General features: G+C 41.4%; 2 protein-coding genes across 3 annotated transcripts; both read left to right on the forward strand.

Annotated features, from left to right (window-relative positions):
* Positions 1 to 12783: 12783 nt before the first annotated feature.
* IFIT2 (interferon induced protein with tetratricopeptide repeats 2) lies at positions 12784 to 19692 on the forward strand. Its single transcript, XM_036928812.2, has 2 exons — positions 12784 to 12953; positions 16687 to 19692. The coding sequence occupies exons 1-2, from the start codon at positions 12949 to 12951 to the stop codon at positions 18089 to 18091; spliced, it is 1410 nt and encodes a 469-aa protein (XP_036784707.2). The 5' UTR covers positions 12784 to 12948; the 3' UTR covers positions 18092 to 19692.
* A 4401-nt stretch (positions 19693 to 24093) lies between these two features.
* IFIT3 (interferon induced protein with tetratricopeptide repeats 3) lies at positions 24094 to 35967 on the forward strand. Of its 2 annotated transcripts, XM_057506066.1 has the most exons (4): positions 24154 to 24378; positions 26299 to 26426; positions 26623 to 26763; positions 33960 to 35967. In XM_057506066.1, the coding sequence occupies exons 3-4, from the start codon at positions 26705 to 26707 to the stop codon at positions 35413 to 35415; spliced, it is 1515 nt and encodes a 504-aa protein (XP_057362049.1). In that variant the 5' UTR covers positions 24154 to 24378; positions 26299 to 26426; positions 26623 to 26704; the 3' UTR covers positions 35416 to 35967. The 2 variants fall into 2 exon arrangements, 1 of the variants encoding a protein (XP_057362049.1); XR_008998958.1 differs by lacking the exons at positions 26623 to 26763; positions 33960 to 35967 and adding an exon at positions 33158 to 33953 and having other exon boundaries at positions 24094 to 24378.
* Positions 35968 to 52643: the final 16676 nt, after the last annotated feature.

A 52643-nucleotide genomic window follows, 5' to 3' on the forward strand; every position in this document is an offset into this window, starting at 1 on the left:
AACCTTTGTGGTATTGAAACTTGCTCTCTTTCTCTGGCATCTTGCCACTGCGTTGGTGTAGATGAGAGATTGAGCTCGAGCTAGCTCAAATAAAGGCTCTTTGCTTTTGCATCGGTGTTGGCTCCTTGGTGGTCTTCTGGGATTCGCGACTTGTATTTCTATTGACATTCCTTTGACATTTTATTGATATTCCTTTGACACCTGAGAGCCTTGGTACTCAGCCACCAACACCGCCAACCCTCCCCAAAGAACAATTCCTAAAGGCCCCAGGCTATCTGTGGGCTGAGCCTCATCCATGGACCCCAGGATAAGAATCTCGATTTTAGAACTTCTAAATGATAATGGTGGAGTTCTCCTTGCTATATTTTGCAAGACAATCCCCTCCCGCTGGTCCAGTGTCCTTGGGATAATTCAGTTCCACCCCAACCTTGATCCTGATTGAAGAAGTGTCTGGCCTTCTGTCGGCCACACCCACCCACAAAAGCTGTGGTGTCACTGACTTGGCCTTGAATGATGCCTCATAGCCCATCACCCTCCTACACAGCTCTGGCTGGTTCCACAGTCCTGAGCTGGCCGCTTCCTCTCCCCTTCCTCCTCCTGAATTAACTCCTTATGGTGAGAAATCGGGAAGCACCGTTATGATCTTCAACAAGGCCTGACTTCTGCTGCACAGCTGCCCAGTGGCTTCAGATGAGGCTCCTCTAGCCAGTCCTTGCTCAGACTCATGTTCAGATGGGATCATCTTTTCCTACTAGATGCCATTTCAAAGAGACTTTTCTAATGGATCCCTTGCTTGAAGTAGAAAAGCAATGGTTTCTATAAAAGGAATTAGATGGTAGAGTCCATTTCAAATATGTATTTCACAGAGCAATGTATTTCACTGTGAATGTATCAGTGCTGGACAGTGATTTTATGGTACAGCTACATTGTAGGCCATGAACAGTTACAAACATAAGCTTTGGAATTACAGGGATGTAGGTTCCGTTCCTGGTTCTACCCTTCACTAGCTCTGATTGTTAACGAGCTACTTAACTTCCTTAGGGCTCTGTTTTTGACCTGGGAAAACAGGGTAGCAGCCTCCCTCCTCCTAACGGTTAAAGTGAGTATTAAATGAAAAAATGCAAGTGAGGTGCTAAGCAATGCCTGGCACACAATGAGAGTTCAATTAATTTTTGCTCTTTACTACCAGCACAAAAACCATTCTGTGAGATTCCTTCAGATTCAAAGACTACAATGGGATTACTTAAGGAATTCCTGCCTCTGGCCAACAATGTGTTTTGCAAGAGGCATGACAGGATGCCAAAACAACACTAGTGACATATTGAAAACTGAAATTTTGTAATATATTTATTTTCGGTTTCCTAGGAAATACTATGCAATGCCCAGAACATAAGCCTAGCAAACTCTCTAGCTGTGCAGATGGTAAAGCCTCACAAAAGCTATAAATACCTCTATTCTGTGTACATGTGCAACACATTATTGCAGCACCTTTAACCAATGGCAAGAAAACCCCCTGGGTCTGCAGAGTGTTTACAATATTTGTACATTGCTATGGATACAGTATCAAAGGCAGACAGCAGCCCAATGAACAGGATATGGGAGTTCAGGGCAGTTAACAATGATGGAAACAATTCTCACTCCTAATGCATCATTCTTAGATAATATTTGTAAGATATTTGGGAGTTTAGGCATCCCGTTGAGAATGTTACTTTGGAAGTTTCCTTCAGCAGCGGCTTGGTACAATATCGAGGAGTCAGAGAAAAATGGAAGGGAGCTGCAGCCCCTTTTAGCATTCTGATTATGAGTAGTCCACAAACATGATTTCATCTCAGGCCCTGTGTAGTTTCATGCAATTCTGGCTGAGCTGAGCAAAATTAAAATAGATTTTTAGAGGCATCCAAGATAAGCTATGCTAGCTGGCAAGCCTGGACTTCCTTTTTCTATTGTTACATGTCCTGTTTACAAGCCTCATAGGTTGCAATTGGATGTCACACTCTCTTGGAGACAGATTTTCCCCCACTTCAAGAGAACGACATGAATTGGACAACTAGCTCTTACTGGCGAATTGTCAAGGATTAAATAAAAATCAGGTTAAGTTACCAAACTCACACTGTCCTTGGAGACCTTTTATGTCAACATTTAGTAACCGTTGATTATTGCAACAGGATTGGGTCTTTAAGTCACATATATCACAATATGACTCATTTAAGTTAAAAATGTATGCTCATAAAATAACACTGTACATTTTGCAAGAACACATGCACAGCAAACACACTGGAATTGTTCCCTGGCAGTGGGGGCAGGAGGGAAATGGGGGATAAATAGAAATAAAACAAGGGAGCAGGCACTGAACCTCAAAGAGATGATGAATTCATCCAGGGTACTGTAGCTAGAAAGTAGTGAGTAACCTATGAACAGAGCTGTCACTCAACAACCAAGGACCCAATTCCATAACTCCTTGCTGTCTTTTGCTCTTACGTGGAAACAACAATAACAGCAAAGGATGGAAATGTGACTTGATATTCATCAATTCTCTCAGACAGTTGCTATGTTTTTACTTGTCCTTTAGAAAGTAAAGCACCTACAAAATTCTCTCTTAAGGAGCTTTCTCCTTCTCTGATCTTGTCTGTTTGGGGTGATTTCATTTCCAGTAGCAGGAAAGGTAAGGTAAATTCATTCAGGTTGAGTTTTCTAAGGTTGTGCCAGGATAAATAATTGAAGTTCACTGAGATGGTAGACGATTCTAGAAGGTTAGAAGTGGAAAGTTTTTCAAAATTTGGTTCTTAACTCAATATACTACTCTCCCAGGGATGGCTACTGGAGTTACTATGTGAGGTGCTTTGTGAAAGAGCCTCTGCCCATTTCTGTCTGGTTTACTTCATGGTTGGCATCTACTACAGAAACTGACACCTAGGGGAAAAGCAAAATAAGAATATTTATATGTATTTGCTTTTATTTGCAAAATTACCCACAGAAAGGATAAACCAGAAATTAATGATATTTTTTATGAAAGGGTAAATAAAAATAAGATAGAATTTTCCCTGTTGCCAAAAAGGAAAGAGATCTTTCCCTCCTTCTCTTCTAGAGCATTTCCTTGAGAAATTGTATTTGTGAGTGTATAATTAAAAAAATAATACAATAAGTCTATAATATAATATATAACAATATAATTGCATTTATGATGTATTTATGAGTAAACAGTATTTATGAGTCCTTTCCCTGTCCCTTTGATATGTATATAAACATTATGTAAGAGCTAAAAAAGCCTCTTAACAGCATTACCACCCAGGAATGTTTTTCTTAAAGGCAGCTCTTTGCAGTGTAACAAGGAGACAGTGGCCCTACCTCCTTGTTACCACGGGAGTTAAGCCTTGGTGCCTTGCTGCAAGCTGTAACCACCTGCTTGTCATTAGAGACGGAAGTTTGATCTCTCCTTAGGATAAAGGTAATCAGTACAATGGCCACTCCCATTACCAGGTAACTTCAGGGGCACAAGTGAAGGAAAGTCTGGCACAGGAGCAACGTCATGGGGCCCATGAAAGGCCAAGAAAGTGGGAAGAAAGTCACGTTAACTCAAACAAACAGAATTTGTTTTAGTTGTTATGATACGCTCCTTCTGAGGTGGTTGTATGTTGCAAAACATGGATGCGTTGTGATTTCATCTCCTTTCTCTCCCTCTGCTCTTTCTTCCCTCCCTCCTTCCTCCACCTGCCTCGTTCCTTCTCTCTTTCTCTCCTTCCCTCCCTCTAACCCTTCCTTCCTTTGCTACTTCCCTCCCTTCTCCCCCAACTCTCCTTCCCTCCTTTCTGATCTCTTCCTTTACAGTTAAATCCAATGTATACATTCACACCATTCAGAGAGTCAACATGATCTACAAGGTGGGAGAAGCTGCAATCCACCCGCCCACCTTATTTCCCACTCCCCAGAAGCAACCATAATTCTTTCAGTGACTATTGTGTTATTTACTGCCATATACTTAAACAATATGCTAAAAATGGAAGTACTTGGTTTAAAAAGTTTTAGGCTCTATTGGCCTCCTACCATAGAACCCCCTCACTGCCCCACACCTCCTCTCCCACATCCTCCCATCCCAATATCATTTTGTAACTTTGGTTAGATTAATATTTAGTATGTAGATTATTACAACCATGTAAATGTTATTCACAACTGAGCCGTGTCTTGTCCTACAATGACCTTTCCTTCCCTGTATTTTGTTTATTTTTTTTGAAGTTAACAAAAACAAACCAAAAAAGCTCTTTGTTCTTTGTTTCTTTTTCTTAGGTTTATAAGTACTTACCCCCATCTCAGCCCCAAACTCTCCTCCAGTTTGATAAGTATTCTCCCCATATTGTCAAACATTTTCACATTCCGAGGAAGTCACTCACCAGCCCTTGACCTAGGCGTGTCCACCTGGCTGCTCCCTAGGCCTGGTGCAAAGTAGCAAGTATTTCCCTCCCCTTCATCCAGAGCTCTCCCTTCACCTCCTTCCTGTATGAGATGTTCTCTTGCATTGCATCCTGTGTTTCTTAAATCTCAGCTCCTTGTTTACTATCTGGGTTTACTCCTAATTTTGATGGAACATCTCCTCTCAGCTTCCTGAGGAACGGTGATATAAATTTTTTACTTACTGCATAAAAGTATCTTTATTCTTTCCTCACATTGAAATGATCGTTTGGCTATGTTTAGAATTCTAAGTGAGAAATTCTTTACCCACAGTATTTGAAGGTCTCTCTCTCCATTGTCTTCTAGCTTTTAGTGATGTTGAAACAGCTAATAACATTTGGATTCTTGGTTTTTTTTTTTTACATAAAACCTTTCTCTCCCCCTCCCCCACAACCCTAACTAGAACTTGTAGAATTATCTTGTTACTAGTGTTCTAAAAGTTTACCATACTGTACTTGGTAAAGGTTTGTTTTTATTCATTTGAAAATATATAGCTCTCCTTTCAATGAAATTTTATTGGATTTTTCCTGAATAATATTTCTTCCTTTTATTTTCTTTGTCCCCTCTAGAACTCTTATTATTCAAATATTGGTCCTCATAAACTGATCCTGAGGAATAGGATCCTATTTTCCTATTTCATATACCCTAGTTTTCCTCTTTTCATCTGTTTGTTCGAATGCTTTTTAAAAAGTTTTTTCTATTTTTTCTTCTAATCTTTCTTTTGAGTTTTTCAATGATTCAGTTGTTTTAATTTCCAAGAGTTCTTCCAAGTTCTTTAACTGTTCATTTTTTTCATTGCATTTCTTTTCATTTTTTGGATGCAATACCTTTTCCAATATCTCAATTTACTGATGATAGTTCATTCATTGTTGTTGCATTTGTTATTGTTTTAAGTCTTCTTCTCTCTTCAAATCACTTTTACTATTTGCTTGTGTGGGCTGCTGACTACCATGTTAGATCTTCTCCCAAAGTATCTGGGGATCATCTGATGCCATTTCATAATTAAGAATAAGACTCCAAAAAGCTGACTGGAAAGTTAGAGCACATGTATGGGTCTCGATGACTGGGCTTCCTTCCAAGGTGATCTCACTGTACCATTTTATTGAGGAATTCCTGATGTCACTATCTTAGTATCTTCTGGACTTCTCTGATTTCTTCCATAACTGCCTTCTTATCTCTTGCCTGGAGGAAATAGGCCCAGCTGCATCATTTTTGGAACTGATTTGGGAAGAAGGTGGGGCCTCAAAATTTAGTATGCAAACATCTATTTAACTCTCTTGTTTCCATCTCTGTAAGGAAATTGACTGTTATCTTTGTGGCTATAGGGAACTTGATCACTGATCAAAGCAAAAGGGTGATAGGCCATGGCACCAGGTGGTGCCCATCCAGGTAGAGGAGCATTTGAATTGTTGCTCCGATTCTTGAATCTGTACCTAGAGCCAGCTCAGCAACACAAATCAACCGGGATAGTGACACAGATGGTACTAACCTAATTAGTCCAACTTCAGATGGACAAAAAGCTCACCATGGGCCAGCCTGAAGTAACAAACACCCTGTGCATACTCCGTCCCTACGAAGGACTCCCACAGGATATCTATTTCATATCCTGCCCCAAACTAGTTCCCTCTCATCTCCTGTCATCCTGGCCCCAGCATTTCCTTTAGTTTCTCTGCATAGTTTGGTAGGTCAGAAATCTGGGTTCATACCCTGATTTCTGCACTTGAGAGAAGAAACAAAACTCCCACCTGACTCAATGTCACTACTCAGCTACCACAGCATTTCTGCAAAGACTTGCCTCTCCTTTTGTAGTAGGAGCTCCGGGTGCACGTTCTTTTCTAAGATAAGTAGGAAGTGGAGTGTTCCTTGGTGATGAATCTCTACTTCCCCTTCCTTCTAGGCCATCCCTTCTGTCTTAGTCCATTTGGATGGTTATGACAAAATAGCACAGATTGGTTACCTTATAAACAACAAATTCGTTTCTTACGATTCTGCGGGCTCACAGTCTGATATCAGAGTGCCAGCACTGGCCAGGTGAAGGCTCTTTTCCAGGCTGCACACTTCTTGAATTCTCACATTGTGCAAGGATCAAGCTAGCTCTCTGGGTTCTCCTTTGTAAGGGCACTTTTATCCCATTCATTAGAACTCTGCCTAATGACCCAAAGGCCCCATCTACTAACACCATCCCACTGGCCTTTAGGTTTTCAACATAGGAGTTTTAGGGGGAGACAGCCATTCAAACCACAGTACCTTCTTTCACTCCTACTAACCACAAAACACCACATGTGGTTTTAATAATTAAGGGATCAGCAAGTGCAGTCAGACATATCATACATTTGGTTAATCGACATAGCTCTGTACTTGCTGTGTGATAGTGTGTTGCTTGCCATGTGAGCTGAGAAACTAGCTCTCTCAGTTCCTCATTTGTAAATGGGGATACTGACCACCTATCTCCTGTGGCTGCTGTGAATATTAAACAATGTGACCCCTGCAAATGGCCTCACTTAACTCATATAAGTTGTTGCTGTTACACAGAATCATAACAATACTAATAGCATTTTCAGATGCTTCCTATATGCCAAGCAATGTTGCAGGCACTTTTTCTGTGTTATCTCATTTAATCCTTACAAAAGATATGAGGAATCTAAACTCAGAAAGATAAAACCCAAGACCACAAAGAGAATGCCCTGACTTCATCTGCCAGTTAAACTTGAGGCCCTGGGTTCTGGTTTCTAAGGTTTCCTCTCTTTTTCCAAGTCAGGTTCCTAGTGGGAAATTGGTACCACCCCCAAGCTGAGTAATTAAAGAAAGCTGAGTAAGGAGGTGGGTTGGGTTTAGAGATAATAAGAGATGACATAGTTCCCTGGGGCTAATCACACACTAGGGCCGAAGGGGCAAGAGAAGGGAGAACCTAAAAAGAGAGTTGCAGACAGTGGTCAACTGACAGAACCGTGGACCTGAGTACATGAAATGTCTGTGGTGTGGAAGCCCCAGAAGTAAATACTTGAGGATGCTGCTCTCCTGTGATGACAGGACAATCTCCTATCATGTATAGACAACAGTGTTGCTCACTAACATCTGTGATGGCTGGTGGAGAAGCATGCAGAAGGAAGGCAAATGTAAACTAGTAGTGATGCCGTGGACTTGACACATATGTTACTTGCCTTTCAGAAATGCATGCTCAAAAACAGAAGTGTGGGGTGGAGGAAAGAGAAACATACAGAATTAATGAAAGGTATTGCTAACATTTTGTTGTGCATCTTCCCTAAGAAGCAAACTTGTAGAACCACCCTCATTTATCACTACCAAATCTTTACCTTGCCTAAATCTGTGCCCTCAGCGTGCCTTCCCTTCTCTAATTTTGTAAGAAGTATCCTTCCCATGGGGGGAATACTTCCAAACTCATTCTATGAGTCCAGCATCACTCTAATACCAATACCAGACAAAGATACCACAAAAAAGAAAATTACAGACCAATATCCCTGATGAATATAGATGCAAAAATACTCAACAAAATATTAGCAAACTGAGTTCAAAAATACATCAAGAAGATCATCCATCATGACCAAGTGGGATTTATTCCAGGGATGCAAGGATGGTATCCTTTTCAATATTCAATATTCAAAAATCAATCAACATCACATACCACATTAACAAAAAGAACAAAAATCACATGATCATCTCAATAGATGCTGAAAAAGCATTTGACAAAATTCAACAGCCATTCATGAAAAAACTCTTAACAAAATGGGTATAGAGGGCAAGTACCTCAACATAATAAGGCCATATATGACAAACCCACAGCCAACATCATACTTAACAGTGAAAAGCTGAAAGCTTTTCCCCTAAGATTGGGAACAAGACAAGGATGCCCATGCTTTTATTCAACATAGTACTGCAGGTCCCAGCCACGGCAATCAGACAACACAAAGAAATAAAAGGCATCAATATTGGTAAGGAAGAAGTCAAACTGTCACTGTTTGCAGGTGACATGATATTGTACATAAAAAACCCTAAAGAATCCACTCCAAAACTACTAGAACTAATATCTGAATTCAGCAAAGTTGCAGGATACAAAATTAATACACAGAAATCTGTTGCATTCCTATACACTAATGATGAACTAACAGAAAGAGAAATTAGAAAAATAATTCCATTCATAATTGCATCAAAAAGAATAAACTACCTAGGAATAAACCTAACCAAGGAAGTAAAAGACCTATACCCTGAAAACTACAAGATACTCTTAAGAGAAATTAAAGAGGGCACTAATAAATGGAAATTTATCCCATGCTCTTGGGTAGGAAGAATTAATATTGTCAAAATGGTCATCCTGCCTAAAGCAATCTACAGATTCAATGCAATCCCTATCAAAATACCAACAGCATTCTTCAATGAACTGGAACAAATAGTTCTAAAATACATATGGAACCACAAAAGACCCCGAATAGCCAAAGCAATCTTGAGAAGGAAAAATAAACCAGAGGGATCTTGTTTCCCAACTTCAAGCTCTACTACGAAGCCACAGAAGTCAAGACAATTAATTTGGTACTGGCACAAGAACAGACCCATAGACCAGTGGAACAGAACAAAGAGTCCAGATATTAACCCAAGCATATATAGCCAATTAATATACAATAAAGGAGCCATGGATATACAGTGGGGAAATGACAGCCTCTTCAACAGCTGGTGTTGGCAAAACTAGACAGCTACATGTAAGAGAATGAAACTGGATTACTGTCTAACTCCATACACAAAGTAAATTTGAAATGGATCAAAGACCTGAATGTAAGTCATGAAACCATAAAACTCTTAGAAGAAAACATAGGCAAAACTCTCATGAATATAAACATAAGCAACTTCTTCATGAACATGTCTCCCTGGGGAAGGGAAACAAAAGCAAAAATGAACAAGTAGAACTATATCAAACTAAAAAGCTTCTGTAAAGCAAAGGACACCATCAGTAGAACAAAAAGGCATCCTACAGTATGGGAGAATATATTCATAAGTGACATATCCAATAAGGGGTTGACATCCAAAATATACAAACAGCTCACGCACCTCAACAAACTAAAAGCAAATAACTCTATTAAAAAATGGGCAGAGGATCTGAACAGACATTTCTCCAAAGAAGAAATTCAGATGGCCAACAGGCACATGAAAAGATACTCCACATCACTAATCATCAGAGAGATGCAAATTAAAACCACAGTGATATCACCTCACACCATTTAGGATGGCCACCATCCAAAAGACAAACTACAAATGTTGGTGAGGATGTGGAGAAAGGGGAACCCTCCTACACTGCTGGTGGGAATGTAAAGTAGTTCAACCATTGTGGAAAGCAGTATGGAGGTTCCTCAAAAAACTCAAATAGAAATGTCATTTGACCCAGGAATTCCACTTCTAGGAATTTACCCTAAGAATGCAGGAGCCCAGTTTCAAAAAGACATATGCACCCCTATGTTTATCACAGCACTACTTATAATAGCCAAGAAATGGAAGCAAACTAAGTGTCTATCAATAGATGAATGGATAAAGAAGATGTGGTACACAATGGAATATTATTCAGTTATGAGAAGAGAACAAATCCTACCATTTGCAACAACATGGATGGAGCTAGAGGGTATTATGCTCAGTGAAATAAGACAGGTGGAGAAAGACAAGTACCAAATGATTTCACTCATATGTGGAGTATAAGAACAAAGCAAAAACTGAAGGAACAAAACAGCAGCAGACTCCCAGAACCCAAGAATGGACTAACAGTTACCAAGAGGAAAGGGACTAGGGAGGATGGGTGGGAAGGGAGGGATAAGAGGAAAAAGGGGCATTAGATTAGTACACATAATGTGGGGGTAGGGGGCACGGGGAAGGCAGTATAGCACAGACAAGACAAGTAGTGACTCTATAGCATCTTACTGTGCTGATGGACAGTGACTGTAATGGGGCATGTGGTGGGGAACTTGATAATGGGGGAAATCTAGTAACCACAATGTTCCTCGTGTAAGTGTATATTAATGATACCAAAAAAAAAAACCAGAAAAGAATAGAGAACTATTTTACTAATCATATAAAAATTTACAGTTTCCTTTGGAAGAGATTTTGAAACACAGTGTACTTGTGAATGAGTACAATCCTAGACTACTGTGAAGATGATGTGAACCCATCAGGATATGTGAGGAGTCCTCTAGCAGGCGTGAATACCATTGAACTAGCCACCAACTATGTGGACAAAGCTTTTGTCAAATGTTCTCTCCATAGATACAGAACAAGAAAGAGAGCCAGTTTTTTTTTTTAACCTCAAGAGAAACTATAGTTTTATTTTATGGAATTAAAAGCATTGTCACTTGTATTCAATATAAGATGTGATTCTCAGACTTTAACATTCATTAGAATAATCTGGACAGTTTAGTAACAGAGATTGCTTGGCCCCACCCCTAGAATTTCTGATTCACTTGGTCTAGCATGGAGACTGAGAATTTGCATTTCTAGCAGGTTCTCAGGTGATGCTGATATTTCTGGTGGTTGATGACAGTGTGAGAACTAGTGCATTATACCTCAGAGCTGATGTAGCCACTCAAGATGGCTTTTCTCATTCTGACTCCCTCAAATAAGGACTCTCCCTGAGTCCAGGCCAAGACAAGACAAGGACAGTCCTAGGCTTGTATTCTAGGACACAGACACATTAATAGTTATAACAACCAGCGTAATCAGAACTCTCACTAGTTAAGTTTCATTTTTCTGAAAATAGAAACATTACCCAAAGAGTTGGTTTTCCTTTCCAGTTTCTGTTTTGTAATCACTCTGTGTATTCTCACAGTACCCCAGCTGCCAGATCAGCTGATGCATCTCTGTTATGGTAGCATTATACACAGGCACTGCCCATACACATTTCTAAAGAGTAAATCAGTACCTCTAGGCACTTTGAAACTCAGTGACCATGTGTTTTCTCTCTGCTTCCTCCCAAACATTACCTTCATTAATAAGATTCAAACATTTCTATCCAATAGTTTTCTTGAACGCAAATTCTAAAAAACAAAACAAAATCCACACTATTCCCGGTTCCTAGTTATGTTCCTTTAACATAGATTTCTATAAATACACAATAAAACTAGAACCTGTAACTCTTGAGTAAGACCTAAAAGTAAGGGTTTCCAAATGGGATAGGCTTAGCTGTGTAGCCTAATAAAAGGTAAAAGGCAGAGGATGGTCAAGAAGCAAGGCTGCTGCTCCCACTTTGCACCAGATGGCAAAATCCATAATAAATGATGCTTTTTCCAAGACTGAATAACCTGCCTCAGCAACCCTGGTTTTACGGGAGAATATGTTTCACCTGTGCTTTGTAATTTCCTGACCTCAAAGACATCTGGTGCCATTACCTTTTTCCTCTCTGGGTCTATGTGTATTGTAATCCCTTTGTGACTAAAAGTACGAATAAGGAAAAAGCAAAGAAAACACACTTCCTCTATCATAACAAACCACTTGGCTGCAAATTGTCATGTGCAGGTGCTGAACACCAGGGTGACCCACAGGTATTTGCAATGTTGTGGAGCCCAGGGATGCCAAGAATCTGTAGAGATGCTGGGTGTTGTTTGGCTTAGCTTAGTAGTCATGATGGACCATGGAAAGTCAGAGGAACTAAAGCTCTGGAAAAGGCAAACATCAAAAGTTTCCCTTCTGATCTTTGGTTAATGATTTTAGTTATTACTTATAATAAAAACTAACATTTACTTATTATGTGCCAAGCATTAGCTAAGGACATCTCATGTATTAGCCCATTTGACCCTCACACCAGCACTTGGAGTTGGTAGTAGTATCCCCATTTCACAGGAGAACAAACAAAAGCACAGAGACATTCAACAATTTCCAGTGTTGCAGTATATATACGGAGCCTAGTTTCAAATCTGGGTGGACTGATATCAGAGCTCACAATTCTAATCAGGTGTTCATTCACTTAACAACCATTTTTTGAATGCTTGTCATGTGCCGGTTATTCCTGCAGGGACTGGAGATACAGCAGTGAATGAAACAGACAGAAACCCCTGCCTCGTGCAGGTTCAACACTGCTCCTTACAATGGTCATATTGGTGATGAGTGTGAGCAAAGTGAGGATGGGTTAACACTGCAAAAATAAGGCAGGGTGTTTGGTAAACATATCCTTCTCTGAGCTGGGCTCCCTTGAGATCACGGGATTTAGGACAACCAGGCAATTCACCAAGAGGAAGTTCAAACTCACAGCACAGGGGGTGGGGTGGAGGGAGCGGAACCAATCAGCTTGGCTCTTACTCAAGATTCAATTCCTCTTAGAGCCCTGCCAATTTCACTTTCTAGTTTCAATTTTTCTTGCCTAAAATCAATTGCAGGGAAACAAGGAAAAGGAATGAATCACGTGGTGCTTCCATATATAGGTCTCTTTAGCATTTGTTCAAGGCAGAGGGGGAAGATTTCTGCAGAGCACGGTAGCCCGGACTGCAGCCTTTCGGAACAGCCACTACGTGCAGAGCAATCATGAGGTAAGGATTCTCCCTTGCCTCAGGGGTGGAAAATGTCTAACCAGTCTTGTGGAATCCAAGTCTTAAACAGCCATGTCCCTAAAGGGCAAGTTGCTGTATTGGTTTGCTTTAGGGTTTGTTCACAGTTTTACCACGCATCTCTCTGTAGGTTGTCTTTGTTTCTTACCCCTGCGGCTTGTTTAGTCCTGAGGAAGCTGCCGAGCTGAGGTGCAGATGAGGGGGGTGGGCAGGCAGGGACAGAGATGTTTAATAACCGGGCAGGTGCTTCATTTAAAGGATGGGTCTGGGAGAATTGTTCCTGTAAACTATGTCTTTTTTTGGTTTCTCATTTGAAAGGATCAAGTGAGGGGCTTTTAATAAGATATCTTATTTAACAAAAGATCTCTTTTGAGCAGATATTGATAAAAATGTACTCAGGGTAGCAGCTCCACTTCATGCTAAGGTAGATTTTACTTTTCATGTGCTCATTCATCGCAGATTTACATTAGAGCTGGTAAAATGTATTCATTCATTCAACAGAAATATTTTTTTACCCCCAAATGCTACTGATTGGCTAGACTCCTCCCATCTGAAGTGTGAACTGGAAATGGAGTGCTTGGAGAAAACAGTCCCTGTATCTAAAAGCCTCTCAGACACTAGAAACACAGATTACCCTGGAAAGGAAGTGAAGCTCATGGGATAGGAAGGCAGCTTTCTGTTTTCTCCAGTTTGAGGGTGGGGTGGTCGGACTAGATGCTTAAACCTTAGTCCTGGAAGCTCCAGAATCCATGACACCAGCCCCAGCACTTATTCCCTAGAGGACACATTGCCCTCCTTCTGTAAGTTTTCTGATCTTGCTTCTTGAAATGAGATTTTTTTTTTCCTACCTGACGGCAGGGGGAGGGGGAAGATTTTAGATATTTCCAGATGTCTGTTTCTAGAGTAATTCAGAATCTTTAGAAATTGCTCAATTTCTTCTTAGATTTTAGCATGGTCTTCTCTTAGAATCTCTCCCATAATAATATGGACCAATCCAACTCTATTCTGATTTGCTTTGATATCCTTCCTTGGATCCTTTAGGCACTATCACCAGCCACTGCCCTTTAAAACTGTGGTTCTCAAACCTGAGCATGTGTGAGAACCGCCTGCCGTGCTTGTTAAAGACAGATTCATGGGTTCAGCCCCCTACTTCAGACTGTGATTTAGTAGTTCTGGGTTAGAGGGCCAAGAATGTGCATTTCTAGCAGGCTCCTCAGTGGTACTGGTACTGCTCCAAGGCACTGTGGTGACTGCGTGAGTTCTGAGCCTGGTGAACAGTGTCTCTGTGGCTTTGATCCAGACGGGCACCAGGGGAAGAAACTGTTGTGTAAACAGTTGGAACTTCCAGAGGCATCAGGAGCATGTCTCACAAGCCTGAATCCAGGAACCAAGTATTTGATTTACCAGTGGAAATAAAAACCCACAATCACAGAGTGAAATTGGATGCCTTTGGAATGGCTGCTCAGAGGGATTTTACATAAGCATATATACTAAATGTCTATCCTGCAAATGCCCCATTGCCTGTATGTTTTATGTGTTGGAGATAATTTCAACTGTATTCACTCTTTCTGTTTCTTGTATAAAATTAGGAAGGAACTAAAGAACTGATGTGCTCAGTAACCTCACTGAGAAGGAAAATAGACCAGATTGGACAGGAACTTTTCAAGGGGAGGCTGCTGTCATTACAATGCCAGATACCAATTCAGGCACTCTCCTGATCTCCCCTCCACCCTATGTTACATCAAGACACTCAGACAACCTGGCCCTTCATTAAGATCTGTCCAGGGCTTTGAAAGGACAGAGGGTCCTTCCATGGGCAGAAACACCTATCCTCTTTCCTTTGTTTATTCCATTTGGGGTAATCAAGTCTCCATTTGTTTCAAGTAACAGAAATGAGTGGGAGGTGACTTAAAGTTTCTGGAATGTCTCCTAAGACTCAGGCACAAGACTATAGCAAATCTAGCAAGACTAGAATTGGGGAATTTGGGGGACCCAGACTGTCTTCTCCATGTGCATGTGGGTCATTCTGCAGCATATATTACAGAATATGGTCCCCCCAACATGCACAGTGCTCTTCCTAACATGAAAACTGGCTCAAACTCCTTCACTCCCTCTTCATCCCATTTCCAGCTTCCACTTGAGTTGGGTGTCCAGCCCTGGTCCAATCACCTTGAGGGGGAAGGTGTGGGAGGGGGCATAGAAAGTGAATGGGGAATACAGTTTTCCATTTGGACAAGTATTTCCAAAGTAATCCTTGCCACATTACATGATTTCCCAGTTATCTATTAGTTGTCTGTGTTAGAATCCATAATATTTAGAATGCCAGCTCCTGAAAAGAAGGCTAATATGTGACATGAAAAAAAAATCCCACCTTTTTTTTTCAAGTGAGAAGAAGCAACATTTCAAGGACTCCAATACATAGGCCATAGGCAGTATAGAGAAACAGTTTGGAGCAATTAATAATTTTTAACCTCATCTCTAAAGTTATTCCAGATAGAGTTTTTGTTTGCTGTTTCTGTTGGGTTGGTTTTATTATTTGTTTATTTAGAAGACAAACACTGAAGGGAATGGAAAGTCCTTTCAGACAAGTTGCAAGGGCACCCTGAGAGAGAGAACGTTTCCCATAAGAAAAGATGCTAGCTGTCTTGTGAGCCTCCTCCTGTAGCAGAACTTCTAACCCTCTGTTACAAAAGCAAACCACAGGAAAGGAAAAATAAATTTTCAATAGACAATTAAAGCAAAAAATGCAAAATTATTAATAATCAGCTCAATGAGGCAGTTAAGAACAGACACTGCCAGTTGAAGAAGTAGAGGTAGGGGTTGTGGGGGGGTGAGAGAAATGATTATATTTTATTCCAAAACAAACTTTAAGCCATGGCTGACATATGTAATAATAAAGTTAACAGGTGGTGGAATAATATAAAAGAAGGGGAACTGAGTAAAATTTTAAATTGGTTGAAAACAAGGTTTAAATGGTTAAAATGCAAAAGTTCAAGTAAGTATATAAATCTGGAATGTCAAAAATAATAAAGAGACAAGACAAAACCGATTTGATTAAAAAGTTTGGATCAACAAAGAAAAGCGATTAAGGCTAGATGAAAAGCTCAAGTAATTAGACAGGAAAGAGAAAGTAGTCAAGATTAAAAAAGACAATCAAGGAGAACTAAAGAATTACAAATATAGAAGATAAAATGGATTTGAATTTCAGAGGGATAATGAGATTAAAATCAGGATGGCAAAATAGTAAAAGAATAGAAGAGTAGGAAATAGGAAACTAAAATGTTCAAAATACAAAAGTAAATACTAGGTAACATGAGGAGCAGGAACCAAAGACAATTAAATAAACTTACTTGCTAAAAACTACATAAAAACAAACCTCTGCTGAAATCAGTTCCCACAAATTTGGCAGCCTCTGTAGATGCTTCAGAAGGAGAAACCAGAGAGCCAGCTCTCTAACAAAAGCTGCCTTATTCATGCTCAGAGACCTGCCCACTTCCCCTCTCCCTAATTCTTCTGCTGCCCACGGTCACCCAAATTCCTACTTCCCCATGCATTTAACATACACATCGAAATATACCAAGAAAACAGAGGAAATCTTTTTTGATTAGAGCGAGCACCATTTAGGAGGAGGAGAATCACATTTGCCATGCTCCCCATTTCTTGCCAGGTGAATCTGTGCCATGTCTCAAAGCGTGCATCTTTTTTTCTCCCACAGTGAGACCACTAAGAGCCCCTTGGAGAGCAGCCTAAGGCAACTGAAGTGCCATTTCACCTGGAACTTGGTAACGGGAGAAAAATCCTTGGATGATTTTGAAGACAGAGTGTGCAACCAGATTGAGTTTCAGAACAGGGAATTCAAAGCCACAATGTGTAACATATTAGCCTACGTAAAACATCTCAGAGGCCAAAACGAGGCGGCCCTGGAATGTTTACGGCAAGCTGAAGAGTGGATCCAGCGCGAGCATGCTGACCAAGCAGAAGTCAGAAGCCTGGTCACCTGGGGAAACTATGCCTGGGTCTACTACCACCTGGGCAGACACTCAGAAGCTCAGACTTACGTAGACAAGGTGAAACAAGTATGTGAAAAGTTTTCAAATCCTTACAGTATTGAGTGTCCTGAGCTTGACTGTGAAGAAGGGTGGACACGGTTAAAGTGTGGAAGAAGGCAAAATGAAAGGGCAAAGGTGTGTTTTGAGAAGGCTCTGGAAGAGAAACCCAGTGACCCAGAATTCTCCTCTGGACTGGCGATCGCCAGCTACCGTCTAGATGAACGGCCAGAGCCTCAGAACCCCATTGACACTTTGAGACAAGCCATTCGGCTGAATCCCAACAACCAGTATGTTAAAGTCCTCCTGGCTCAGAAACTTCAAAGGCTGAATGAAGAAGATGAAGGAGAGAGGTTAGTTGAAGAAGCTTTGGAGAAAGCCCCCAATGCAACAGATGTGCTTCGAGGTGCAGCAAAGCTGTATCAAAGCAAAGGTGCCTTTGACAAAGCTATAGAGCTGCTTAGAGAGGCTCTGGATTACATGCCACACAATGCCTACTTGCATTACCATACTGGGTGCTCCTATAGGGCAAAAGTCCTCCAAACACTATATGACGTAAAAGATAATGATACAAATGGGAAAAGAGAGAAGTTACAGGAATTCATAAAACAAAGTGTGGATCACTTAAAGATAGCTGATGAGAACAATGGAAAATTCCCCCGTGTCTGCTCCTATCTTGCCAGCCTCTATGTGCTAGCAGATCAGTACGAAGAAGCAGAATATTACTTCCAAAAAGAATTCAGCAGAGAGCTCACTCCTGTAGCCAAACAAGTGCTCCATCTGCGATATGGCAACTTCCAGCTGTTTCAAATGAAGTGTGAAGACAAGGCCATCCACCATTTTATACAGGGTGCGAAAATAAACCAGGAATCAAAGGAGAAAGAAAAGATAAAAAGCAAGCTGCAGAAAATTGCCAAAAGCAGGCTTTCTAAAAATGGAGCAGATTCTAAAGCTTTGCAGCTTTTGGCGTTTCTTCAGGAGCTGAATGGAGAACCGCAGTCAGCAGAAGAAAACTCTGAGGAGGCTTTGGACTTCGGAAGCCTCGTCTCTTCAGCATCTTTAGCTGAGGAATGAGGAATCAGGGTATGGTGCCCACAGGGATACTGCTGGAAGGGCACTGAAACCCCTCCACCAAGCTGGTATTTACTTAACAACTGGTATGGCACAGGCATGGACTGAGACACTGGCTACAGTAATCGAGTAACTCTGCTGGGCCAAGTGTTAACACTTGACTTGCTCGAGGAGTTCTGAGAGATGGACCAGACTTGGGGGGTACTTCCTGGGGCTTGGTAAAGGAGCTGTTTCCCAAATGACCTTTTGGGAGCAGTTTGCACCATGACATTCTTTTAGTTACCTTCTGTGGGGTGATGCCTTGGGTTGTTTTTTTTCTATGTTTATATAAAGCATCCAGATTCCTCCCATCTGTACATTATGGTCTATTTTTGCAATGTTTTTCTTTCCTTGGAGTCATTTTAGGTCCTATAAAGATTGGCCCTGTATAGACCCTAGGGTGCTGTATCTATCCAAAGGTGGGGGAACCAAAGCCTAGATAGGGCTGAGTATCCTCTCTCTCACTTCTGCCTCCCTCCCCTTTCTCCCCAGACAGTCCTCAGTCTAGACTGTCCTAAACAACATGAGTTCAGTTGTCCCATTAACTGAGGTGGAACACAGTTTGATAAAAGCAGCAGGTCAAATCTGGAAGGAACATATGTCGGAGAATCCATGGAGTCAGGCAGTCTGCAATACAGCATGTGAAGAATAAATAAGGGGATCCTGTACAATATTCTAGAGAGCAAAATAATACATTTTTATACAACTTGTATGGGAAAATAAATGTAGGGGTGCAGAAAGAGTAGGCCAAAAGAGAGAAAGAGAGAGAGAGGAATGCTGGTTTGTCATTGCTGACTGTAATCATAGGGAGAAAATGTTGTTTTCTTAGCCACTATTATGAAAAGTTCTTTGTAAGATGAAGATGTTTTCTTAAAAAATGCCAGGTTCAACATGATAAGTAGCAGAACAGGGGAATCATTTGGTGGCTAAGGACCTAGTGAAGGGTCATGGGAAATGACCTCAATAATGGAGCTCTTCCCCGCACCCATTCAGATATGTTAGGTGATATAAAACGTCAGTGAACCATGAAAATCTTCAGGGGAACCACAAAACTCATGGCATGTTTGGGGTGATTAGGATTTTCTAGGTAGATCCTGAATGGCCTGTGGCATCAGTATTTATGAACCAAAGCAGTCAGCAGACCCAGCATGAGACCACTGGTCAACGTCTGGGAAGCAAAATATTTGCCTGTGGGAATTAAAACTTGAATAGTAGTTACCGGGGCCTGGGAGATGGGAGAATCGCAGAAATGTTTAAGGGTGCAAGCTTGCAACCAGTAAAGAAATAAATCCTGGAGATCTAATACAGTGCATAGTGAATACAGACCACAATACTGTGTTATAATCAAACTTGCTAAAAAAGGAAATGATAATTACATGATGGGTAGAGAGCGCTACTGCTGCAGTGGCAATCCTAGTCACAATATGTAAGTGTATCAAACCAACACGTTGTACACCTTAAATCTGCACAAAGTTATATGTCAAATATATTCAGTCAGTTTTTGTTAACATTGTTCATAAGCAATTGAAACATTATATAAAATTCAAGTTTTTTTTAATCAAAAATTCCAACTGTAACAACAGTTTTCATGTTATTTTCTATATTAAAAACAGTGTATGCTTGAGATCATCAGTAGGCATAGCACGGATTCTGAAAAAAGTCACAGATTACATTAATAAATAACTTAGATGTGATGGAACAAAAAGGGGTATTCTGGTTTTTCTGAAATTTTGGTGTACCTTATGTCTTCCAGACTCAGCTTCTGAAAATCAAGTTATGCTGGGTATGAGCCGGATCCATTTAACTCAGACTGGTCTAACATCATAACCATTGAATAGGACATATTTTTCCCACCTCCTTAAGAATCCAGGGCTTCCACTTACAGCCTGACTCCCACACCAGGCACCCGCATGTACAAACACCCGGCCCCTACAGTTACAGTGTCGGGGGGGGCTGCTGCCCTACTCTCTGTTAAATATTGGTGACATCTTGTGTTCCATCCACATTCTCTCTCCTTTCTGAACTCTGTCAGGAGAAATAAGGAAGTGACACTGATTCTGTTTTATGGCCCAACTTGGAGGCAATCTAAACAGCATATTGGAGAGTTGTTGCTATTAAGCAAAGAATAGAAAGCATTTTTTTAATACAAATTTCTTCTTTTAAAATACAAAGCCCTGTAGCATGTATAGTGTTGGGGTGGGTCACAGGGAGGGCTGTGCAACACAGAGAAGACAAGTAGTGATTTTACAGCATCTTACTATGTTGATGGACAGTGACTGTGAACGGGGATGTGGGGGGGACTTGGTGAAGGGAGGAGCCTAGTAAACATAATGTCCTTCATGTAACTGTAGATTAATGATACCAAAATAAAAAAAAAAATGCAAAGCCCTGAAGTCTCTCTTGTTTTTCAAGAACCTCTGATGGAAAAAATATAGTTCACACCAGCTATAAAAGGCAAACTTATTCTACTGGACTGAATTAGACAAGCATACATCTCAGGGAACAGGTGAGCTACTCTGAGTAACTCATAAAAAGATCTGGCACCCGGGGAGGAAAACCAGGAGTGTTCAGAGGGGAAGGTGAGAGGGGAAGCACACTGACCTTGAGAGAGGACCACTGGTCATCAGCGGAGAAGGTACACCACATGCACATAAGCTGCCCTTGCATCATGCCACCAAAACTCTTGCTGCAACAGGCCCCTGAAAGAAAAAAGGTGGGAAGGGTAAGGAACAGATGTATGACATATTACACACAACATTCAGTAAAGGACTTAAAGCTACCAGAAATTACTGGAAAACAATAAAGAAAACTGTGCATGTAGCGCATGTTTCCTGAAATTCCCTGGCTCTTAACCACATCTTTCAGTGCAGGACATCTGACTCGCTCAAATTCACCCAGGTAAATAACAAGCCCCCAGTAGGTGTCTCCAAGGTGTTGACGAGCAAATCTCTTGCAATTCTCTAAGCACACCTGCCGTCTGTGTCGCTCCAGCGCCCACGCCCACCGGTGGCCCCTGCCACAAAGCTGCTTCAGTGCGTGTCAGCACTCCCCGCAGCGGCCGCCACCCTGAGAGGGCGCTATCCCTGCCGACGATGTTCTCAAGTGTGTGAGCGCCCGCCCAGGAAGGAGGGAGGACTTTCCCTCATCCCTGTCTGTGTTCCAAGCAGTAAGGATTATTTCCCAGCCTCAGAATCCTCAGTGAAAAAGTCATCATTTTTGATGAATTTGTCCAGAGACCTCAAACACGGTGCCTGGGGGGCAGCAGAGCTTGAGTCATGCTTCAGTTTCACCTTTCTTCCCACCTGTCAATTGGCTGGCACGACCTGTGTCCAGCGCCATTGGAAGCATGGACATGTTAAAATTCTGAAGATAAACACAAGTAAGACTGTTAGGATCCCTACCATGTGCAGTGTCAACCCTGGATGCCAATCTGGGAAATGTGGGTCCCTACTGCACACCATATGCTCCTGTTTCCTTCCTTCCTCCACCACTTCTCCTATCATTTATTCTGGGGAAGGGAGTGACTTGGTTTGACTAATGCGTAATTTTCTTACGATTTACAATGCAGCTGCATCATTGCTGGTAATCTACACCTTCTTAGGAGGTTGCAAGGAGGGAAATGGACTACATAATATAAGGAGGTACAGCAGCTGTGGAAAACGGTTTGGCAGTTCCTCAAAAGGTTAAACATAGTTACCACACAACCCAGCAATTCCATACCTAGGTATATACCCAAGAGAAATGAAAACATATATTCATATAAGCATGTACATGAATGTTCGTAGTAGCTTTATTCATAATAGCCCAAAAGTAGAGCCATCAACTGATAAATTGATATATTAAATAAGGTATATCCATACAGTGGAATATTATTTGGCAATACACATAAATGAGGTACTTGCTGACAAGATACAACCTTAAAAACATTATGCTAAATGAAAGAAGCCAGTCACAAAAGCTCACATATTGTGTGATTCTATTTATACAGTGTCCAGAGTAAGCAAATATATATATATATATATGGAAAGTGGATTAGTGGTTACCTAGGGCTGGTGTGGATGGGAGGACTGGGAGGGGACAGCAAAGAGGTGTGGGGATTTCATTTTGAGTAATGAAAATGCTTTAAAAAAAAAAAAACCATTGATGATGGCTTTACAGCTCTGTAAAATGCTGAAAGCTATTGAATTGTACACTTTAAGTGGGTGAATTGTATGGTATGTGAATTATATTTCAATATACTCTTAAAGAAAGAATGAGAACTCGTGTTTCAAATGCATATAAAGAAAGTTTTTCTTTTGTCACTTCTATTTTTAACCTCTAAGTTTGTTTTCATTGTATTGTACCCTTTTTATTACTAGCATTTTAAATACTGTCATTGCTTTTGCATGCAATAGCTGTGTGGAGAAATTCTGTATTCTATTTTCTGAGCACAGTATAGGTATGAAAATCTGGTCCCATGTGATTTTATTTCTAAATACCCGTACCCAGGAAAATTCATGAGCAAATTGGCCCAAAGGAAGAGTCCAAATACAGAAGAAAAATGGACTCAATGTGTAAGTCTAAATCTACATGTGTACAAGTTTAAGAGTACTATGAATTTCTTTATATGCAAGATGTTATTTAATGTCATCATATGCCACTGTTGCAAATACTGTACTAATTCACTAGTACTTCTTGAGGCAGGAATTTGAGCAAGAGAAGCAAGAAAATGGGCAGCTTAATGCTACTGTAATAGATAATAACTCTTCATTATGTAACTCTTCTGCATTCAGGGAAAGGAAGGCTTTGACCAGATCAGTACATTGGCCTTTTCTCTGATCCAACCACTTCTGCTGCTCAGATCCTCTCTGCCCTCCAAAGCAGTGATGGCCTCTAAAATCAGCACCTCACAACACAGAAGCCTTCACAATGCAATTTCCTTTTGCTTTGAGCAAAGAAGGCAAAAGACAGAGACACGTTTTCCTTGGGCTGGATGTTTAGGGTTTCCAGTCTCCCTAGGCCAGCACTAAGCACTGGATTCTGAGTAACAGAGATGCCGCGTGTTCCTTCAAAAATTAACATTTTGTGTCTATGATATGTGGGCCCCCCTAAAGCACAGGCCTCTCTTACCTGGGCCTGTGAGTGGGATTTATACCTTCCATAGTATCACAAGTATTTATACCTTTAAAAAGGTATGTCACTTTATTACTACCTAGATAACAAATTGTTAAGTAAGACAATCAGAAGTACAGACTTGGAAATAACAGTAATCTCTGATCTGGAAGTATCTTATGATCACTCCTGTTGTTGGAAAAACCATGCCAGTTTTTTTTTATATGAGAGTCTCTGCTTTCTGCAGTTTCAGAATGGAGGGAGCCTTTCTTCTATCTGACAGTTCCTTCACCATTAAATCAGCTGTGAGAACTATACTCCCTAGGTTTTTATGGATATTTACATCATGGCTAGGAAGTTCTATAAAATGAGAAAAAGTCACAATAATATCACTCCTTCTTCAGAGCTCAAAGCATAAATATATAAATTGATCAGCCAGTCATTAAACAATATTATATATGTTACTTTTTCCCATTTTACAGCTGGGAAGAGTCAATGATTACCTTAGACCTCAGAGGTCTGAACTGCTCAGGATTCACCCTGGGGCTTGGCTTGACATATTTAGTGTGGAGCAAAAAGGAAATTCAGGCTGAGCAATTTGACTCACTGATAATCCCACAGTTAGTCAACTGAACACACAGAATTAAATCCAGGTCTCTGACTACAAATTGTCTCCCACAGGTAAATTTACGGGGAGAAACTACTTTTTACAAGATATTTCTTTCACATCATGGGGTCCCAGAAACCCCTGCATCAGACTATTAAAAATGCAGTTTCTGGGGGACTCACCCTAATTTACGGTCAGATTCCTGGGAGAACTTTCACATTCTGTCAAACTGTAGCTTCAGTCATTTTTAACAACACTGTTCGACTGAGTCATTGCAGAACACAACCTTAAGTTTTCTCTGCCTCTTCCCGATCTGAAATTAGTTTCACTTTCCAGTTCCTCTTCCCTTTCACAAAGGCGAGCAGTCAGAAACCGGAGAGAGCATCAGCTGATGCCTTCCTTGCCACCCCCCCCCCCCAATCCCCTTGCCATTTGCAAAGCTCCTTCAGAATTTACTGGAGGCTGACCAGGAGGATATCCAGAGAATGAATCAGCTTGGACTCCATCTTCTCAGAACAGAGGAGAAGCAGATTGCGGTCCTGAGGTCAGCGAGGTAAGAATGTGTAAGCACCCTTGATCTTGAATGCAAATCGTAAACTGACCTTTTCCGGTGCCAGCAAGTTCCTCAGTCCTGCTGCTTATGGATTAAATGCGCCTTTATCGGGATGGGCTCTTTTAATTCCTGTGGCTTTTTCTGGTGTACACAGACTACGTCAACTTTTGGAGCTGCTCACTGGGTGGGGCTGGGAGCCAGAAGCGAGGATGAGAGGAGGCTTGGCGGGAGTGGTTAGATCCACTCAAACACAGAGTTTGCTGATTCAGAGTCAGAATTACCCTTGATGAGTGTCCTGTTGTTTTCTTTGAAAGGACTAAGAGGCTTTTTTCTTGTCATTTTAAAAGGAAGCATTTCTTTTCAGCAGATATTATTAAAGAAAGAATTGGTAGTACAAACCCAAATCATGTTAAGGGGAGTTTTGCCCTGAAACGTTTGATCACTTCAAAATGGGAAGTGGAAGAAACAATACTTACTGATTTTTTTTTCTATTTCTTATAGAAAAACAAAACCCAGATCTTAGAGTTTTTTTTATTGCTCTGATGAGAGCTGGGGAGCAGCAAAAAGTAATTTCTCTTCAAAATACAATGATCTAATCTACTTTTGAATACTAATCAAATCTCTAGTGATGGAAAGCAGGTCACAGGTGGTCTGGGGATGCACAGGGTGGGGCAGAGCTTCGTGTAAACAAAGGTGCACCACGAAATCCCTGGGTGTAATACAAACAGTCAAATAAGGAGATCCTGGTGGTGGTTACATGGGTTACATTTATTCAAACTATACACTTAAAAAGGGTGCATTTTATTCTATGAGGTATAATCTTGGTAAACTTGATTTTTAAAAATCTGTATTAATAGCCAAGATATAGAAGCAACCTAAGCATCCATCAGTAGGTGAATGGATAAAGAAGATGTGGCACATATACACAATGGAATATTATTCAGCCATAAAAAGAAAACAGATCCTACCATTTGCAATAACATAGATGGAGCTAGAGGGTATTATGCTTAGTGAAATCAATCAGGTGGAGAAAGACAAATACCAAATGATGTCACTCATTTGTGGAGTACAACAACAAAGCAAAACCGAAGGAACAAAACAGCAGCAGACTCACAGACTCCAAGAAGGGACTAGTGGTTACCAAAGGGGAGGTGCTGGGGGGGGAGCAGGTTGAGGGGAGGGAGAAGGGGAGTAAGGGGCATTATGATTGGTACACATAATGTAGGAGGGTCGTGGGGAAGACAGTGTAGCACAGAGAAGACAAGTAGTGACTATAGCATCTTACTATGCTGATGGACAATGACTGCAATGGGGTGTTTGTGGGGGGTACTTGATAATATGGGTGAATGTTGAAACTATAATGTTGCTCATGTGAAACCTTCAGAAGATTGTGTATCAATGAGACCTTAATTAAAAAGAAATCCATATAAACCTGCTCAAGTTATTCCATCAAATAGAGCCTCAGAAAAGATAGAGCTGAGAGAAAAAGAAGCCTTTCCCCTCAAACACCTATGGGGAGGGATTGAGGGATTGCTTGCCTGGGGAGGGAGGATCCCAGTGATCACTCAGGGAGTGAGGAAAAGTAAATGGGAAACTGCTTTTCAAAATCCTCCCACAACAGTGCTTCTCAAAATGTGGGACAGGCCCTTCTGCAACAGCATTTCCAGGGGGCTTGTAAAAAGGCAGATTCTGGAGCCCAGGCCCGCCCCCAGACTGCATCAGAGCCTCTGGGAGCAGCACCCATAGTGTGTAAGGTGTCTCCCACACCTTTATGCAAACTTTAACTCACAGTGTTGGGATTTGTGTAGAACATTCCCAGGAAGAGTGAGTGAGCTCAGAGCTCACATATTTAGTTTCAGTTTCTCCTCAACTGGTATCTTGATAGCACTGGATCGGTTTCATTTTCCTGTTCTGTTTCAGAAAAGCCATCAATTAAGGGCTAGTATCCTGGAAGGAAGCCTCTTCCACATTTGCTTGTGCTCCACAGCAGAGAACAAAGTCAGCCTGGACACCGGCTTTCAGGACTGCAGGGAAACAGCCATCATGAGGTAAATATACCCTGCTTTTCTTGTAGGGAGTTGAGAATTTCTTTCAGATCCTGTTCTTGCAGGTGACTTCTGTAATTAGGCTGACTCTGTGTTTGCTTATGAATTAAAGACACATTGATCTAATTCAATCATAAATCAATCTTACCAATTCATGCATTTTTTTTTTCCCCTGTGGCTCTTTCTGATTTATGGTCAGGCAGCCCAAGGACTCTGAAGGAAGGGCTCCCAGCAGAGCAGGAACTGGCAGCTAGGAAGAGACATGAGCTTGTGGAGAGAGCATGCTCAGATCCTTTCACACAAAATCTGGTCAATGGGGCCTGGAGGATAGTTACTGGAGGTACTGGTCCCTTTTGAGTTTCTTGTACTTGTAAACACTAAATCAGAGGTCTGTGAGTTTTACGTGGCTGTTGTTATTTTAAAAGCATGCTTATTTATCAGCAAACGTGCTCATCACTAATTCAGCACTCCAAAACTCTAACTCATAATGAGGTTGCTTTTACCTTGAAATGTGCTCTTCAGAACTAAGGAATGTATCTACCTGAGGCTCTTACTGATCTGCTAGACCTCTTCTGTGAACTATGAACAGGGAGAAAGTGTTGCAGAGCCTCAAACTGTGCTGCAGATTCTCCATATCATAACCAACCTGAATGAAAAGGCCCTGCATTCTGCAAACCAGACTGAGTAGGTCAGAAAAAAGGCCTATAAAAGAAAAATACATATGTAAAGGTGACCACAGGTACTTTATATACACACTAAATGTTCCTTGCATTGTATGTGTGTCAATGTGAGTGGAGGAAGCCCAAAGGGCATGGGGAGAGGGAGGGTGGGGAGGATGCTGGAATACAGCAAGACTTGCCTATTTAAGGGATATTTTGCATATGAGAAACTGGCAACTGGAAATCACTGCCAAAAAGTTAAGTCTTCTTGGAGCCTTGCTACTCACCATGTGGTCAGAGTCCAACATCTCCTGGGATGTTTATAAAGGCAGCATCCCAGACCTACTGAATCTGGATCTATGCTTTAACAAGATCCTCCAGGGTATGGGTTCATGTGCATTAAAGTGTGAGAAGCTCTACTCTGTAGAGTTTGTTGGCTCAGTTTTTGAAATTTTTGAAGTTTGGGGTTGTGCCCTTTCTGACCAACTTACAGGGCATGAGGTTGGCCTGTCCCTTCATGTAGTTCAGCTCAGCATGACCAGAGCACCAGTGGTACAAGCTCCCTGGCAACTCCTACTTTTACCATTTAAATAGGCCTCTTACTGAAAATTTCAAGATTCTATTCTGGCAATGGCTTTGATGAGGCCCTGGAAGGACATGAGGCATCTACTCTGGTGTCTGTGGGCAGCACCAATAGGCTCTCACCATCCAGGCAGGTGAGCCAGAGAAGGAAGACAGACTGTACATGGGTCGATTCTGGGTATTTCTTAAGGGCTAGCAGTGCTGGTTTTATCTGCCTTGGTCAGTGGAACCTGCAGCTTGAAGCCATGAGAAATCTCTTCCTGAGACAAAGGGGCTCCCACATCCCCAGTGTTGGCTACTAGACACAGAATCTCCTGGCAGGAAGAGCACTCAACGCCCATGCTTCCCCTGACGTTAGGCATTCTCAGTTAGAAGTTACTGCAGCCATCTCCTCCCTGCTTGCTTGTCTTCCCTTTAAATATCTGAATTGCATTACTATTCAGTAATTTATTAAATATTAAACATATATATATAAGGAGTATTTAGAGCAACTTTCAAAACACATGAGATAAATCAGTTAAGTGAGGAAACCTTGGCAAATGGAGTATTGTTTTTTAAAAAGGCAATAATATTTTTACATTTTATTAAGTTAAAATTATCTTCAAACATTTTGTTTCAATTTACTCAGTTAAATATGTTAACATTATCATAAATATGTCAATTAACATATCATAAATATGTAATAAAATCTGAAGGGGCAAAAAAGCAAAGTATTTCATGTACATAACCTATATAGTAGAAACAGTAAAAAGAATTACTAAGATAATTGTTCTCTGTATTTCAACTGTATTGAGGTACAATTGACATATAACATGGTAAGATTTTTATCGTACACTGTAGTGATTTGATGACATGTCCATTGTAAAAGATTCCCCTCATCTGGTTAATTAATACATCTACCACCTCACATAGTATTTCTTTAAGTGAGAAATTTTGCAAATTTAAAATTTAGCAAATTTCAATTATACAGCATAGTATTATCAACAGTCAGTGTGTTTTCATTAGATCCTCAGGACTTATTCATCTTACAGCTAGAAGTCTGTGCCCTTTCACCAGCCTCCCTACTTGCTCCCTACCTTGCCCTGTCAACCACCTCTCTACTCTGTTTCCAAGAGTTTGCCTTTAATTTTCTTCTTAGATTCTACTTTTAAGTGGTGTTATGCAGTATTTGTCTTTGTCTAGCTTATTTCACCTAGCATAATGTCCTGAAGGTCCAGCCATGCTGACAATGACAACATATCCTTGTCTTTTATGGCTAACTACTGATCAGAAAAGATACTCGATATGATTTCAATCTTCTTAAATTTTATTAAGACTTAGTTTGTGGTCTAACATATGATCTGTCCTGGAGAATGTTCCACGTGTGCTTTACAAGAATGTGTATCCTGCTGCTGTTGGATGGCATGCTCTGTAAATGCCTCAATTCATTTGGTCTACTGTGTCGTTTAAGTCCAGTGTTTCTTCACTGATTTTCTGTCTGGATAATCTATCCACCATTGAAGTATTGAAGTCCCCTACTATTAATTGCTCTCTTTCTCCCTTCAGATCTGTTAATATATGCTTTATATATTTAGATGCTCTTATGTAGGGTGCATAAATATTTACAAATATTATATCCTCTTGTTGAATTGATCCCCTTTACCATTATATAAAGACTTTCTTTGCCTCTTATTACAGTCTTTGGTTTAAAGTCTATTTTGTCGAATATAAGTACAGCTACTCCTGCTTCTTTTGATTTGCTTGGAATACCTTTTTCCAACCCCTCACTTTCAGTCTGTGTGTGTCCTTAAAGCTGAAGGCAGCATGTAGTTCAGTCCTATTTTTTATCCATTAAGCCACTCTGTGTCTTGATTGGAGAATTTAGTCCATAGATGTTTAAAGTAATTATTGGTAGTTATAGACTTACTATTGCCACTTTGTTAATTATTTCCTAGTTGTCTTATACTTCCTTTCTTCTTTTCTTACCCTCTTCCTTGGGATTTGATGATTTTCTGCAGCGATATGCTTAGATTCCTTTCTCTTTTGTGTATCTATTACTGGTTTTTGCTCTGTGATTACCATGACACTTATATAAAACATATTTGTAAAAGTCTATTTTAAGCTGATAACTTAGGTTCGAATACATACTAAAATTCTACCATTATACCTTTTTACTCTCTCCTCTACCCACATTTTGTTTTAGATGTCACAACTTATGTATTTTTTTACCTTGTGTTTACATTAATTTTTATAGTTACTGCTTTTTCTTTTAACTTATATCTTTTAATCATTAGACTAGATATGTAAGCAATTTACCTGCCAAGGCAACAGTATTTTAAGGCAAACCTGGCTCTGGGCTTTCTGTTTCTTCTTATCCAGATCCCTGGACTCCCAGTCTAGTATACTTTGTTCCGAATCTTACTTCCAGGAGAGATCAAGTATCAAATACCTAATCAAACTGGAAATCTATGGAGGAAAGCTTAAGAAAAATCACTGAATTCTAATTTTCAGCAGGTTTTATAATCATGAAGCCAAATACAAAGTTGGCTATATTCATGAATAAACTGTTCAACCTTACCATGGATTTCTTAGCATGGCCAGCTCTAGCATAGGTAAAGGGGTGGTATGGATGGAATGTCCCCAAGAGTTCCATCCTTGGGGCTCTCTCGTAGGCTCCAGAATGTAAGTGAGCTTTTCTGCTTGCCCTTCCTTCCTTGAGCAAGTGACATCTCCTGAGGCTTATCTATGACAGCATTGGAATATGTTTCATCTTGGAGAGAGAATCTTTATCAGTAAGTGCTTAAATATTTAGTTTGGTAAGCTCCCTCTGGCTTACTGATATGTCAAAGCCTGCACCACCACCACAGGGTTGGGGGGAAGAGACAGAGTCATCAAACTGTCAAGGTGGTTTCTGGTTTTTTTTAAGCAAAAAGATCCAAAGTCACCTATCTTTCTATAGGCTCACTGAGAAATTCAGCTATTATTTCCAGGTCCCTATACAGCTAGAAAACTGTAGACACATTCTATTGATCTGAAACCCACACTTCCCTCCCTCTCTCTAAACTTCTCTAAACTTCCTAGCTGACAATCAGCAAAGTTAACTAAGGCTGAAACACTGAAATGCTTTTATTATGCTTTAGTTATATGCAGTTATAAAGAGAGATATGTTCCATGGTTATCTTTATAACTATTTATTTTCTAATAATTGCTAACTTGAGTTATGACCTATAGTCCTTCATATAGGGAAGCCAGAATTGTGAGGTGAAGCCAAATTGGAAAACCCTAGAATGGAGAGGGGAAACATTGTGTGTATTGTGGTGATCTAGCCAGGGACCAAGACAACGAAAAAGACTGCCAAGAAAAGAGGCAGACATATAAAAAGGATATCTACATAGACAGCAGCTTCCTGTTGGTCCCTCCCTGCTTCTGACCCACAGGTAAGGGAGGAGATGCGATGAGTTATCGAAGACCTGAAAGGACCAGCCAAGGGGACTCAAGGCGTGACAGCACAAGAGTGGTGTTGAGAGGGCATCTCTCATATTTATTGATCAAATGGTTGTTAACAATAAAATTCTGTATAGGAAACTCAATACACAATCATTAATCAGCCCCAACTCTCAACAGTCGCCAATCTTCTGAAGCATAATGAACAAGTTCTTACATGGTGAACAAGTTCTTACATAGGGACCAAGTTCTTACATGGTGAACAATGCAAGGGCACTCATATCACAGAAACTGTTTCTGTTTTGATCACGAATCATGAACTATAAACAATCAAGTCAGATATGATTATTCATTTGATTTTTAGACTTTATATGTGAATCCCACAGCTTCCCCTCTTCCCTTGTCTTGAGTCCTTTGCCTCTACATCTCTCCCTATAGAGCGTTTCATGTGCAGTCATACTGGGTCAGAAATGGCATAGATGAGCATTGCTGGAGAGAGATGGGAAGTGGATCACAGTGTTTGTGGCAATGGTGTGTGGGCCAGGGCTGGTCTGTGGTCAACTGCAAATAAAGTCAGTGATCCTCATAGAGCAAAGTGTATTTTGACAATTTAAAGAACTTCCCCTTTTTACTGAGGTTACATTCTTCTCACTTTGATGATAATAAAAATGCTTCCTTTATCTCTTTTTTTTTTATGAAATGTTCAGATGACAGGAGATAATTGGTGTCTTTAGGATGAACTTTCTCTCTGTGACTTGTATTGCCAAATAAGTAGGCAGCTCTATTTAGTTCATAACTTTTTTTCTGAAATTGTGCTAGTCTGTGAAATCCAAAAACATGGACAATACTGAGTTTAAATGATCTCTGAACATCTTTTCCAATCTCATGGTGCCAAGAATCTACTGGCAAAAAAGGAGGAGCACAAACTCAGAAAATCATACCCCAAGCCCTAGGCAAATACAGGTGTGAGAACACACTTTGAGAACTTAGGTAACTTATTTATCTAAGCAAGGCAACTTCCAACTACAAAACGCAAATTTGTCTATTTTGTTTGCTTGTTTCTCCAGTTTATTTTCTCTGGGGATCTGGCCTACATCAGGGAGACTGCCTCAATCAGACTGAAACCAAATTTCCACAGTCTGTGTGTGATGGGAGGGAGGTGGTAGAGAAGATGAAGGGGAAAAGGATAAATCACATAGCATATAAGGATAAATCACATCCTTGGGCTTTTGTTTCTTTGCATGGCTCCTTCTAACCAGAACTGTGAGCTCCTGGGGGTAGAGTGGATCAGGATCATCTTTATTTTTCCAGCAACCCGCAAAATTAACAAAGTTCCATGAAGATGGTAGCCTGGTAAAGGGCCACTGGATAGCTAAGTAACCTTACCCAAAATGTGCAAAGATTGGGCCCTGACTTTGTAGCTGAGCAGGACAAGAGGGGCCCCGCTTCTGTCACCACAGTGTTCGCCTCCCACCTGTTTGCCTCACCTCTTGCACACCTGCTCACACAGGGGAAGGTGTGCTCCACGGGCTCCTGCACAGACCATAGCTATAGAAAGGTGAATCTAGGAACCAAGAGGAAAGCACCTCCTCTTCTGCCTGGGAACAGTTAGGTAGGTGTATTAGAATTCTCCAGAGATACAGAACCAGTAGGATATATATACATACACACGCGCACACTGCTAATTAGTGTCAGGCCCAACCCATGAAGCCTGGGGTGAGGCAACAGGCCTTTGCCGAAGGCCGTTGTTGCAGGCTCTTTGGGGTTTTTGCTGGCCAAAAAGGAAACTATTTGGGGCACTACAACAGAGGAAATATAGTCAGCTACCCAAAGAGCTCAGATTTGTTCAGCTTTTCCTTGAAGGTCACTGTGGGATGGACTCCCTGATGAAGAATTCTTGGCTGTCTGCTCCTTGGCTCTGCCTTGCATTGCAGATACCAACTGCCTGCAGTTTAAGAGCAGGTACAAGCGGTGGGCTCACAACGTTCAACCTCGACTTTTTTTGTTACTTTGTACACTTTTCAGTGTGGAACAAAACTGGATCATTAGCTTTATCTTTGTTTCTCGCAGGAAACAAAGATCCAGCGAGAGCACGCTGACCATCCTTTATACAACTGGACATATTTTGGTTTTCCTCATTGAGAATTTTAACCCCCTTTGTACTGTTTTTACACTAATGTGTAAACATTGATTTTTATCTGCTTTTTACTGTACCTTCTGGGTCAAATTTTTTATACTGCCTGTATTTGTTAAAATAAAGATTCTCACCTGATGTTGGTTAAATACATATATATACATATATATATATATGTATGTGTATATATATATACATATATATATATGTATGTACACACACATATGTATTTAAAGAAAATATGCACATGTATATTCAGAATGAGAGAAATTTATTATGTGGAATTGGCTCGCATGATTACGGAGGCTGAGACACCCTATGATCTGCTGTCTGCAAATTGTAGTCCCAGGAAAGCCAATGGTATTAGCTGCAGTCTAAGTCCAAAGGCCCGAGAGCCAGGAGTGCCAATGCTGTAAGTCCCCGTCTGAACTGGGGAGGAGAAGACCAACGTCCCAGCCCAGGCAGCCAGGCAGAGAGAAGAAATTCACCCTTTCTCCATCTTTTTATTCTACTTAGGCCCTTTACAGACCCAGTGAGACCCATCCACATGGGGGAGGGCAATCTGCTTTATTCGGGTTACTGATTCAAATGCTAATCTCTTCTGGGAACACCCACAGATATGCCCAGAACTAATGTTAACTAGATATCCAGCACCCACACAAGATTAGCCTGTAATTGCATCACAGGGTGCCATCCCTAGCAGGCGCACATCAGTGACCATGTCTATTTTCTCCACAGCAAAGTCAGCAAGAATTCTCTGGACAAAATCCTTCCAAAGCTGAAGTGCCATTTCACATGGAACTTATTTAAGGGAGAAAGTATCTCACATGATCTAGAAGATAGAGTGTGTAACCAGATTGAATTTTTAAATACTGAGTTCAAACCTACAATGTACAACTTATTGGCCTACGTAAAACACCTTAGAGGCCAAAATGAGGCGGCCCTGGAATGCTTGGGGCAAGCTGAAGAGTTGATCCAGCGAGAGCACAGTGACCAAGCAGAAATCAGGAGCCTGGTCACCTGGGGAAACTATGCCTGGGTCTACTACCACCTGGGCAGACTCTCAGAAGCTCAGACTTATGCAGACAAGGTGAAACAAGTATGTGAGAAGTTTTCAAATCCTTACAGTATTGAGTGTCCTGAGCTAGACTGTGAAGAAGGGTGGACACGGTTAAAGTGTGGAGAAAGGCAAAATGAAAGGGCAAAGGTGTGTTTTGAGAAGGCTCTGGAAGAGAAACCTGATGACCCAGAATTCTCCTCTGGACTGGCGATCGCGATGTACTGTCTGGATAAAAAACCACAGAACCAGTTCTCAGTCAAGGTTCTGAAACAGGCTATTGAGTTGAGTCCTAACAATGAGTATATCAAAGTTCTCTTGGCCCTGAAATTGCAGAAGATGAATGAAAAGGCTGAAGGGGAGCAGTTGGTTGCAGAGGCCCTGGAGAAAGCGCCTTGCCAAACAGATGTCCTTTGCAGTGCAGCCAAATTTTACAAAAGAAAAGGTGATTTAGACAAAGCTATTGAACTGTTTTTAAAGGCACTGGAATCCTTACCAAACAATGGCTACCTTCATTACCAGATCGCATATTGCTATAAGGCAAAAGTCAAACAGATTCAGAATACAGGAGAATTGGAAACAAGTGGGCATAGAGAAAAAATTGAAGGACTAAGAAAATGTGCTGTGGGTTATTTGACTAAAACTATTGAAAAGGGCCTAGATCCTCAGAGTGTACATCCTGATCTCATTGGGCTCTTGGAAACAGAAGAAAATCGTCAGATAGTAATAGATGGTAAGGAGCTCCCTAGCACTGAGAGGCAACAACTCTATCAGCGCTATTCCATCTTTCGGGCATACTGTGAGAAGTCGGAAGACACTGCTGTCCAACATTATTCAGAGGGTTTGCCCATAACCACAGTATCAACTGAGAAGGAAAAGATGAAATACCAACTACAAAACATAGGTGAAAATCAGCTTCCACGAAATGCACCAAATTCTTGGTATCTCCAAGGATTAATCCACAAGCTGAATGGAGATCTGCTACAAGCAGCCAAATGTTATGAGAAGGCATTGGGCCATGTACTAAGGAACAGCCCATCAGGCATAGGCAGCCTTTTCCTGTCAGCGTCTGAGCTTGAAGGAGGCAGTGAGGAAATGGGTCAGGATGCAGAGCTCTGCTCTCGGAGAACTCCCTGACCCCTGAGCTGAAACTGAGAGGAGGGAAATGAACTGTCAGGGAGCCTGGAATGGTGGTCATGCTGGGGAGGTGGGTAGGAAGGCAGAAGTTCCCCTATCTGAGCTTGTTGAACAAAGTAGTTGTGCTTACTGCTTTAAGGAACATTTTAGAGAGTTGTTTTCTCATATCTGGCTCCTTTGTCCATACCAGCCACACAGAGTTCTCTAGTCTCTAGGTCTTACAACAAATTACTAGTAGAAGTACTGCTTCCAGCCTGCATGATACTGATTAGTTCTCAGTTTGCATTCAGTTCACCAGATATTCCCTATTTCTGCCCTTCTTGCCAAGGATCATAAGAGGTGACAGTCTACCAAGAATCTCATGTCCTTTACCCCATTACTATCTAGACTTCTGGGCCTCCTGGGAGACTAGCTTTTGACTAACCCTGGAATATTCCTTATGTCCTGCCCTTGGCTTTAGCCATGTATTTATATGTATTCTTGATAGTGATACTACCATAAACATGTATTCTTGATAGTAATGCTACAATAAATTTAAAAATGTCAACTCAGGATAGAATTGTGTGATTTGCATGTGTGATTAAGAGTACTATTACTTCCCAAAGTTTCTCTTGCTAGGGATTGGCTGGAGTCTTTGGTTTTTGGGGAAAGGGAAGAGTAATTGCTACGGCCGTACCATGTTATTCTCAACATGTCCATTTTAGCTCCTCTTGGGAGCTAAAACTCACCCGGTAGCCAGCTCCTTCCTGGGCTATGGGAACCATCTCATTCCAGCAAGGGGGCCTCAGCTCCCAGTTAGCAGCTGCAGCTGCCGATCAGGCTTGCATGTGCCCGGGAATCCTGGGCAACTGTCTTCCCTACAGAGGAAGGGGCAGCAGTAGTAGGCTGGCCACAGAGACCAAGAGCTTCACCCTCCAGGAAGAATGAACATACTCAAGTATTCTCCTTCCAGCTGGGGAAATCCCCAGGGGCTGTTCATACTGTGCAACCAAGAGGTGCACTGAGAGCCTAATCAACCTCTACTTACTGTAAAGCTGCACTTGTATGTTTTTCTCATGATAGTGCCTGATTGTCTGCTTGCAAGAAACATTATTATGCACCAGATCCCAGACATGACAGAGGGACTGACATTCCCATCTAATTTGTGAGTGTAGGGCCAGAAATTTGCCTCTTTCCTCATGTAGCAGGGGAATCCTAGAAAGCTGCTGCTTAATAAACTACATTGGCTGTAGGCACAGCCAGCTTTGGTGAGGTGCTCCCTATCCCCTAGTTATCTGCTGGCTCTGGCAAGGGTGGGAGAGCCACCAGATACCCAGCAGGGAATTCCTGTCTGCTGACCAGCCTTGGCCTGGAGCAGCACTGTCTCTTGTGACCAGTTCCAGAGGGCAGGCTAGGCCCCTGTAAAGGGTTTTGCTATGGCCAGGCCCCTGTAAGGGATATTACTATGGAAAGCAAAATTGAAAGCCTGGTTGGCATGGAAGGGCAGTCTGGGGAGAAGGTGGGGACTTGCCATGTCTTACCCTCAACAATGGCTACAGTTCTTACTAGCAGTAGGTAGGTGAGAAACTACCTGTCTATATGCAAACCCACATGCTCAAAGATACAAAGATTTTGAATACTAGTAGTTATGGGGAGACTGGAGACTTCCTATGCGGCTACCCTAATAGGGGTACCACGTTCCTCTCCAGAAAATACACACAGCTGACTCATAGAAGGCTCATAGATACCACCCACCCGTCCCTTCATGCTTAGTGTCCCCATCTACCCTCCACATGGTCTGGAGGCTGCCCAGAAGTTAGAGTTTACTGCTTCTGATCTACATATTTAAGTTGTGATTTATTTTGCTGCCTGGACACTGTTATTGAAAAGATGCCTCTGCATCTACAATCTCTCCTTGTCTGAGGGAATACTCCCAATCTGCACTTCCTGGCATGTGACTGTGATCTCACACCATCCTGCCTCTGGAGACTCAGAAGAAATCACATGAATTGCTGGTTTTCACAGTCATTCAGTCCACTCCTTCTTACTGCCTGGGCCCATTCCTTGCCTTACCCAGTTAGTAAGCTGGAGGGAAAATGGAGCTTCCAGACCAATTATGTTTTACCTCCACCCAGATTGTCACCAGTGTCTACAGGGTAGGCTTGACTAGTGACCACACAGAATGTCCTCAGCAGATGCCAGGCCTGTCCACCAATAAGGTAATTGGAGGATGTGGGCAAATCTCTGCAGAAGAACCCAGGGACTCCCCCCTCAAGCATATCAGCTCCAGGGAGGCAGGCACTCAATCTCCTTTGCTCACATCTCAAAAACCAGTGCCTGGAATAAACTAGACACTCAAAAAAATGTGAGGAATAAAGGAACGTATTGTCTCCATTCCAAAAGTATGACACTGCCATTACCTTCAACTCAGGGATCACCCCTCCCAGACAACTTATTTGAACCCTACGGGAGGATGCTGGGAAGATTAAAGAGTGAGTGTTCAAAGCTACAAAAGATTAACAATAAAACAATAAGTAGTTTATGGGTTGGCTTCTGAACTGTGTTCCAGGATCTGTGCTCAGCCCATTACTAGCATCTAAAACCAGTGGGGAAGGTATGAGACTAAAACCAAGGGAAAGGTTTAGCAACTTGTCCAAGGCCACAGAGCTAGAAGGAGGAATGGCTGGAATTCAAACCCATAGCTGTATGAACCAAGCCACCCTGCTCCTGTGCATTTCTGCGCATTCTGACGTGGTTTGTCCTGATTCTGTTGGCACAAGCCAGAGGCTTCAGGCTCTGCCTTAAGGGCAGTTCAAGCCCCTGGATTCTACCAGAATCCTTCCTTATCACTTGTTCCACTTAATCCAAACTGTGCCTCCCCCACAACGACTCCTGTGTGTGATTCCTGAACGTTCTGGCTTCCCATTTTACTCCTCCTTCCCACTGCTTTTTGTAATCTAATGTCAAATTTTAAAATTCAGCTTGAGATAGCAAATTCACAGCACCCTGACAATAGTAATGCTCCTCAAGATACACTCAAAAGAATTCAGAACGACAGTCCTTCAAAACCACCAGCATCTGACACAGTGAGTTCCATTTTATGGAAGTCAGGCCTGGACAATAAGGATTTCTTAAACTCATGGGGAATACTCTCCTTGGACTTGAAGTTTTCCTTTGCAGTCCATTTTTGATTCATCCTCATAGGAGACTGGGTAGGCTGGAGAGTGAGCCACACTCAGCCACCCTGGGCTGGTCTCTTCGCCTGTGCTCCACTCATTATCATTTCCTGACAGCCTGCCACATTGTTTTTCCAATGAGAATTCTAAGAAGTTGGCATCAGGAGTCCCTAAGATACCCCCTGGGTGTGCTGATTCACTAAAGGACTCACAGGACTCAACACATAGTCAGGTTCATGGTTAAGATTTATTACAACAAAAGCATACACAACAAAATCAGCACAGAGAAAAAGAGCATGAGTGAAGTCCATCGAAAACCAGGCACAGGTTCTCAGGGAGCACCTGCCCCAGCAGAATCACACAGGAGGCGCTTCCTTCATCTAGCCTCAGGCTGTCACAACACCCGGGCAGCTAGAGAAGGCTTAGTGCCCAGGGGCTCTACTGGGAGCTTATCACACAGGTACCCTCTGCCTGGCGCACACCAAAAATCCAGACTTCAGGAAGGAAAGCAGGCATCAGCTTTAATCACATCATTTGTACAAACAGCTTAGGCCCAGTAAACCACCTTAACAGTTTAGGGAATGGTAGGAACCCTCCAAGAGTTCACGTTTCCAGATGCCAGCCAATGGCCAACAGGCAGGTTTTTCTAGGGATCACAGTCGTAGGCCTGATATGTTAACCTTTTTCTGCACAGTTCATCCCCTTGGTCCTTAGCCAAGACATCTTTACGGCAACAGTATTTTCAGAAGGATCCCATGTAGATGGGTGAGATCCTGTAATATGGACCTCAGGCATGCCCTTTAGGAACCCTGAATTTAGCCAACTTAAACAAATGCTATTAGTTACAAAGGTTTATCTTGGAAGTCCTGGTGGCTTCCTTCTTAAGTTTCTGTATTAACCGTTTTTTCTGGTAGCATAGGCTGACTCTGGCCAGGAAGCTCGAGCTGCCCTGGCTGCCTTCCGGGCTGCATCATCATGATCATCAGGTACGTAGATAAGAAGAACAATCCCAGAAGACATGCACGATATCCCTGGACACAGAGTTTATAATTGTTCAGGCACCCACGCAGGACACACTGTAGGCAGTGTGTATTCACAGGCTCTCCTGGTGTGGCTGCCACTGTGTTGCCTCCTGCCCTAGGGTTCCCAGCCCAGTCAGAAAAACTCAGCTGAGTCCTTGGTTTCAGAGGGACTACGTAACAGTTCCAAACTCTTGTTCATCCACGACACCAGTTCATTGGCCTCATGAGTAAAGGCGACACCTGAGGTTTTCTGGTAGAAAGTTCAGGAGCTGGCCCCACGCCTGCTCCCCATTGCTGTCTGTGTGCACATGGCCCCAGTGGTCTGAACTCAAAGCCCTGGCAGAGGCGTGGAGTGGCAGCCTGGGGCGATCCCCTTCAGAGAGGAAAGAAAGTTTCCAGGAACAGTTCTGAGAAGCAAAGATTATCAGTGCCTCCTCCCTCCTCTTTGCCTCCCCAGGTGCTAGGTTTTTACTTTTCTTCGTTGCTGCAAATCAAAGTATCCCACTCAGCAATCATAACTTTACATTAAAAAAAAATTATCCCCTACCCTCATCTAGACCTTTCAACTGGACAGGCTATATGCAAGAGGGATAAAAGTGTTTTCACAGGAACCTGTTCTTATACAACCTAACCAGAAAGAGGGACATCACGTTCAGGAATGGGCCAGGATAAAATGCTGAATTTCAAAAAATTTTCAAAATGGAATGACATAACTCCACACCCCTTTTATCTTGATCATTTATATGGTGAGTCTAGACAAGATGAGCCCTTTTCTGGGGTGACTTGCATTTACCAGTTAAGGTATGTGTATTAGCACAAAGGTGAGGGACATGGACTGGGGCTATCCATCCATTCCAGACAGATTGCACCTATTTGGAAAAGCTGAAAACAGCAAGTCAACAGCAGTAAGAGCCTCTAGAGGGGTCAAGAGTCCAATTTGTCAGGAGTGGGTAGGGGGATCAAAAGCCAGGAATGCAATTAGCTGCTGTATCCTGAAGGGGCCCAGAGGATGCCTCCCCAACACATGATGCCACTTTGGCATAAGGATTATTTTGAGCTGAAGGCAAGTGAGAAAAAGCAGACACAGAATGAGCTCTCTGCCCTTCCCCATTTACCTGAAGGCAGAACATAAATTCCCCTGATGTAAGTGTCCCTACCCTCACTTCCTGTACCAGGAAAAGGTTAACAATCATGTTACCAGACACGACATGGCACTGGAAAGAGCCTACAAAAAATGTAGTAACTAGCTTTACCTTCCATTAGTTTCCCCCATATATTTGCCTTCTCACAATTTGCAGCCCTCAGAAGTCCCTTCCCTTTGAATGGTCACTTCTCTACAAATGTATTATTCTTTTAAGATGCACCATCAGTCCAAATTCTGACCACCACTGTGAGCTCGTCATCACTAGGTACTCCCATCTATATGCATGATGCACATGTTAATGAACTTCTGTTTGTTTTCCTTTTGTTAATCACTGTTTTGTCAGTCTAATTTTCAGGACCCTAGCCAATGAACCTAAGATCGGTGGAGGAAAAAGACATGTTTCTTCTTCTACAATAAAAAATACAGAGCCAGTCAGCACATGATTTCAGATGGTCCAGTCAGAGAAAGCCCTTTTCTGTGGTCATTTGTATGTGACCCAGAAAGTCTATCCAGCATACATAATGTTTTTATAATTAAGGATGACACAGAAGGGCATCTTAAATGTACAGAGGCCTCCAAATATGACTTTTGTGCCTCCAGCCTCTGCCTGCTTTCAGTTCAACACAGGCAAACTAAGGCTAGAATAGCCTGACAGCAGACAGCCCCAGGTTTCAGTTCAGAGTCAGGTCCAGGCAATTCAGATTTCTGAATTTCAGATTCCAAGAGTCAGCTGCTCTTCATCCGGCAGCAGCAAAGCCAAGATACTGCAGGGCCAGCTAGCCATGGGTCCAAGTCCAAGGGACAAGCAAGGTGTCCTAAGCCCTTTTTATCTTGTCAGGCTCAGAGTCCTAATTGACCCACTCAGAAACATGCACATTGACCTGGGAAATAACCAGTCTCTGAATTTCAGACACCTAACTTCACAAGGCTATTAGCAACTAAAAACTGCTTTTTCAAACTCCAAAATTGTGTCTTCATCTGAGGACTGCCTCTTTTTAGGGTGTTTCCCTTTTTCCAGAGTCTCCAAAAGGTAAACATCATAGCAAAAATCATTAGTTATAGAGACTTGTTCTGCTTCCAATACTCAAGAAAATTGAATTCCAACCCCTATCCAACAGGCAAGTTGTATCCCACTAACACTTTTTTTTGGTAACTTCCCCAGATTTAAATGATCCCACTAGCATTTATATTATTAGCATATACCAGCTTATATTATATTAATTTTTATCATATATCCAAATGCAATAGCTACAAAACACAAAGCCACTTTCTAAAAAGGCAGTGTTTATATGTATTGCTTATGCTTACTTGTTAGTAGATTGCATGCAAAATTGAAATGTAATAAATCACAGGTCCCAGCAAGTCCTGCATACAAGGAGAGAGCTTGGGGGCTCTGCTATTAAGTGTGCTTTTAAAACTAACTGGATGGGATTAAAGATGGTGGCGTGAGAGGAGAGACAGAGGTTTCCTCCTAAAACTGGATACAATTAGAAAATTTAATTGGCGCAACTAATCCTGAGAGCGCAACAGGGAAGAGGATGGTGTCAGACTGCACACGCCTGGAGAAAAGAGCAGACCTTACCAAATGGGGTAACATACCAGAGCTGTGGCTCTGTCGGACCCAAGCCCCTCCCCAACCCCAGCTCACCAGTGGGAGGAAGAGAAACGGAGCAGGGAGGGAGTGGAAGGCTTGGGACTGCTGAATACCTAGCTCCGGAGATCTGCTCTGGGAGCACAAACCTACATTTCACGGTGCTTTCTTGAGACTCGCATGACTACCGGGTTGGAAAGTTAATACAGGCAGAGTTCCTGGGGAGACTGGGATTCCGGCTGCTTGTGGAAAGCAGGGATCCATATCTGACTGCTCTGGGACAAAAACTTATACCTGTGTGACCCGCCCACTGGCTCAGGCAGTGGAGACAGGCACAGCAGCCAGGAGGCGGGGAACAGCTCTTTCCTACCCCCAGTACCGCTCCCCTGTGACCCCAGACATTGCTTCAGGGGCTGAGCAGCTCCAGAATAGAGCTTCTGGACACTAGAGGGCGCCATATACAAACATGAAACGCCAAAGGAACCTTGTCCAGAGTAAAATTGTTAATACAACTCCTGAGAAAGATTTAAATGATGTGGACCTCGTGACTCTTCCTGAAAGGGAGTTCAAAATAAAAATAATCAACATCCTAATGGAGGTACGGAAAGACATCTAAGAACTCAGGAATGAATTCAGGTCAGAGATCCAATCATTAAAGAACACAATGGAGGGTATTAAAAGCAGGTTGGATACGGTGGAGGAGACAATAAATGAAATTGAAACTAGAGAAGAGGAATACAAAGAAGCTGAGGCACAGAGAGAAAAAAGGATCTCTAAAAATGAAAGAATATTGAGAGAATTGTGTGACCAATCCAAGTGGAACAATATTCACATTATAGGGATACCAGAAGAAGAAGAAGAGAGAGAAAGGGATAGAAAGTGTCTTTGAGAAGATAGTTGCTGAAAACTTCCCCAATCTGGGGAAGCAGATAGTCTCTCAGGCCATGGAGATCCACAGATCCCCCTACACAAGGGACCCAAGGAAGACAACACCAAGACATATAGTAATTAAAATGGGAAAGATCAAGGATAAGGACAGACTGTAAGATTTTATCCGTCAAGATTATCATTTAAATTTGAAGGGGGGATTAAACAATTTCCAGATAAGCAAAAGCTGAGAGAGTTTACCTCCCACAAACCATCTCTGCAGTCTATTTTGGAGGGACTGCTATAGATGGAAGTGTTCCTAGGGTTGGATAGCTGCGACGAGAGGTAGTAAAATCACAGTAGGGAGGGTGGAGCAGCTGTTTGCGAGGTAAATGCAAAATTAAATTGACTATTCCCAAAGTCAATCAAGGGATAGACAAAAAGTACAGAATTTGATACCTAATATATAAAGAATGAAGGAGGAAGAAAAAGGAGGAGAAATAGAAAAGAACCTTTAGATTGTGTTTGTAACAGCATACTGAGTGAGTTAAGTTAGAATCTTAGATAGTAAGGAAAGTAACCTGGAACATTTGGTAACCATGAATCTAAAGCCTGAAATGGCAATAAGTACATACCTATCGATAATCACCCTAAATGGAAATGGAATGAATGCACCAATCAAAAGACATAGAGTAATAGAATGGATAAAAAAACAAGACCCATCTATATGCTGCTTACAAGAGACTCACCTCAAACCCAAAGACATGCACAGACTAAAAGTCAAGGGATGGAAAAACATATTTCAGGCAAACAATAGGGAGAAAAAAGCAGGTGTTGCAGTACTAGTATCAGACAAAATAGACTTCAAAACAAAGAAAGTAACAAGAGATAAAGAAGGACATTACATGATGATAAAGGGCTCAGTCCAACAAGAGGATATAACCATTCTAAATATATAAGTACCCAACACAGGAGCACCAGCATATGTGAAACAAATACTAACAGAACTAAAGGAGGAAATAGACTGCAATGCAATCATTTTAGGAGACTTCAACACACCATTCACTCCAAAGGACAGATCCACCAGACAGAAAATAAGTAAGGACACAGAGACACTGAACAACACGCTAGAACAGATGGACCTTATAGACATCTATAGAACTCTACACCCAAAAGCAACAGGATACACATTCTTCTCAAGTGCACATGGAACATTCTCCAGAATAGACCACATACTAGGCCACAAAAAGAGCCTCAGTAAATTCAAAAAGATTGAAATTCTACTAACCAACTTTTCAGACCACAAAGGTATAAAACTAGAAATAAACTGTACAAAGAAAGCAAAAAGGCTCACGAACACATGGAAGCTTAACAACCCACTTCTAAATAGTCAATGGATCAATGACCAAATTAAAATGGAGATCCAGCAATATATGGAAACAAATGACAACAACAACACAAAGCCCCAACTTCTGTGGGACACAGCGAAAGCAGTCTTAAGAGGAAAGTATATAGCAATCCAGGCATATTTAAAGAAGGAAGAACAAACCCAAATGAATAGTCTAACATCACAATTATCAAAACTGGAAAAAGAAGAACAAATGAGGCCTAAAGTCAGCAGAAGGAGGGACATAATAAAGATCAGAGAAGAAATAAACAAAATTGAGGAAAGTAAAACAATGGAAAAAAAATCAATGAAACCAAGAGCTGGTTCTTTGAGAAAATAAACAAAATAGATAAGCCTCTAGCCAGACTTATTAAGAGAAAAAGAGAATCAACACACATCAACAGAATCAGACATGAGAAAGGAAACATCACGACGGACCCAACAGAAATACAAAGAATTATTAGAGACTACTATGAAAACCTATATGCTAAGAAGCTGGAAAACCTAGAAGAAATGGACAACTTCCTAAAAAAATACAACCTTCCAAGACTGACCAAGGAAGAAACACAATATCTAAACAAACCAATTACCAGCAAAGAAATTGAAGCAGTAATAAAAAAACTACCCAAGAAAAAAAAACCCTGGCCAGATGGATTTACCTCGGAATTTTATCAGACATACAGAGAAGATATAATACCCATTCTCCTTAAAGTTTTCCAAAAAATAGAAGAGGAGGGAATACTCCCAAACTCATTCCATGAAGCCAACATCACCCTAATCCCAAAACCAGGCAAAGACCCCACCAAAAAAGAAAGTTAAAGACCAATATCCCTGATGAACACAGATGCAAAAATACTCAACAAAATATTAGCAAACAGAATTCAAAAATATATCAAAAGGATCATACACCATGACCAAGTGGGATTCATCCCAGGGACGCAAGGATGGTACAACATTCAAAAATCCATCAACATCATCCACCACATCAACAGAAAGAAAGACAAAAACCACAAGATCATCTCCAGAGATGCTGAAAAAGCATTTGACAAAATTCAACATCCATTCATGATAAAAACTCTCAGCAAAATGGGTGTAGAGGGCAAGTACCTCAACATAATAAAGGCCATATATGATAAACCCACAGCCAACATCATACTGAACAGCGAGAAGCTGAAAGCTTTTCCTCTGAGATTGGGAAAAAGACAGGGATGCCCACTCTCCCCACTGTTATTTAACATAGTACTGGAGGTCCTAGCCATGGCAATTAGATAAAACAAAGAAATACAAGGAATCCAGATGGGTAAAGAGGAAGTTAAACTGTCACTATTTGTAGATGACATGATATTGCACATAAAAAACCCTAAAGACTCCACTCCAAAACTACTAGAACTAATATTGGAATACAGCAAAGTTGCAGGATATAAAATTATCGCACAGAAATCTATGGCTTTCCTATACACTAACAATGAACCAATAGAAAGAGAAATCAGGAAAACAATTCCATTCACAACTGCATCTAAAAGAATAAAATACCTAGGAATAAACCTAACCAAAGAAGTGAAAGACCTATACCCTGAAAACTATAAGACACTCTTAAGAGAAATTAAAGAGGACACTAACAAATGGAAACTCATCCCATGATCTTGGCTAGGAAAAATTAATATCGTCAAAATGGCTATCCTACCCAAGGCAATATACAGATTTGATGCAATCCCTATCAAATTACCAACAACATTCTTCAATGAACTGGAACAAATAGTTCAAAAATTCATATGGAAACACCAAAGACCCTGAATAGCCAAAGTGATCCTAAGAAGGAAGAATAAAGTGGGGGGGATCTCGCTCCCCAACTTCAAGCTCTACTACAAAGCCATAGTAATCAAGACAATTTGGTACTGGCACAAGAACAGAGCCACAGACCAGTGGAACAGATTAGAGACTCCAGACATTAACCCAAGTATATATAGTCAATTAATATTTGATAAAGGAGCCATGGACATACAATGGGGAAATGACAGTCTCTTCAACAGATGGTGCTAGCAAAACTAGACAGCTACATGTAAGAGAATGAAACTGGATCACTGTCTAACCCCATACACAAAAATAAATTCAAAATGGATCAAAGACCTGAATGTAAGTCATGAAAACATAAAACTCTTAGAAATAAACATAGGCAAAAATCTCTTGGACATAAACATTAGCGACTTCTTCATGAACATATCTCTCCGGGCAAAGAAAACAAAAGCAAAAATGAACAAGTGGGACTATATCAAGCTGAAAAGCTTCTGTACAGCAAAGGACACCATCAATAGAACAAAAAGGCATCCTACAGTATGGGAGAATATATTCGTAAATGACAGATCCGATAAAGGCTTGACATTCAAAATATATAAAGAGCTCACACACCTCAACAAACAAAAAGCAAATAATCCAATTAAAAAATGGGCAGAAGAGCTGAATAGACAGTTCGTCAAAGAAGAAATTCAGATGGCCAACAGACACATGAAAAGATGCTCCACATCACTGGTTATCAGAGAAATGCAAATTAAAACCACAATGAGATATCGCCTCACACCAGTAAGGATTGCCACCATCCAAAAGACAAACAACAAATGTTGGTGAGGTTGTGGAGAAAGGGGAACCCTCCTACACTGCTGGTGGGAATGTAAATTAGTTCAGCCATTGTGGAAAGCAATATGGAGGTTCCTCAAAATGCTCAAAATAGACCTACCATTTGACGCAAGAATTCCACTTCTAGGAATTTACCCTAAGGATGAAGCACTCCAGTTTGAAAAAGACAAATGCACCCCTATGTTTATCGCAGCACTATTTACAATAGCCAAGAAATGGAAGCAACCTAAGTGTCCATCAGTAGATGAATGGATAAAGAAGATGTGGTACATATACACAATGGAATATTATTCAGCCATAAGAAGAAAAGAAATCCTACAATTTGCAACATCATGGATGGAGCTAGAGGGTATTATGCTCAGTGAAATAAGCCAAGTGGAGAAAGACAAATACCAAATGATTTCACTCATCTGTGGAGTATAAGAACAAAAGAAAAACTAAAGGAACAAAACAGCAGCAGAATCACAGAACCCAAGAATGGACTAACAGGTACCAAAGGGAAAGGGACTGGGGAGGATGGGTGGGAAGGGAGGGATAAGGGTGGGGAAGAAGAAAGGGGGTATTATGATTAGCATGTATAATGTGGGGGGTGGGGAAAAGGGGAGGGCTGTGCAACACAGAGAAGACAAGTAGTGATTCTACAACATCTTACTATGCTGATGGACAGTGACTATAATGGGGTTTTTGGGGTGGACTTGGGGTAGGGGAGAGCCTAGTAAACATAATGTTCTTCATGTAATTGTAGATTAATGATAACAAAATAAAAATTTTTTTTAATCAAAAAAAAAACTACCTGGAGTAGTCAAAAATTATCTCTGTGCCTTGTAGTTCACATAGTAAATGAATTCAATGAAAGCAATTGAAAAATTACCTGAATTAGTAACATCTTGAAGAGGAAGAAACCGAATGATTTTGCTTTCCAAACACAGCACTATTTTAGACTATTTCTGCATTGAAATTCCTCATAGTCAACTAAAAAGCATGAAAGGTATTTTGTTCTATTTCTTGTGCTGAGAGAAACAAACAAAAATCAATAGTGACTAAACTTCCCTCTATCCTAGCTAATATGAGTGCTGCTTCTTTTCAAATTTTACTTTTAGTACTGGACTAAGACTAGTGCTTCCTTCTAGATAAGATATTAAGATACCCAGTCATAGAATCAGTCCTGCTTCCTGGAAGCATCCAATCCTGCATGAAGGCTTCCTTCCTTAAGTCTTCCTCAAAGTCACCTAACACAAGCCTAAGTCTGATAAATCCTTGCTAATACCGTTATACTAAGACACGCCACGGTTCCCCATGACGTATGTGCTCCCTCACTGCGATGAGAAGGGTACTAACTTGCTCAGGCACAGGTATGTTCCTGGTGGTCTTTAGTGGAGGAGAATGACATTGAATATGCTCAGGTTTAGCGGTAGCCACCTTTGCATCATCCAACACCACTCACAGTGAAGCAAGACCAGCCAAAATTCCAAAACAGATTGGGCAAGTCCCCACCATCAGAAGAAACACGGAAATAGTAAAAGGAGGACCTAATATCTAAACTCCATGGGCATTTCATATCCAGGAACTAAAAGCTCATTGGGAACATTTTAGACAAGTCTTTACTAAAAGAACTAAAGTACTATCTAGTTCAACAAAAGTAAGTAACCTGAATTCAGATCATGGTATCTGAAATTTAGGGAAGTATATGCAATTTTAATTTTTTATGATGTTTTCTATTAGTTGGGGTGAAGCAAGCTGTTATCACAGGGAGGCCCTAAAATATGACTTGGGAAATAACATAGAAGTTTACTTCTCACTCACATAGAAGGAAAAATAGGTATTCCTCATTGGCAGGTGGCCCTCCTTCAACCAGTGATTCGGGGACTAAGGCTCTTTCCATCTTTGACTCCACCACCTCTGATATGTTGCATCTAAATCTTCACACAAAAGAGAAAAGAGCACGGAGGACCACACATGGACATTTTATGGGCCAGGCCTAGAAATGGCACATGTAATGTTGCCCATTTTCCATCAGCCGAAACTCAGGCATGTGACTACACCTTACCACAGGGATTCTGAGAAACATAAACTAGTTATGGACCTAGGGCAAAGAGGAAATTTCACAGCCAGACAGGCATTGTGTAAAACTGTTATGAAATGTATAACCCTATCTTGAAATAGCCACTCAAAGGGAAGTTGCTTTCAGCCTTTGTCCTTTTGCTTATCCTGAGGTACTACCTGCTTCATAACCAAGATGCAGCAACTGTAAGGATGGCTCAGTAACACATCACAAGAGGATTTCAGAGTAGCAGTTTACCAAATTTATCTGTTTTCCTGCTAATTGTGCAGGCAATTATACCAGCCTTGGTCTCCTAGAAATTTTTCATTAAACATATGGATGTTTTTCATTGTCTTTCTGGTGGTTGCTGCTTTGTAACAGGTCATCTAAAAAATAGTAGAAACAGAAGAAATGGGAGAACTATGCAGAAGAACGATGTGAATTTAGATTTAGACTTTGACATCCACACATCACAGACCTATAGACCCCAATGGCCCCGCCACATTCTCTGACGACAGGCAGATGTCCCTCCATTGACCAGTGTAAACATAGTTGTTTGAACCACTGGGTGAACAGCAAAGACCATCAAAACAGTCAATACGCTTGAGCAGGTTCCACTGTAGTCTGAGTTGGCAGTAATGCTAGAGGATGTAAATAACATGGGACTTTTCTTACAGACCAACGTCACAAAACCCAGAGGGAGCCATTTTGTCTAACACTGCCTCACAAAAGGAGTCCTAACTGCCTGAAAACTCACTCTCCCACAGATAGACCATGGCTCTCTAGAACAGTCCCTCAGGCATAAACCCTTGACCCTGGCCCAGGGAACTTCCATTGCAGACATCCCTGGAACAGCATGGCTGGGTACCTCATGACAGTTATAAATCTGACAAGAGTCTGATATGTTCCACAAAAATCTACTTTCCTGGATACCTCAAGACAAATGCTGGGCATAGAAGCCACAGGGCATAAATCTGCAAAGAAGTAAAAAGCTAACTTTTTCAAACAATATTGCTTCTCTCTCACTTACCAACTTTACATTTCCCTGTATGGCCCTGGAAGATGACTGGTTAGCCAGAGACGGGTAAGATTCCTCAAGGGAGGAACAACCTAAGACAGGCACAGTCGCAGGGGGGCCATCAGGTGAGAAATCGGGGATCAACAGAGGTGAGGCTTAGAACCTCACCCCCCTGTTTTGAGAGAAATCTTCTGCATCCATGGATGTTTTGTTGTCCTTGTCTAGCTTGGATTAACACATAGTCTACAGGCACAGACCTGATCATCTACATTTGCCCTCTTACAGCATTAAACTATGTTTTCTACCTTTATCCTGCATCTACCTACCACTTAAGCATTTTATTTTAAAAAAAAATAATAATAATAATAATAAGGGAGAAATGTGGGATTCACATATAAATCAAGTATAAAAATCAAACGAATATTCACATTTGACCTGAATGTTTATAGTTCATAATGCGTGATCAAAACCGAAAGTTTCTGTGCTGACTGCCCTTGTACTGTTCACCATGCAAGAACTTATTCACTATGTAAGAATTTGTTCACCATGTAAGAACTTGTTCATTATGCTTCAGAAGATTGGAGACAGTTGAGAATTAGGCTTGGGGTTGATTAATGATTGTGCATTGAGTCCCCTATACAGAATTTTATTGTTGTTAACAACCATTTGATCAATAAATATGAGAGATGCCCTCTCAAAAAAAAAAAAATCTACTTCCCTAGTCTGTCTTGATTTTTTCATAACACCAAGTGTCATCATAAGGCCCAGGTACCCTGCAAATCCTAGGCCACCCTGACCCCAGCAGGGAATTTATGTATCAAAACTGCTTCTCACCAACATCCTCTCAGCTGCCAAAAACTGAGCCTGTGCTTGTAATCCAAGCACAGAAAGCTCTAAGTTTCATTTGCACCAAGATAGAGCTCTCCCAATTTCACTGGGCCTTAAGAGTGTGCAGAATCACCTGGGGATAACTCCCACATACAAATACCACGCTTATCGTGAGACACCCTAGAACTCTGTGGCAAATCTCAGAGCAGCCTCCCCGCTTGAACCAAAGCACTGCCTAGCACCTGCTGTCTCCCAGCACCATGAGGTAAAGACTTTCTCTGCTTTCTTGACCTTGTTTCTGTGCATTCTGATATTCCAAAACTCTCCTTAAAGGCTAGTTCTTAGGCAGGCCTTCTCCTAAGGGAGCTCACTCAGTCATGATTCTAACTCTGACAGGCATCCTTAACCTGGTAACTGAGGAGAGTTTCATAAGAGGGCTATTTAAGATCATGTGGGCAAAGTTCCCGGAAAGCAGCAGAAGATGGTGCTGGCCCAGGGCCCCAGCAACAGTGGTAAGTGACACCCTGGGTCTATAGAGAGACTATCAGCTGTAGCTGGAGTGGGATGGGCTTCTCAACAGGACTTTGGTGAAAAAAACTCAAGCACTGGCAATGCACAGCCTGGCACAGTGGGAGCTTGGGATTAAAACAATGACCTTCAGCTACTCTGTGCTCGGACCTCCGGCTGTTGCCCGCAGTGGATCAAACCCAAAAGAAAGTCACAAATCAAAGAGGTCCATACAGTCAGTTTCCATGAGCACAAAGCGTGGTGAAAAATGCAGAAAAGTAGATCCAGAGGGGCAAGATAAGAAAATAAGCACAGAGGTGTGTTTTCTAGCTGTCCCATTACCGAGCTCGCTGACTGAGAGCAGCAGTGCTCCTAAGAGAATGAATGAGAATGCTACCTTCATTCCACAGGAGATGCCATTTGTATAGCACTTCCGAATGTAGTTAAATTTCGCAGGAGAAACTTACAGACTGTTCATCAGAGAAGAGAGGCATGGGCCTGGAGGGGAGACTGGCATGGGACACAGTCAGGACAGTACCCTTTAGATCCTTTCAAGAAACACTGATTAAATCCAACTGGGAAGGAGAAGCTATTTTTGAAGATGGCCATTTTTCTATTCTTACTGTGAAAAGCCTTGGGATTACTTTTAAATTATGAAATTGTGATTGCCATGAAATCTGCTCTTCACTGAATTGACGGCTCTCAAAGTGCAGTCCCTTCACCAACCAGGAGAAGCATCAGCACCACCTGGAAACCCATTAGAAATGCCAATTCTCGGGCCCACCCTAGCCCTACTGATTCAAGGTCTGGCGTGGCGCCTGTCAGTCTGTGTGTTACATGTCTTGCAGGTGATCATGATGCATGCTCAGGTTTGAGAAGCCACTCTACTTGACATTAGAAAATAAGAAATCTTATTAGGGTGGTGATGTGTTTGTTCCCAAATACATATATTCCTTTCTTTTTGGGTTGGTTAAAACTGGTGAACTGCAGAAAATATTTTCTGCTCAAAAGTCTTCTCACCTACTAGAGTACTCCCA

This window comes from Manis pentadactyla, chromosome 8, assembly GCF_030020395.1.
Source record: "Manis pentadactyla isolate mManPen7 chromosome 8, mManPen7.hap1, whole genome shotgun sequence".
Classification (NCBI taxonomy): domain Eukaryota; kingdom Metazoa; phylum Chordata; class Mammalia; order Pholidota; family Manidae; genus Manis; species Manis pentadactyla.

Coding starts and splice junctions, on each gene's coding strand:
- IFIT3 (XM_057506066.1), top strand. CDS start 26,705: ATGCTCAGATCCTTTCACACAAAATCTGGTCAATGGGGCCTGGAGGAT. Junction 26,764..33,959: donor CTGGAGGATAGTTACTGGAG/GTACTGGTCCCT, acceptor TTTTCTCCACAG/CAAAGTCAGCAAGAATTCTC.